The sequence below is a fragment of the Sorex fumeus genome, unplaced genomic scaffold (assembly GCF_029834395.1).
Source record: "Sorex fumeus unplaced genomic scaffold, SorFum_2.1 ptg000029l, whole genome shotgun sequence".
In the NCBI taxonomy this organism is placed as follows: Eukaryota; Metazoa; Chordata; class Mammalia; order Eulipotyphla; family Soricidae; genus Sorex; species Sorex fumeus.
Window position 1 is genome coordinate 15020846 of NW_026606086.1, and position 72089 is coordinate 15092934.

The 72089-nt window shown below is 40.6% G+C and overlaps 1 protein-coding gene and 1 non-coding gene across 2 annotated transcripts; both read left to right on the forward strand.

The window, feature by feature from the left end:
- The first annotated feature begins 27224 nt into the window (after positions 1-27224).
- On the forward strand, positions 27225-54839 carry TESPA1 (thymocyte expressed, positive selection associated 1). Its single transcript, XM_056115354.1, has 8 exons — positions 27225-27384; positions 31485-31527; positions 39379-39428; positions 40061-40114; positions 40821-40857; positions 41118-41216; positions 50535-50743; positions 53854-54839. Exons 1-8 carry the CDS (start codon positions 27225-27227, stop codon positions 54837-54839), a joined length of 1638 nt encoding a protein of 545 aa, XP_055971329.1.
- On the forward strand, positions 42361-42467 carry LOC130024978 (U6 spliceosomal RNA). Its single transcript, XR_008792621.1, has one exon. It is a non-coding gene; the product is annotated as a U6 spliceosomal RNA (small nuclear RNA).
- Positions 54840-72089: the final 17250 nt, after the last annotated feature.

A 72089-nucleotide genomic window follows, 5' to 3' on the forward strand; every position in this document is an offset into this window, starting at 1 on the left:
ACAGATTTCAGAATCTGGCACACCAGGAACAATGACCTGATTTCCTGAGACTGCTGGAACTCATCTGGTTTTGTCTGTATACTGGAAATACGGGGCTGGAGCATAGCACAACAGGTAGGGTGTTTGCCTTGCCCGCAGCTGACCAGAGTTGGATTCCTCCATCCCTCTCGGAGAGTCCAACAAGCTACCAAGACTATCCCGCCTGTACGACAGAGCCTGGCAAGTTCTCTGTGGTGTATTCGATATGCCAAACACAGTAACAACAAGTCTCACGATGGAGACGTTACTGGGCCTGCTCGAGCAAATCGATGAACAACAGGAGGACAGTGCTACAGTGCTACTGAAAACACAAATGCTGCCTTGAAGGTTGCTGTGAGATTGCAGTGAGGGGTCTTAGTGAAAGCCCTGGAGGAGGGTAAGTAGTGAGAGCTGGGTGTTTGCTCTCCCCGCACCCTTAGGTTCTTTACATCCAGTCCCAAGCCAGCGACCTCTGGGCTTTTATGTTTGTGCTGATTGTGTCTTATATGTGCGTCCCTGCCCAGTATAACCCAGGAGTCAAGCTGAAAGAAGTGAGTCCTTTGTGCCAATCAACAACCAAGATCGTGTTGCGTTATACTCAGGGTAAAAGTTTCCTAAAGGAGTGTAAGAATTCCAGACAAAAAAAGTATCGCCTCTGAGTTAGAAATGCACACTCTCTCCCTCTCTTGCTCTTGCTCTTTTTTATCCTCTCGCTGTCTCAATCTCTCTCTCTCTCTCTCTCTCTCTCTCTCTCATTGATGTGCTCTCTCTCACACATACATAATTCCCAGAATAATGTCTTTAAATATGACTATGATTAGAATCTGGCATATTCAACACAATTGTCATGTTTTTGACCTCATTATTAAGAAAATGAAATACCAAAACTAGTGGATAAAAGCTGAAAATTTTACAGGACTAGGGTGCTTATATAGGTTCAAAATATTTTTAAAAAGACATTCATTTAAAAAGAAAATGATGACTTGACAATTAAAACAAAACAAAAGTGAAATGTCACCTACATCCTCTCTATCAGTCATGGTAAAACAGATACCAGGTGCTTCCTGATGTAAAACACTGAGAATACTACTACTCCTTGTCACAGCCAAATCACCTCACACACACTGACTCACGCAAAAATGCAAACTAACCAAACTGAAAGGTACACCACAGATCCCAAGACCTAAACTTTCCAATACATGGATATTGTTAAAGACAGGCAAGCTGAGGAAGAATTCCAGCGAATGGACACAAAGTGACTAGGAGACTAGATGCAGGTTTTGATTCTGCATGTTACTGGGAAAATGAATAAAATTTGAAGGGGCTCTGTAAATTAGATTATATTACAATCTGTTCAAAATTTCCTGATTTTGATCGTTTGGGTGTGCTTGTGAAAATCATTATCCAAGTAAAGGGGCATAACATCTGCAAATTACTCTCAAAAAGCTCAGGGGGGGAAAAAGACTGCATGATAAAGAAAACTATGAATAATTGCAAAACAAGTGGAAAATACCGTGATTTTTCTCTTTACTTTTCTTGAGTCTTTCATGTTTGTAATTATTTCAAGTAGGTAAAGGATTATACCTGATAACCTTTCATGATCTATACTGCAAATCATGAAGCCCAAAAGGGGAGAGCGAGAGAGACAGAGACAGAGAGACACACAGAGAGAGAGACAGAGACAGAAACAGAAAGAGAGACAGACAGAGAGAAGTGCTGGCCACAGAGGCGGAGGTGGTGGGAAGCAAAAGGTGGGAGGGAAACTGGTGATGGAAAATGCACATTGGTGAAGAAAAGGGTGTTGGAACTAAAACCCAATCATGATAGGCTGGAGTGATAGTACAGCGGGTAGGGCATTTGCCTTGCACACGGCTGACCTGGGTTCAATTCTCAACATCCCATCTGCATTCCTGAGTGCAGAGCCAGGAGTAACCCCTGTGCATTGCCAGGTGTGACCTCAAAAAACAAAAACAAAAACCAATCATGAACAACTTTGTAACTGTATATAACTGTACATCACTGTGATTCAAATAAAACTTAAAACTTAAATTAAAAAGGAACTAATTCAGTCTAAGGGAAAAAAAATTTGGTGAGGGGGTCACAACCTGTGATGCTCAGGGGTTACTCCTGGCTCTGCACTCAGCAATTACTCCTGGTGGTGCTTGGGGGACCTTACGGGATGCCGGGGATTGAACTCTGGCCGGCTTCATGAAAGGCAAATGCTCTCCCCACTGTGCTATTGCTCTGGTCCCTAAGAAAAAATAAATTAATAATTAAGCAAAGCTCAAAACACAAAACATTCATTGATTTCTTCGGCTTCCGATTATCTGAACCATCTTATGTCCTACTCATTTTTGTCTGTTTGGGGTTTTTTTTGGGGGGGGTGGGGGGCACACCCAGCAATGCTCAGGGGTTACTACTGGCTAACTCAGGAATTATTCCTCATGGTGCTTAGGGGACCATATAGGATGTCAGAGTTGGAACCCGGCTAGGCTGCATACAAGGACAACGCCTTATCCTCTGAACTATCGTTCCTGCCCAGTCTTAGTTATTCTTCATTACTATACAATTCACAGCTACCCTCAGTTACTTGATTTTTTCAAACATTCCCTATGCTTTTCCACTTTTGTAACATCTTATCATCTCATTCCTACTTTGGACAAACTGGCAGGCTACTGAATGTAACCTGCCCACACGGCAGAGTCTGGCAAACTCCCCGTGGCGTACCCAATATGCCAAATACCAGTAACAATGAAGGGTCTAATTCTCCTAACTCTGAAAGAGCCTTGAATATGGCACTTTCTAAAAAAATCTCAGGGCTAGGACGAAGGAGACGTTACTGGGGCCTGCTTGAGGCAATCGACGAATAACAGGATGGTTGTGATTGTGATTGTGTAAAGGTGGGATCTTCATTGGGATCTTTCTGCCAAAATAGTCTTTTTATTCATTAATCTTTTTCAAATCTTATTCAAGTCTAGGGCTGGAGCGATAGCACAGAGGGTAGGGTGTTTGCCTTGCATATGGCCAACCCGGCCGAACCCGTGTTCGATTCTTCTGCCCCTCTCGGAGAGCCCGGCAAGCTACCAAGAGTATTTCGCCCGCATGGCAAAGCCTGGCAAGCTCCCGGTGACGTATTCCATATGCCAAACACAGTATCCAGTCATCTCACAATGGAGACGTTACTGGGCCTGCTAGAGCAAATCGATGAACAATAGGAGGACAGGACTGGATTCAAGTCTAGGCATCTTGAATAAAAATTACCTAGTCTATGAAAAAACCCTCACTTACCTGCTTTGCTCCAAAATCCATCCATTCTTCTAGGTTAATTGATCTGAGTAAATAAACCTTTCTGCTGTCCCTGCCTAGGTGTAGTACTGTAGCACCGACCTCCCTCCCGTTGTTCATCGATTTGCTTGAGTGGGCACCAGTAACGTCTCCATTATGAGACTTGTTACTGTTTTTGGCATATCGAATACGCCACGGGGAGCTTGCCAGGCCCTGCCGAGCGGGCAGGATACTCTTGGTAGCTTACCGGACTCTCCAAGAGGGACGAAGGAAGGAATCCAACCCGGGTCCGCCGCGTGCAAGGCAAACGTCCTGCCCATTGTGCTATCGCTCCTGCCTATGTGACAAGCAGAAAACTCAGAGAAAGGGTATAGACTGCCACCTGGTGGCCTTTTAGAATATAGTCATTACAGTGTTTTTCTGTTTGCATCTGGTAGTAGAACGGAATCAGTCCAGAAATAAGGATCCAGTTTCAGGTCATTCATTTCTTATGTGGATTATAATATCCACTTTATAATTTTTTTGAGAAATAGAGGTAAGACCTCAATACAGTCTTTGCGACTCCTCATTTCTTTACTATATATATAGGCCAGAAGAAAAGATGAAGAATATGAGGGCAAATGCTCAGAAGAGACTTAAACAACCTTGTGATGAGATAGAGCAATTTTCACAAATTTTCTTTTACTGAAGTGTTTTTGTTAATCTTCTTAGCTACAAGATTGTAACAAGTAATATAAAGCAAATTGCCACGCATCTGCTAAGGGAGCGAGCTTGGGAGTGGTTAGAAAAATGGGGACAAGGGTGGAGGGAAGATCACTCAGGTGGTGGGATTGTGTTGAAATATCAAAAACCCATAATAACTGTATTAGGAACAACTTTGTAAACCTTGGTGTTTAAATACAGTGAAAAAAATCTGTGCAAGCCTTTAAATTGTTTAAATTTTATTTAATACTACTTCTCATTTATTTTCACCTTCTTAGGTATCACTGTATCACTGTATCACTGTCATTCCATTGTTCATCAACTTGCTCGAGCCGGCGCCAGTAACGTTTCCATTCGTCTCAGCCATGAAATTTTAGCAGCCTCTCCTTGTCTTTCCCAACCCTGCCGTACTGGAGGTTCTTTCTGGGTCAGGGGAATGAGACCTCTTATTGTTACTGTTTTTGGCATATTGAATATGCCATGGGGAGCTTTCCAGGCTCTGCTGTGCAGGCAGGATACTCTCAGTAGCTTGCTGGGCTCTTCGAGAGGGACGGAGAATGTATATAAGAGAATACAAGCAAGTATGTTAAAACCAAACACATGTGTTCTGCTTTAGATATATCAGTGGGCTAGACTATAAGAGCTTGTGTGACCACGCACTTCCGGGAGCTTTGTTTCATAGTCTCTGAATCTTGGCCGTTGATGGGATTACATGGTGCTGGGGCAGTTTGTGGGTGTGACTGCCAAGCTACTGGAAAATGGGGGATCTGGGTGGAGGAGGCCCAGTCCCAATCGGAACAGACTTGGAGATATCAGCCCCGGGTCCTGCATACCTGGGTTCCTCTGCCTTCTTAGGTAGGACTGGAGAACTGCTAGCTCAAGTAGCAAATATCAGAATGGAGGCTCAGGAAGAGAAATGCTGGTGATGGAGGAGACTTGTGGCAGAGGCAAGAGCCTGCCAGTGTGATCTTTCTTTGCAAGAGCTAGATGGGATCAATCAGCCTTTCAAAGTTGGTTTCACTTTCTCTTGCCTGTGAATCATTTCTTTCAAATCCTCTGAGCCTTACTCTGGGTTCAGTTTCTCTACTTTCTTCTCCACCACTTCCTCCTCTTTTTTCTCTAAACAAGCTCATTTGAGTCAAGACTCTTTACACAGACCCAGCCTGGGGCTGGACACCTGCAGCTATCCACTTCCTCTGGTTAACTGACACATTCTACCACCTCTCCAGCAACCTTTCTCCAGTCGATCTCTGTTTAAGAGTTTCAGGGCTTTCTTCTTCTGGAGATGAGTGGCAATGTGTTGTCAATCTTCCTCAAGCTGAACCCGTTTTGTGTCTTTCTCACCATACCCTTAGTTTGATGCAGGGCTCTGTGCTGGTCCAAGGTTTCCAGGTTCTTTCATATTTTCGAGAATGAGAACATTGAGTAATAAAAACGCTCACAGTTAGAAAATGGAAACCTTTATTGACGTATAGAAGAGAAATGAAAAAGAAGCTCCCTGTGTGGGGAGGAAAAGCCCAGGACCAAGTTAATTATGTTAATTATGACTTTTTTTTTTTTGCTTTTTTTGGGTCACACCCGGCGATGCTCAGGGGTTACTCCTGGCTCATGAACTCAGGAATTGCTCCGGGCGGTGCTCCGGGGACCATATGGAATGCTGGGAATCGAACCTGTGTCGGCCATGTTGGCTGCGTGCAAGGCAAACGCCCTACCCGCTGTGCTATTGCGCCAGCCCCAATTATGACTTGTTTTGTGGGGTTTTTATAGGAAAAAACTGGGATTTTGTGTTACAGAGAATGAAGAAAATTAAAGAAAAGTGTTTGTGTTTTGCATGTGTGTTGTCCTTTTAAATGAAAATTGGGCTCTTTGCATTTCTTATACCCTGGCAAGAGCAGGGATCAAAGAGATTCTTCTCTGGCAATTTGCCTTAGGTAATTACGCCCATTATTTTAGCTTCCAGGTGAGCCTAAACTCTGGGGCAGAATTTTATGTTGGACAATAGGTAAGTTCTTGTTTATCGGAAAGAGTTCAGAAAATCACAGGAAGTAAAAAATGTAGGATGGGCCAATCAAAATTGGGACTACTCATCGCAGCTGGCAAGGGGAAACTGAGGCTTCCTTTTTCAGGTTTTGTGTTTTATCGTGTGTGTGTGTGTGTGTGTGTGTATGTGTGTGTGTGTGTGTTCGGTGGGGGTGGAAGGAGAAACAGCACACTCAATCGTGGCTCAGTGCTTACTCCTGCGGGGGTTCGGGCACCATATGTGGTGCTGGTGGTGGGAGAGGGGTGGGATGGAACCCCCACCCGCTGTGTGCAAGGCAGGTGGTCTACCAGCTGTACTATCCCAGCCCATATTTGTCTCTAAACCCTAACCCTATACTCAGCCTACATTGTCTTGCTTATACCAATCTACAAGAGCCTCCAATTCTACTTCTGTCATGGTCTTTATGCTCATCTTTTATAAAATTTGAAACTGCTAGGTACAAAGACCTCCTGTTAACATGCTCCCCCAAATCCATGAAGTCACTCTTCACCTCACATGTGTTTAATAGTTCCTCCAGGTTCAGCTGACCTTAAATTTTCTTTATTTTTCAAGTCTTGATTGCTTTTCTTTCATCTTCCTCTTGCTCCTTCCAACACCATTGCTATGATTTTTGTTTTGTGCGGGGTATCTGCTGAGATCAAGCTGAAAATTATTTGATATTTCTATTGTGCAAGTCCAAGGGGTTGCCCTAGTCCCCAAATGTTCTTGGGGTCTTTTCAAAAATAAATAATTTGATGTAGTTAGGAAATACAATCACTCTCCTTTCAGGAAAATCTTAAGGCATATTGGCTTATTTAAAGCTTCTATGGGCCTGAGAGACAGCTCAGAGTGAGGGAATGTTTTGCATGCAAGAGGCCCGCGTTCAATCCCTGTGACCACATGGTCCCCAGAGCACTGCTGAGTGACCCTCAAGCTTGGAGCAGGAGTAGCTCCCCAAGGACTGCCAAGTATGGAGTAAGAAGGGAAGGAAGGGAAGGAAGGAAGGAAGGAAGGAAGGAAGGAAGGAAGGAAGGAAGGAAAAAGAAAGGAAGGAAGGAAGGAAGGAAGGAAGGAAGGAAGGAAGGAAGGAAGGAAGGAAGAAGGAAGAAGGAAGGAAGGAAGTTTGGTTTTTGAAGATGTCTGGCATTAAATTTAGGGTAGATGAAATTTCACATGAGTCAGGGGTACACTCCTTGCATGTGTGGGGACTCAGTGATAACCCTGGTGTTGCAGTGTTGCATGGCCCCCAGAACACTGCCTAGCTCTGGAAACTTCCTAGCACTGTTAGTTGGTCCCTAATGCTCCCTGGCACTGCAGGACAGAACAGCATCATATCTTAAGTGTCACTGAAAAATCTGCTCCTGTCCATTGAGTCTGGCTAGGATGGGCCCTGAGCCAGCTGAGAAACACTGAGTAACCACTTTGAGGGCCGCAAGGAAATAAAAATAATGTTTGTCTTTTGTTAACCATGTATTTCCCCAAACAATCTGATTACACTTGAGAGTAAGTCCTGTAAGGGAGAGTATTTCATATTGTTTTTTTTTAATAGCCCCAGAAATCTAGCTTATTTCTGAAATGTAGAAGATGCCCACTAAAATATAATCTGAATAAAATTCTCACTTCAGTGCTCTAAAGGAACGCCATGGCGAGATTGTGAAAGATTGCTCTTCAGTTCTGTTAAACTAACACTCATGTTCTTCAGTTGAGTTGTTCAGGAGAATGGGTGTCCCAGAAAATTTAGCATTGCCCATTGCTTGCAATCCTTTACTCTATGTTAGAGAAGCATAGTGAAGGATAACAAGAACTTGATTGTCTTTGCTAGGAGAACATTGATAAAACTCTTGCTCAGTTCCCTCTACATTTCTACTTTTGAATCTTTGATGCACGGACAAACCACTCTCACGCTCTCATACCAGCAGTTTAAAGGGACAGATTCAGTGAGGGGAAAAAAAGTCACTTGCAAACCCAAAACTGAGAAAGGAGAAAGCTGAGAATTGAAATGGAAGTGAATGGCTTGTGTTTGGGCCAGGTCAGAGGTCCCGGCTGCTGTGCCCAGAGTGGAGGCTGTGAGTGGCAGCTCCTCTGCCAGCCGATGTCCAGGCCGGGACAAAATGCCAACCGTATTCTCAGGCCTGGAGCTTCAGAGCATACACTTTGCTCCAGTTCTTCTGCTTGATAAATATATCTGCAGCACTAAAGCACTGTCCTCCTGTTGCACATCGATTTGCTAGAGCAGGCACCAGTAACGTCTCCATTGTGAGAATTATTGTTACTGTGTTTGGCATATCGATTATGCCACGGTGAGCTTGCAAGGCTCTACCATGCGGGTGAGATACTCTCAGTAGCTTGCCAGGCTCTCCAAGAGGGGCGGAGGAATAGAATCTGTGTCTGCTGCGTGCAAGTACCCGCTGTACTATGGCTCCAGTCCAATACTATAAATATATATGTATATGTGTATACATATATATTATATCCTGAAAATTAGTGAGATAATTTGATAGCTGTTCCTCTCTCTAGTTCATTTCACTCAACATAATACTCTTCATTTCCATCCATGAAAAACATTTACTTAATTTGTTTGTTTTGTTTTTTTATGTAGGAGTACTGCTATTTATTCAGCCACTGATTGGCTGATTGAATTGTGCATGAACTCCACCTTACCTTATTTTTTCAATTCTTATAATTTTATTTATTGAATCACCGTGAGAGCAATTACAAAGCCTTCGGGTCTGTGTCTTGGTCATAAAATGAAACACCCGTACCTTTACCAGTGCCCATTCTCCACCACCAAAAACCCCAGTATACCCCCATCCCACCACCTCCCCCTACCTGTGGGGCAGATGACTTCCACATTACTCTCTCTCTACTTCGATAACATTCAATATTTTGATACCAGACCCACCATTATTATTTGAGATTTTACCCCAACACTCAGATCTGCTGGAAAGGCAACAGTAGACAATTTGTTTTCTATTGCTTATTAAGAATAACATATGATGTTGCGTGGCTGCAATAGGGCCACGTGATTTTGACATTCCGAAATTTTAACATTTAAATCTGGAGGGATTTCTGCCAAAACCTGCTGGGCTCTGAGATCTGCTCCTGAGTCTCTGGGATCATGGCCGTTAAGCAGCTTGATCAGGAGCCAGAAAGGCCATTTGTGGGTAATGACTTGGGGTCTCGTTGGGGTGGGGAGGACAGGTCCAGCTCCACCCCCATTCCATGAGGCCCAAAATGTCTTATAACTGCAGGCCCAGACCTGACTGTCCAATGGCCTCTGGAGGATGACGGCCACCAAGCCAACAGGGGGAAGCAGGCGGAAGGACAGCACCCTTTCCCCACTGGGGTGGCCCGGCGACAGTAACCTACTGCGTGGTCCGGATGCATTTCTGCCAAAAGCCACTGGGTTTCAAGACTTGTTTCTGAGACTCTGGGATCATAGCTGTTAAGCAGCTTGACCAGGAGCCAGAGAGGCCACTTGTGGGCAATGACTTGGGGTCTCGTTGGGATGGGGAGGACAGGCCCGGCTCCACCCCCATCCTGTGAGATCCAGAATGTCTCGTCACTACGGACCCAAGCATGACTGTCCAATGGCCTCTGGAGGATGACGGCCACTGAGCCGCCAAGGGGGAGCAGGCGGAGTGACAACTTCCTTTCCTCCCTGGGGTGGCCTGGTGACAGTAACGTACTGTGGGGTCAGGATGCATTTCTGCCAAAAGCCACTGGGTTTCGAGATTTGTTTCTGAGTCTCTGGGATCATGGCCGTTAAGCAGCTTGATCAGGAGCCAGAGAGACCCAAACCTGACTGTCCAGTGGCCTCTGGAGGATGGCAGCCACCAGGCCACCAGGGGGGAACAGGCGAAGGCACGAAACCTATTCCCACCTGGGTTGGCCCAGCACCGGTAACCTACTGTAGGGACCAGACGCATTTCTACCAAAAGACACTAGGTTTCAAGATTTGTTTCTGAGTCTCTGGGATCATGGCCATTAAGCAGTTCAATCAGGAACCAGAGAGGCCATGCCTCCAATTATATAGCTGAGCCGGAGGTGGTTTGTGGGTGTGTTTCCCACATGCCTAACTTTTGGCTGTTTACTTTCATGGTAAACTTTGCCCCAAGTTTTTTGGGTCTGGCCAAAGGCACAACAGCAATTTTGGGGTATCTGGAAGTCTGAAGGAGCCATCAGGCTGCTGATGCACTCGCCTCACAGGTACAGACTGACCTGCTGGTAGCACCATACCCCCACATTTACTTAATTTTTTAAACTTTATTTTCCTTTACACTTTATATGGGCTGGAGTGATAGCACAGCAGTAGGGCGTTTGCCTTGGGTGCAGCCAGCTGGCCGAGCTGGGTTCAATTCCTCCGCCCCTCTTGGAGAGCCCGGCAAGCTACTGAGAGTATCTCGCCTGCTTGGCAAGCTCCCCGTGACGTATTCAATATGCCAAACACAGTAACAAGAAGTCTCAAAATGGAGACCTTACTGGGCCTGCTCGAGCAAAATCGATGAACAACAGGAGGACACTTTATATAAACACTGTGATTTACAAAATTGTTCATGTTGATTTCTAACAGATGTTCAATATTCCAATATCAATCCCACCACCTTCCCTCCACCCATTGTCTCCAATTTTGCCAACCAGTCCTTAATAAAATATTATTTTCCATGTACTGCAAAATGTTAAACATTTCATTCTAATGGGTCAATAAATGCCCTACTGCTGTGCTATCATTCCAGCCCATAGCAATAGCACAGCAGTAGGGCATTTGCCTTGCACGTGGCCAACCCGGCCAACCAGACTGACACGGGTTCAATTCCTCCACCCCTCTCAGAGAACCTGGCAAGGTACTGAGAGTATCTCACCTGCACAGCAAAACCTGGCAAGCTATCCGTGATGTATTCGATATGCCAAACACAGTAACGTCTCACAATGAAGACGTTGCTGGGCCCGCTTGAGCAAATCGATGAACAATGGGAGGACAGTCACAATAGCAAAAAAGTTAAAATAAAATAAAATAACAAAGACAATAGAAGCTAAGGTCTTCAGTAGGAAATATATCACAGCTGCAATGGTGGAAGTAAGTGGTCACTCTGTTGGAGGATGTAGTGCTGGAATGTCTTATGCATGAAACCCTACCTTTAGCAGGATTGTAACTCACAGTACCTAATACAAATTAATTTGTTAAAAAAAAAAAAGATAAAGATACAAAATTTTTTAAAATCTTGAAACTATAAAGACCAAATTAGTGATCCCCAATAGGGTAATGGAGAAGAGCTGAAATTTTAGCTGAGAATAGGATCAATTTTATGATAGAATGATTCCGTTCTAGTGGTGACAGAAAATAATAGAACAGGATAGAATTGAATTTTAGTCAGTTTAATGTAGTAAATAAAAACGTTGATTATTTAATGATGCATGAAGCATATAACTATATAGTGCCATGTTGAGAATAACTATACACTTCAATATACAATAGCTTAAAAATTAAGAAAATAGTTGCTTTTGGTGGTATATGGTATTTGAAGGCAAGCGCATGGGATTTACAATAGTGTGGAAAAGGGTAGGAAGAACTGATTCATTTTGACTTAGAGTCATTTCAAGTGTGTAATGGGCTATCAAATCATCTTCTGTGGGATAAGCATAAAATCATTTTCAGGAATGCCTGTCCTTCAGGGAACAGCCTACTATTTTGTAGTTATGGAGTGATAGCACAGCAGTAGGGCGTTTGCCTTGCGCACAGGCACCTCGGCCAAGCCAGGTTCGATTCCTCCACCCCTCTCAGAGAGCCCGGCAAGCTACCGAGAGTAACTCCCCCGCACGGCAAAGCCTGGCAAGCTCCCCGTGACATATTCGATATGCCAAACACACTAACAATAAGTCTCACAATGGAGACATTACTGGGCTCGCTCGAGCAAATCTATGAACAACGGGAGGACTATATTTGTGATTCTAGTAAATGATAAGACTTTCCTATGTAAGATTTTTCCTAACTATAAAATTTTAACATATAGTTAAAATAGACTGAATCTTTTCTTTAATAGGAAAAGATCTCTGGTGTTGGAAAGACAAAAACTGCTCTCTACCAAGAAGGTCTCCTAAGTGCTCAGCTTGATGGCTTTAGATATTTTGTTCTTCAGTCAATATCCTGAACTAGAACAAAGGATGTGGCTGAACAAAAAGGCGGGGACTGTGCATATGTATGCGTGTGTGTGTGTGTGTGTGTGTGTGTGTGTGTGTGTGTGTGTTCTCATTTCCGCTTCCCCTTTCAAGCTGGCAGCAGCAATGAAATAAGGACAGACAAAAAGGTACAGAATGCAACAGGCTACTTGTCCTTACCCTTCTCTCAATCCCGATGCTTGGGAGGAACTTTGCCCGACTTTGAGAACTGCTTTGCCTCAAACGTCTCTTTCTCCCAGCAAACAGGTATGTGCAATTTTCATCTTAATTTTAAGGTTGTCATCGGATGATTATGGAAAAGAGGAGCAAACAGATAATAGCAAAAAGCTGATTGTGAATAGGAAAAGTAAGAAGAAAAACTACATTCTTTATCTTCAACCCTTAAAAATGAATCACTATACATCTTGAAATGAGAAGGTTCATTGATTAATTTTTCTCTTCCTGTTCATATTACCAGACAGATACTCTTCTTAGAATCATAAAATATGGGCTCCTTTGATGGTTCCTAAACAAATATTTAGAGATTATTTTTCACCTTTTTCATTGAGAAGCTTCTCTGCATCTTTTTGTACTCCCTTTTGCTGTAATGTCAATATTATTCTAAGTTTTCTCAGGTAGAATAGTTTCCTAGTTTCATTTCAGATCCAATCTTTTTAATGTCCATAATCCTGGCTACTTAAAATACCTAGCCTAAATTAATTTAGTTTATGTGGGTATGACTATTTCCTTTAGAAGTTACTGAACAAAAACTGGTGTGGTGCTAAATGACAAGAATATATATTGGGGATTGGATGCGAGGGAGAATTTACACTAATGGACAATTTCATTAACTGGAAGACTCAGATAACAACTTTCCCAGGCTGCTTTTAAGATTATACATCTTAGAAATGAGAGGATGAGTATGTTGATCCCCGAATAGCCCATGCAACACTGAGGGATGGGGATTCAGAAGTAAGAAGGAAGTTCGTACTCCTCCAGTATATCTTGCCTTAGACTGAGCATGTCAAACAGAGTGGAAAGAGTCTCTCTACGCTGGGTTTTCCCATGCCCTTGTTTCTCAGCTCACCTGGGGTGGAAAAAAAAGTAGGTTTCTAGTCCATAACTAGGACAAGAAAAAACTGCTCACAAAAATGGTTTGAAATGGCAACGATAATTTTGAAGAAACATAAAGGTATTAGTAATTTTTGTTTACAACAAACGACCTTGGATAGAGATTTTAAAAAAAAAGTACGTTCTAGGCAATGAGAGGCAGCCATGGATAAAAGACTTGAAAATTTCAGGCTTTCAGCTACTGTGTCTAATTAGGCTTTCAACTTAAACATCAGATCTAACAATTGTTAGGCTTGAGTGAATACAGATTCAGGGCAAAGCTGGACAGATAGCACAGATGATAAGATGTGTGACTTACAAGTGGCCTACCAGGTTTTGGTCCCAGCACCACATGTGTTACCCCAAGCACAATGCCTTAAGCATTGTTAGGTGTGGCCACCAAACAACAACAGCAACAAATAAATCAGGGGAAATCCTTATATAGTATAAAATTCTATGACAAAGCAGGCAAATTAAGTTTATTATCTATTGAGCAAAATCCCAAAGACAGCATACTAAAGATATAGCAAAATAGAAAAAAGAGCTAACGAATAATTTCTTATTCATAGGTACCTAAGGAGTTTAGAAAATCTTCACAATTATAATAGCCCTTTCTCATAAGTCCTTTGATCTTCTGAAAATTAGACTCTTATGATTAAGCTTATAAGCAGGCAATGAGAAACCAATACAGTCATTTCTATTTCAATGTTTAAGATTCACATTTTAGTAAGGAAATGGAAAGGGTGTTTAGTTCACCCCAGAGTATGACTCACACAGTCCACCAGTCCACGATGAGTTACAGTAAGGGAATGTGATCAGACATTTATCTCCACTTGATAATAGAGAACTGTTTGTTTTTCCTCCAAAGGTCAAAACCAAAATGCTATTTCCAGTATGCAACATCTGGGTCTAATGGAGGAAACCCCAACTATAGATTTTAAGAAGAAATGGGTTGTAGAAATTTTGAAATAAGAAGAGGGAAGGGGGCTGGAGCAATAGCACAGTGGATAGGGAGTTTACCTTGCACGCGGCCGACCCGGGTTCAATTCCCAGCATCCCATATGGTCCCCTGAGCACCACCAGGGGTAATTCCTGAGTGCAGGGCCAGGAGTAACCCCTGTGCATCGCCGGGTGTGACCCAAAAAGCAAAAAAAATAAAGGGAAGAAAAAATGATTATAGGGGCCTGGAGTGATAACACAGTGGTAGGGCATTTGCCTTGCACGCAGCAGACCCGGGTTCAATTCCCAGCATCCCATATGGTCCCCCGAGCACCGCCGGGAGTAATTCCTGAGGCAAAGCCAGGAGTAACCCCTGAGCATCACCGGGTGTGACCCAAAAAGAAAAAAAAAACGATTATAGGGGCCAGAAAAATAGTACAGTGGATAGGGTGCTCTCCTTGCATGCAGCAGCCCTGGGTTCAATCTGTGGCATCCCATAGGGTCCCTTGAGCATAACCAGGAGTTCAGTACAGAACCAGGAATAAGCCCTAGTCCAGCTGAGTGTGGCCCAACACACACCAACACACACACACACACACACACACACACACACACACACACACACACGAATACAGAGGGGAAGAACGCTTCCAAGAAAATTGACTGAAGAACTAAAGACAAATGGGGCCAGAGTGATAGTCCAGGCCATAAGGTGATTTCCTTGCATGTGGCTGTCCCTGGTTCTACCCCTGGAGTGAACCTTGAGCACAGGGCCAGAATTGAGCCCTGAGCACTGTCAGGTGAGGCCCACTCCTTCACCCCACATATACACACAAAAGAGGAAAAATAATTATAGATAGAATTCAGAGAAGATACAGATTTAACTCAATGATCAGGAAAGATGCCCAGTCTTATGGAACTATATGTAAATCAGTCAAATAAACTGGTACTTTCTTATTCTTAACATCTTTAAAGTTTTCCAGTTAAAAAATTTAGTGTCTTAAAATTTTGAAAACAAGATTAATTTTTCTCAAATACAACATTTTAGTTTTTCCTAGCAACTTAGAATTTTCCCCACAAAACTTAAGTGCATTAGCAAAGCAGAAAAAAGAAAGGGGAAGAGAAACAAAAATAGACACTTTTCTGTTAATATTTATTTAGCTAAATTTATTTGTGGGAGAGGAGGAAATGCAAATAAATGAAAAAATGTAAATTTTTCTTGGTATAATTTTGCAAATAACATTCCTTTCCCTCCAATAGACTGAACTCCCTTGCACCATGGAAAACTCAGAATACTCAAATTGCTACATACAGGATATTTTTTTTTGATGATCTTCCAAATTGCAGAAAGATGAGAAAGGGTTAGGAATCAAAAAAGATGTTTCCTATTTATGAAGAAATGGGAGATCATGTTGCAGGTTGGAGCTATACAAAATGAAGAATAGTCAACCTAGCTTGAGGTGGAGTTTGTCCAGGTCATAGAAACATGGGCACTCAGTCTTTCCCATGACCCGTTACAATGGTGGTGATCTGTGTCTTGTTATGAAAGCAATTAAATGGTGGAAAGTCTTATAGACCCCATCATGGAAATTCTGTTTCCTTTTTTCTCCTCCCACACTTGTTTTCACTCTCAGTCCAATTCAAAGCCACTTCATAAGGTGGAAGGCGCACATGTGTGTGTGTGTGTGTGTGTGTGTGTGTGTGTGTGTGTGTGTGAGCGCGCGCGCACACACAAAGAGCGAGAGAAAAAGAGACAGAGAGAGAGAGAGAGAGAGAGAGAGAGAGAGACTGAATAGAAGAGGATTGTCTGATACATCTCCTACGAGGAGGCTTAGAGCACTTAAGAGAAACCTGAGTTTGGGTACTAAAAACCAAGAGGAGGAGGAGGAAAGCTGTGTGAGAGAAAGGAAAAGCCATGTGACCGCAATGAAGTCTGGTCGCATTCACTCAGGAACATTCCTTATATTTTCAAGTAAGTCTCTCTATCAATCTATCTCAGTTTCTTAAGTACAAAATGGTTGATCGAGTTTCAGTGATCTCTCTGATCGCTGATACTTCTGAACGATAAAAATGAACGAATTATTTGTTGCTTCTTTTTCATCTCTTATTCCAACATCCCATCTTTATCACCTAGATTTTTTTACACACCTTTATAAGTTAATTCTGATTCCTTCTTTATCCTTCTTTCTTAAAAATGCTACAAACATAGTGAGTGCTTTACATCTAGGGGCAATTTATAACGTTATTTATCTCCTATAAAAACAACTCCCCTATATAAAAGGGACTTGATATATATATTAATCAATTTTCATCTTCCAACCACACAACAGATTTGGTACACTAATTAATTGCTTTATATATGCAAAAGTTTAAGTTTAGAGGGGATGTGTGTCTTTATCAAGGATATTCATGAAATCAATGAGCAGAACTATTATTCCAAAGATTACTCCAGTTCCACAGCCAGACTTTTTTTTTGCTGGCCTTAAATGACATCTCTATATTGATGTATTTGTTTGCATGGATGATATATGGCAGGTGCATATTATATGACCTATACTAGTTGTTAAAATATATCCAAAATATTATTACTATCCATCGTTCTGAGACTCCAGAGTACCATCCAAATATCCCAGCTCTTCCCACAATATTCCCCAAACTGGCACAAAAAACGCAGTGTTAACATGGGTCACATATACGTAGGTTCCAATCATAGGATTGTGACCTGTGTCAACTCCAATTACTATGTGATACTTTATATCCATTGTTATATATTTTAAACCACACAATAATCTGAGAGTGATGTGAAATACCAGGCCGGTTTTTAATTTTTGGATTTTTTTGCTTTCAATTATTTGCCTCCAAAACATTCTGTTAGACTGAAGGAGGCAAATCATCTTCTTAACTTGGTCACAATAAATAAGGAAAACTATAATAATACTCGAGTCGGCCATGTTGGCTGCGTGCAAGGCAAACGCAGCAAAATTAAACAACATTTTCTTCTTCAAAATTGTTTCAAATCATAATTTAAATTGTTTTAATCTAGTCTTCCTCTTCTATACTGGACTACAATATGAAGAGTTTATGTACGATGTGCAAATGGGGAATTTACTAAAATAAGTTCTCTTTAATTTATCCCAGATTAGAGATTTAGCAATATCTCAGTGAACCGAACACATGCTTTCTATGCAGGAGGTCCAGATTTGATTCCCAGCATGATTTAGTCCCCTGAGGACTTCCAGAAGAGAGTTGTAAGCACAGAGCTCTGAGTAGCCTCCAAGCACCACTAGGTGTGATGCCAAAACAAAAACAGTTAGCCCATGTTGATAACAGTTTGATGGTACAATAGTTTGTTTTATTTTCCTATTATTGGTAGTAAGATTAATCAATCAGAGTCAGACCAACCTAAGTTTAAACCTAAGAACTACAAGGTCCAAATTCACAAAGTGGAACAAGTTATATCTCTGAGCTCAGATAGCAATCATCATCTCAAGGTGGATTGTCAGGAATAAGTGAATCAGTTATTGAAATATTTTATGATGAATAAAAACATACTGTCTTTGTTTTAAAAATTTATATTGCTTATTTATTTATTTATTGGCTTTTTGGATCACACCCAGCGATGCACAGGGGTTACTCCTGGCTTTGCACTTAGGAATTACTCCTGGCAGTGCTCGGGGACCATATGGGATGCTGGGAGTCAAACCCAGGTCATCCGCATGCAAGGCAAACACCCTACCCTCTGTGCTATTGCTCCAAACTCAATACATTGTTTTGACTTGTTCATCTTAACATGCATTAAGTCCTTGGCTGCATTAATCTTCTAGTAATAATAATGAGATACCCACAAAGATTTTCTTTGTTTTCAAAGTGATTGCTTCTGCTGCTGATGTTGCTTTGAAGAAACTCTTTTCAAATCTCTTAAGCAACCCTAATTTTAAAAATGAAAAATGATTTGTGTACCTCAGTCCTATTTCTGCTTTTAATTATAATGTATTCATAACAAAGAGAATTTTCTCATTCTACTTGGTTGTATCAAGATTTTAAAACATCAAACATTATGGAAAATATTTGAGAAATAAATCTCTAGAGAAAAATGCACAGAAAATGAAGGAACATATGACTGCAAATTTTATTAAAGAAAAAATAAGGCTTTAGGGTGGTGATTAAGTGATTAAGACAATTATTAATAAAGACAGTGTGGAATTAAATATGTTTCTTTTGGGGGGGACAAAGTTAGTTGGAATGTCAGAGAAAAAATAACAGCAAGTTTTAGAATTTCATCCTCATAGGTGATAAATTCAATATACTATTATGATATAAATCAACATCAATAAAAAATGTAGTTGTTTTCAGAAGAAATTTTGTTCAAAAAATGAACATTTAGAATATTAAAATCAAATATTAAAATCGAAAAAATATTGTTTAAAAATAGAAGAATCTAACAGTTTAAGTTTCAAACATTCATCATTTTGAGGGTTGGAACTCAATGATTAGGGGAGTTACTTTTGTGGAGGTGATGCTTAGGGTTACCAGGGCCATATCTTGGAGTGCCAGGAATTAAATCCACTGTTTCACAAATGAAAGTTTTTGTTTTCTACACTTGATCCATAACCCCAACCCAAATTCCATCATTTTTATGTATCCCCTATGTTATATTAATAACTGTCATGATGATTTACCAAGGACTTTTCATCTACAATACAAGATATACAGTATAGAAACCATGAGACTGGAAGATCCAAGATACTCAACCTATGTCATAAAGCGGATGAGGGAAAAATTCTCAGCACCAGTGTGATACCTGTACTTCTTTAGATAGAACATTTATTAACTTTGTGTTGCAAGGTGTGCTGCAATCTGAGCTGAGGTGGGAGATAAGTTACAAAAAGTTATGCAAAGGGATAAAGAAGGTAGTTTTTTTTATCTTATGATAAATATGCCATAGATATGTACACTAGTTGCAAGAGGGCTAGAGCGATAGCACAGCGGTAGGCGTTTGCCTTGCATGCAGCCAACATGGCCAACCCGAGTTCGATTCCTCCACCCCTCTCGGAGAGTCTGGCAAGCTACCGAGAGTATCTCACCCGCACGGCAGAGCCTAGCAAGCAAACCATGATGTATTCGATATGCCAAACACAGTAACAACAAAGTCTCCAATGGAGACGTTACTGGGCCCACTCGAGCAAATCAATGAACAACGGGAGGACAGTGACACTGTGACAGTGACAGTTGCAAGAGGAAAGTAAGAGAAAAGAGATAACTTACTTGAGTAAGTCTTAAATGTTAGGTAGAGTATGGATAGGTTGAAACTTAGATAAAACTATAAGCTAAAGAAAAAAACAGAAAAGTTCAATAAGTGCTGGAGATTGGAGTAACACAAAATTGAATGACTCTCAGCTGGGCTCCTTCACAACCTACTGCAGTGGGTTTATCTCTGTCTTGATCAGTGAAAGCTGAAAGTACAAAAGCCTCATAAATCAGAGTTAATTTGAAAGAAAATTTACTAACTGGAAAACAACTCTAGAGTCCACTGGCTCATTTTCTCATAGAAAAGTCTCTCATAAGACGAGCTAGAATAAATGTGTAAGTATTGGTATTAGAGATAAATGTATATGATATTTGGTACTGCCAATTTATTTTCTAGAAAATAGGACTAATACCAAGTAGAAAATCTAGTTGATGTGCCAAAAGTCGGTTAATTATATTGCTATTATCTAATAATAATAGCCATTGGAAGAATGCTCAAGTTTCCAAATTTCAAGTCAGCAATTTCTTCATTGAACCAACCTGTTTTTCATGCAGTTGTATATTTTTGTACGGTCTCCTTGGATGAATTATCTCGAGGTCTTTCTCAGTATTAGCAAGTGAGAACGCCTATAAAGATGCCATCTTGACAGCTGTGTGCACAAATCCTTCTTCTTTTTTTTTAAACATACTCATCGCTGATGTGCCTGTCTGATAATCATTTGTTGCTTCCTCCAGATTGTCACAAAAATACCAATTTCTTATCTCCTGTCAGCATGGCTTCCTCCTATTTTCAGACAATCCTTTTTATCTCTGCCTCATAATATTGCTGTACTTTATAACAATTCTATATACCATTAGCAGATCCTGAAGTATGTGAGAGATTGGAAAAAACTAATTTATTTTATTCTCTAGTTCCATGTCTCGTTGGCAGCACTGGCAATGATTAGTTTAGATGAAACATATATCTTTTATATGTCTAATAACATTGTTGTATTGTAGTTGAGTTTATTCCATTATCACACAAATTCATCCAAAAATGGCTGTCATTCTCTGTGAGCAGTAGAGTCCATAACTTGTCTAGATATTTTGTTGATATAGTGATAATAAACCAATTACTTATAAAATTTTCTTTGAAAATCTTAATCATTGAGGATTCTGCTTCCATTGGCATCTTTCCTTTAAGTATTTACATTAAGTAACCTATGGAACATAAGAGAAAATAAAAATAGTTAAGAAAAATGCAACTTTTGTTAGCAATTACAGGAAATCCTAGAGTAGAAAAGAAATCCTCCACTCACTCTCAAGTTCAACTTTTTTTTCTCTAATCTCCAACCCAGAACATTCATTCACTCAGATAAGAAATATTTATCAGCAAACTGCAAGGAGTTAAGTTTCTTTTTAGGCATTTAGAAAGATAATAATTAAAAAATCTCTGAACAAGTAGAGTTGATATTCTAATCATTCAGGAAAAAAATAGATTAACAAAATTTAATGTGAGTGATAAAAATTGAGAAGAAAAAATCAGGAATGGAAGAAAGCCAATAAAAATGCTTGTGGTAGTTTCTAGAAGTCACATCTGGCTTCATGAAGAAAGTTCATTAAAAGCTGATCTTTAACCTTAGGTATGTCTAAGATTGAGGGAGACATGAAAGGAGGGGAAACACTGAGAAAGCATAAGATTAGAAATTAAAATAGCATTTTCAGAAAACAGGGTAATTAGATTATATTAATGTGATTGATTTTCAAAGATACTTGAAGAACATAGACTAAATCAATATCACAATGTTTGCAAAATCCAAGTAGAAACCACCATCTACCATTTCAATTAGTAAGTTTCTGGAACTGTACTAAATATTTTGAGGGTTTGGTATTAAATAATATTTTGTAAAGTTTACAGTACTAGCTTCGTGGTAAGGAAACAAAAGACCAGGTGCTCTGGGTTAACCAAGTTTCATAGTGACAGCTTCTGTCTCTCCTTGGAGAAAGTTTCTTAGCTGGACCTCAAATGGCAGAATTTGAATCATCCCAATAAATGTGTATTCTTTTTTTCTGCATATGTTTCACCTGTAGCAAGCGGTAGCATCTATAAGAATTTTATTACCCCGGGAATGCATACTCTGTTCAGGACTTTCTTTTCCAAAGTAACTCAGTTTATTGTCTAAGCATTGAATGCCTAGCTAATAACTTGGTTTTAAAATGTCTTCAGTAGAAAGCTTGCCACGGGGGTAGGAAGAGACTAAATCAAGGAAGGGAACATGGGTGGCTCACATGAGTCAGGAGGAGAGAAAGACCCTCTGGGAAGACTATGACCGGTAAAGTCTGCGATGAGCCCCTGCTCCGCAAGGGCCTGAGCCCTGCTAGCCCCACAAGGTGGCTGTCAGGCCAAACTTGAAGTTCGTTTGGTCTTCTTGGCATGGGAGTTGATTCCCGCCACCCAATTTTTCTGGGAGCCATGGACTCAGGCTGGAACGAGGATTTGTTCTTTGCAGGAAAGGAGGAACCAGTCCCACGACTTACCCAGGGTTTTCAGGGTTCTTGTCTCACTCGCAGAAAAGAATTTCAGGAGTAGACAAGCAGTGAAGTAAAACAGATTTTATTTGGAGGATTTTTGAAAGGAAAGAGGAAGAGAAAGTGGGAGACAGTGAAGAGTAAGAGAGACTGAGTAATGCACTCAAGAGAGAATGTGGGCTTCCAAGGATGGAGAGAGCACCTAACACACCCCAGCATTGGAAAGGAAAGCATAAAGGTACACATCTCAAGAGGGGAGATGCGGGCAACACAAGTAAGTGCTCTAGCACCCATGTATTAGGCCATGCGGGTGCAAGCAGCTCACAGGCCTGGCCCATGTGTTCAAGATGTCTTTCCTAGGCTCTTCTCAGGTTGTCTTGATCCAGAAGTTCTAGAGTCTTCTCGGGACTGGAACACATTTTAATCAGATTAAGGGAGAGGTCTGAGGGTTTGAGGAACTTCATGAGGATGGGTCCAACCTCCCTAGGGTCTGCTGAAGGTCTTATCAGGTCTGTTTTCTGTATCCACAGGGTGGTTCGGTCTTAGGATTTTCCTCCCAGAAGTTCTGTTGACCTAAATTTTATTGCCGAGGGCCTTTCCCTGTCTACCTGCCTACATCACTACCATATAGAACATCTGAGCGGCGTTGAGGTAAGGACCTAGGTGTGATTGATACACATAGAAAACATATCTGGATGAAGTCATGAAATTTGCTTATAAGTGGATGGTCATGGAGAGTATCATGCTAAGTGATATGAGTCAGAAAGACAATGACTGTCCAGACATAGAATGGCTGCGCTCATTTGTGGAATAAAAAGTAACATAATATGAGACTGATACCTAAGGACAGTAAAGACGGGGCCAGGAATATTGCTCCATGGTTGGCAGCCTGCCTCATGAGCTGGGGGAGAAGGCAGCTGGAATAGAGAAGGGGTCACTAAGTCAATGATGGTTGGAGGGATAGTTCGGGATGGGAGATGTGTCCTGAAAGTAGATAAAGGACCAAACATGATAGCCTCCCAGTATCTGTATTGAAAATCATAATTCCCAAAAGTAGAGAGAGAGTGTGGGGGAAATTGTCTGCAATAGAGGCAGGGGAGGGGGGATACTAGGGACATTGGTGGTGAAAAATGTGCACTGATGGTTGGATGGGTGTTTGATCATTGTATGACTGAAACTCAAACAAGAAAGCTTTTGTAATTGTATCTCATGGTGATTCAATTAAAAAAAGAAAGAAAAAGCACCTGGAAATTTACATAGAACATTTACATAGATAAAACATGGGAAATTATCTTGGTGAGATTAATGCAAGGAAACACTCTGTTGTGTCCCAGGAACATCTACATTGTTTTTATCTTTCCCTCAAGTTTTATATGTTATAAATACTTTCAGTTGCTTGGATAAACAAAGTAAAAGACAAAGATCCCAACAGTAGTTCTCTGGACTCTGAAATCAAGCAACACTTTTACTGTAAATCCCAGACTAAGTCTCCTCAAGCCAGTTCAGCTTGTTCTTCCCTGCGGGGATCCTGTCTCTTAAGTCATAATAGCTTGCATCAAGACCATGCCTTTATGCTTTCTAGACTGTCCCATTTCAATGCTCGGGTACCTTTGCCATTTGCCCTGGGTCCATCCCAGTCCCAAGGTGGGACCTCCCTTTTGGGGTGTTAGAAACTATAGCAACCGGGGTCTGAGTCAAGTACTTATGATGGATGTCCAGGAGTAGATATATCTCAGAGTTAATCAACTCCCAAATATGAGGAGCTTAGCATTAATGGTCTTCCTGTATTTAACCAAAGAACATTGTTCTATAGTAAAATATAAAAAGGCCATAGGGAAATAGAAAAGCAGGTACAAACACACTGTGCTTAAAATACAAAGCATTAGAAATACAAAGTCCAGAACTACCAGACAGTTTTGACTTATGAGTAATCAAGACTGACTTGGGGAACTGAGACAATGAGAGGTAAAACACAAAGGAAAGGTTAAAGATAAACTTTAACTAAATTAAAATAAATTAGGGATGCTAGCAAGAGCATGATAAGCTTCTTTTGGGAGGAGGAAAAGGGGAAATTCACTGATGAAGCCTAACACACTTAGGGTAAACACCTGCCATAGAGGCAGGCTGGGGACTGGAAGAGAATAAGACATTAGTGGAGAGAAGTGGACACTGGTGAAGGTATTGCACTGAAACATTGCATGCCTGAAACTCAATCATGAATAATTATGTAATTCTGCACATGGTGATTAAAATATCAATTAAATATTTCAATAATGAAGCCTATAGAAACTGGTAAATTTTACTATTTTGTCTTTCATTTTCCCTTAGTCCAAGAGCTAAAAAGTGTGGTTATGAAAATAAGGCTGTTTAAGGCAGCTCTGAAGAATAAATGGACAGGATAGTAAAAAATAATGATTCAACTTCTTATTAACTCTTATGAACTATGGTTGTGAATGTGTGGCAGTTTGGAAAGAGGAAGAACAATGTGAGCGCATTTTTTTGTGTGTGTAGGGAGGCACACCTGGCAGTGTTCAGAGTATACTCCTGGTTCTGTGCTCAGGGATCACTCCTAGTGAGTTCAGTGGACGAAATGGGGTGCATGAAATCTGAGGTTGGCCACATGCAAAGCAAACACCCTCCCTACTGTACTATCTCTCCTACTCCACAAAGTGCATGTCTTTTGAAGCTGTATTTCAGTCTTCCACAAAGTTGCTTATCCCTCCTCCCAGGAAAGGCACTGGAATGATTTGGGATGTGGGAGGGCTAGTAGACTCAGGGGCACTTTCTGTTTGTTTGGTAGATTTCCAGGGATATAGTCATTTTGTTTGTGAAAAAGGAGTGGTAAGTCAAATGGTTTGGGTACTACTGCTTTGGACAGTTAAATGATTCTTCCCTTCTTTCTTACTTTCTGTGTAAGAGGTTAGTGAAATCACATTCTGTTTTTTAGTAGACTCAGAGGTGTTGATTGGGCAGAATAAAATGGAATATAAATGCACTGATCATTAAGGAATTAGCATAGCAATAGACACACCCAAGATAACAATTTAGGAAATGATGATCCTAAAGATGGTTCTGATCATTGTTTAAAAGCTCTTTGTTTTTACTATTATTTTTCTTTCTGAGAAATATCCTGGGTTGACCCTAAATACACGAGAGGAAACAAGACACAGCAAAAAAAAAAAAAAAAACCAAGAATGACTACAGTTGGAGTGACAACTAGTTATGAGAACTTAGAAATGCATTTAACCTTTGAGATAGAAAATTTCTTATATTGTCTTGTATGTTTGGTGTTGTTTCTGTTTGGGATCCACACCCAACAGTGCCCAGAGCTAACTTCTGGCTCTGTGCTCAGGAATCACTCCTAGTGGTGTCAGCGAATTATATACTGGGCTCAGGATCTATCAGGTTGGTGATATGCAAGACAAGCACACTTCCCCCTGTGATATCTCACCTAATATTCTTTTAAGAATAAAGTGAATTTTATAAATTGCATAGAAGGAGCGATAGCACAGTGGTAGGGTGCTTGCCTTGCATGCAGCCAGCCCGGCTGAGTGGGGTTCTATTGCTCTGCCCTTCTCAGAGAGCCCAGCAAGCTACCGAGAGTATCTCGCCTTCACGGCAAAGCCTGGCAAGCTACCCGTGACGTATTCAGTATGCCAAACACAGTAACAACAAGTCTCATGATGTAGATGTTACTGGGCCCGCTCATAGATTTATAAAATTTTAAAATATATTATATTTTTTAATGGAAGGGTCTGAAAGAGCACCTCCTACTTTATGTATATGTGTTTTAGTTAATTAATTTATTTTTAATTGAATCACTGTGAGATACACAGTTACAAAGTTGTTCATGATTGGGTTTCAGTCATACAATGTTCCAAAACCCATCCCTTCAGCAGTGCACATTTCTCACTGCCAGTGCCCCCAGTGACCCTCCTGGCCCCTCAACCCACCTCTATGGCAGACACTTTTTTTTCTCCTTTTTGGGCATTATGGTTTGCAATACAGATACTGAAATGTTATCATGCATATCCCTTCACCCACTTTCAGTACTCAGTTCTTGTCCAGAGGGATCATTTTTAACTTTTATTGTCATAGTGGTCCCTTCTCTATGCTAACTACCTCCGCCCTCTCCCCCTCTCCCCCCACCCCATAGCTAGAACTCCTGGCCCCAGTTTTTTTTTTTGTTTTTTGTTTTCTGTTTTTTGGGTTTTTTTTTTGCAGTTTCATTTCACATTTATTCAGTTTATGTATGCCCACAGCGGCCCTGCATCGTGATGTCTGTTTCACAGAGAGAGGAGGGAAGGATAGAAAGGAGGAAGGAAGGGAGGAAGAAAGGAAGGGATAGAGGAGGGGCAGAAGGGAGGGAGTTATGTCGGTGGGCCCCACTTACGTGAAGCGGGGAAGAGAAAGAAGGTCACATTCTCGCCATCTGCCTCTGCCACCCAGGACCCAGGGTTACTAGGCTCTTGTCTCACTTCGCATAAAGGAGTAGACAAGAACTGAAATAAATAGATTTTATTTGGAGGGTTTTTAAGGTGTGGAGGGGGAGAGTGAGAGAAAGAGAGAGAGACAGAGAGAGAGACAGAGAGAGAGACAGAGAGAGAGACAGAGAGAGATGCACGAGATGCACGCAAGAGAGAATGCGGGCTTCTCCAAGGGCGGAGAGAGCCCCTACACACATCCTAGCATTAGATACGAAAGCATGAAAGAACACATCTCAAGAGGGGAGATGTGGGTGACACATGTGCTCAGGAACTATGTGTGTGGCCATGTGGGCGCAAGCAGCACACAGGTTGGAACAGCATATGTGCCTAGCCCCGTTTTGTTTCTGTTCTTGGATATTAGTCTCATACTAGAAAGACAAACTCTTTAAGGATCAAATAAAAATGTTTCTAATGTCACTTTTCAGGTATATGAGAAGAAAACAATTTAGGAAAGCTTTTACAACATTCCTTCTTATCTGACGCTTAAGTTTACAAATATATTGATTTGATGGACTGTCCCTGGTGTATAGACTTTTCAGAGCATTTATTTATTTATTTTTCTTTTTTAAGAAAAAAGAAGGACTGAAATTCTTCTCTTCTGAAAGCATCGAGGGATTCCTTTGGAACTGCAGAAAAAAAATGGACAGTAACCTTCCCAGTGAGTGGTTTCTGAACAGAGGATGAAGTATCAACTGTTTCAACTCTAGGGCAGGATTACTGTAGTGGAAGGCCCCACGGTGTGAATCAGGGTCATGGAGGGCTCTGTGCTGAGTCCCACATCCTGGGAGAAGCGGCGGGCCTGGATCCGTCAGAGTCGTCAGTGGCAGACTCAGGACCTGGAAGAAGCAGAAGCAATCCTACAGGACGTCCCAGATGCTGAGCCTTCATGCCTTGATGATGTGTTTCAGGAAGGTAAGGCAATTAGGCATTGTTTGGATTTCCACTTTGTCTTGTGATAGAGGAAACGAGGCATAGGCTTACAGGGGGCTGGGGAAACTCCCAAGGATGGGTTTGAAGGAAGCTCTTAAAAAATGACAATTGAACTGATACTGTAGCATGTAGCTCTGTCCTCTCCTTGTTCATCGGTTTGCTTGAGCGGGCACCAGTAACGTCTCCATTGTGAGACTTGTTTCTGTTTTTGGCATATCGAATACACCACGGGGAGCTTGCCAGGCTCTGCCATGCAGGTGGGATACTCTCGGTAGCTTGCCAGGCTCTCTGAGAGGGACGGAAGAATCAAACCCTGGTCGGTCGCATGCAAGTGTGCTATCACTCGCTGTGCTATCACTCCTTGTTTTATATATGCAGTGCCAAGCAGAATGCTCGGATCCCTCCACCCATATCCCCACGTCTCCTCTACCCTTCCCTTCCCCCTTGTCCCCCACTCTCCCAGCATTCTCTTTTTTTCTTTTTTTTTCTTTTTTTTTTTTTTTGCTTTTTGGGTCACACCTGGCGATGCATAGGAGTTACTCCTGGTTCTGCACTCAGGAGGTACTCCTGGCAGTGCTCGGGGAACCATATGGGATGCTGGGTATCGAACCCGGGCCTGCCGCATGCAAGGCAAACGCGCTACCCGCTGTGCTATCTTTCCAGCCCCACTCTCCCAGCATTCTTAAATCACTATTGTTTACTGTATCTTCAGGGTTGTTTCCACAGTGTAAATAAGGCATGAAAAGTAAAGTGATTCAAGATTAGCATGTATGTGAGAAGGGATAAGCAAAAGATTTTTTTTTTTAAAAAGAGATACTTCTGTTTTTTATCATCCTAAGAAACTATAAAACACAAGGCCAATAAAAACACAAGGCCAATGTTCACTATGAGTATTTGGGGATATTTACATTTTGTGTGTAACAGGTCACATACTCCTAATGCCTGGATCCTGGCTGCAACTTGATTATTTATAAGCTGTGTGACCTTAGGGGAAACTACATGTCTTTCAGAACTTCTCTAAATTTCAAATAAAACTACTGGCATAAAAGTAACACACACACATGTACACACATGCACATATATATCACATTTGCACACACTTATACTTACTCAACTTATTTAAGTCGAAAATAAGAAACATCAGTACAAGGTTGTGCTTCTATTCTATTTTTAATTAATGACTTTTATTTGACTGGAGCGATAGCACAGGGGTAGGACATTTGCCTGGAACGTGGACTACCTGACTGACCCAGGTTCAATTCCTCTGTCCCTCTCGGAGAGCCCAGCAAGCTACCAAGAGAATCTCGCCCACACGGCAGAGCCTGGCAAGCTACCCATGGTGTATTCGATATGCCAAACACAGTAACAACAAGTCTCACAATTGTGACATTACTGGGCCCGCTCTGAAAAATCGATGAACAACAGGAGGACAGTGACAGTGATAGTGACTTTTATTTAGTATAGTTTAGGTTTGCTTGGGGTACCAGTAACATCTCCATTGTAAGACTTGTTGTTACTGGTTTTGGAGTGATACTTGGGATACTCTCTGAGAGGGACAGAGGAATCAAACCTGGGTCCTCTGCATGCAAAGCAAACTCCCTGCCCACTGTGCTATTGCTCCAGCAATACAATATATCAATTGTATTGATATGCAATGTTACTAACTCTAACCACCATTAAAGTATCCAGGGATCCTCCATGACATCCCTAAGTGACACTAGTCTGGTCTTCCTTCCTCTACCTTCTCCCAACTACTCATATTCCAATGCCAGTGTTTGTTATTATTCTGTACTATTATCTTCTTGTTGTTTTTTTTTTGTCTATACTCCACAAATTAATGAGATCATCTAGTATTTCTCCCTCTGACTCACTTAACATAACTAACTCCAATTCTACCCATATTGCAGTGAACTTCCTGACTTTATCTGTTCTTACAGCTGCATAGAAGAATTTCCTTGGGAATATATTCTACAACTTCTTGATCTATTCATCCATTGTTGGATGTTCAGATTGTTTCCATATTCTGGCTATTGTACTAAGCACTTCAATGAACGTAGTGTGTCTAGATCTCTTTGGATTAATAATTTTGTGTTTGAGGAATAGTTGCTAAGAAATAGAATTTCTGGGTCTTATCGAAGTTTTATTTTTACTTTTTAAAGAAATCTCTACTTTTCATAGAAGCCAAATGAAATGACATTCCTAATAACTGTAAATGAGGGTTCCTTTTGCTGCATTCCTACCAACACTTTTTTCAGTCTTCTTGATACCTCATACTCTTTCACTGGTATGAAGTGATATCCCATATATAAGGCATTTGCCTTGCATGCAACTGACCCAGGTTCGATTCCTCTGTCCGTCTCGGAGTTCCTGGCAAGCTACTGAGAGTATCCCATCCACATGGCAGAGCCTGGCAAGCTCCCTGTGGCATATTTGATATGCCCAAAACATTAACAACAGGTCTCACAATGAGATATTACTGGTGCCTGCTCGAGCAAATCGATGAACAACAGGAGGACAGTGCTACAGTGCTATAATGTGTCTTGGTTTCATTCTATTTGAATTTACATTGATTGGTACGTTTTGGGACTCTTGGATCATTACTCCCATCTCCCTCTTCTGACTGTATTAGTTTTAAACTATCATTTCTTCAATTGAGACGGAGACTGAGGCTGGAGCGATCGCACAGCAGGTAGGGCATTTGCCTTGCGCGCAGCCAACATGGCCGACCCGAGTTCGATTCCTCCGCCCCTCTCGGAGAGCCCAGCAAGCTACCGAGAGTATCTCGCCCGCATGGCAGAGCCTAGCAAGCTCCCCGTGACGTATTCGATATGCCAAACACAGTAACAACAAAGTCTCCAATGGAGATGTTACTGGGCCCGCTCGAGCAAATCGATGATCAACGGGAGGGCCTTTACTTTACTTTACTTCTTCAATTAGTTTTTCTTGCCTTCTCCCTTTTTCTTCTGAAATTCCTTTTCAAAAGAAGGAATATTGCTATTGGTATTAATAATAATATACCTTATATTCTTTTCAGTTCTTCTTATTCTTTTTTTTCTATTGCTGCTTTCTTGTTGGAGCTGTTTATCACATCTTTGAATTATTTCATTCAATATTTAGTTTGATTGATTCTGATACTGACTCTTGCCACTATAGTTTTTAGCTTCTTTACTTCTATTTCAATGAGATTTTTTTTTCATTTTTTCCCATTGGGTTCTTTTCAAGTTTACTGATTGTATGTTGAAATGTCATTTTCAGATCACTGAGTACCACTATGATTATTGTCCTCAAATCTTAAGGTTGATTACAAAGATCTTATGTCATTTTGGATCTTCCTGGACTTTTGTCCCCCTCTGTCAACATAACTGTGTTCCTTAGTTTTCCCACTGGGACTGGTACTTTGCTAACCAGTGACTGGTTCTGGACCAGGTGGTTTTTGGTGCCTGACTGCTCTGGAGTGGATGTGGGCCAGCAGCTAAACCATGCTGTAGGAACTCACTTCAAGAAGATAGGGAGTCTGGGCCTGGAGCTATAGCACAGTGGGTAGGGCGTTTGTCTTGCATGCAGCCGATCTGGGTTCGATTCCCAGCATCCCATATGGTCACCCGAGCACCGCCAGGAGTAATTCCTGGGTGCAGAGCCAGAAGTAACACCTGAGCCTCGCTGGGTGTGACCTAAAAAGCAAAACAAAAAAAAAGAGGTTGATGTTGAGTCTGTCTGGATATCTGTCTCGCATGGCACCTGGGGTCTTTGATACCTCCACAGGTACAGACTGGGCAAACTAAAGAAAATTTCATTTTTTTTACTTTATTAATTTAAAGAAGAGTAATCCTGCCCCACTCCAAAACTTTGGGAAAAAAAGGAAGCAGTACCCTGGACATTTTCCAATTTCCTGGTATGAAGTGAGAAGGAAAAAAGAAACACCCACTTTTTAAATACATGCATATACTCATATCTTAAAGAAAAAGTTTGATGGGATTCCTTTTAGGGATTCTGCTATTTTTCTCCATAAAAATAAATTTGTGTTAAGGGGTAATATTCAGAAGGAAATCTGGTTTCAGTGACTTCATCTCTGACTTTTCCAGGGAATTCAATAAGTAAGATTGAAGATTGGCTGCAGGACTGTGGGTAAGTGCTGGAATGGTTGAATGTGGTTGATAGTTGAACATGGTAGCAGGCATGGACACTTGGGAACCCAAAGACTGAGGAATATATTTGAATTTAGACTATTGATTAGAAAGAAGGTTGAAATAGAAGAGAGGGGAGAGTATGATGATAAAAGTTTGGTATTAGTTTGAGATTTGTGGCTGAGAATTGAGTTCAACACTGGAAGGTAGGGTAGTGAGCTAGAAATACAGGTTAGGTCTTCTCCAAATTCAGTACTAATAGAAATTTGCAGCCATATCTGGCTGAGTTCTAGATCTCTATGCCACTACCTTTTCCTTCAGATTGGAGTTTTATCCAGTGTAAGAGCTTTTAAATTAATTATTCTCATTAAAAGAGTAATATGATACTGTGTTATTTATTTCTATTGTGTAACATAGAAGATGAGTTCAGACTTACTCCGGTCATTCAAAACAATGGAAAATTAAAGCAGTTACTTCAGGGCAAGATGTATCATATATATCATCATTTTTTCAGAAATAATTAAAAATATGAAACCTCCCCCCCCACCACACACACCACATGACACTGTATCATTTTATATTCAGCCTGTAACAGAAGGAAAGCTAATGTAACCTGCTTAAATTTAATCGATTGTGTGATAATAAATTCTCAGAATAAACTCTCACCTCTTCATTACCACTCTAATGTGTTTAGCTTTATATAGCCTTTAGCATAAACTCACCCATTAACTGAAAATAGCACTAAATAATCCCAGGTTGTTTATTCCAATTGGCTAAGCCCAAAAACGCAAAGCCAGAAAGTTTTGTTTTTCTTTTCCTTTTTCATTGTTTTAATCAAGTTTACATATGATTGACTTTGACATCAATTACGGGTTTCAAAGTACACTTTGAGGTAGTACACAGATAGTGGCTAGCAGGAATGCTCACAGGTGCATAAGAATTGTCTTATAATTTAAAATGCTTCATGGAGTGTAAAGAAGAAAGAATTCAGTTATCTCATTAATGTCTCTTGAGTGTATCCATTCATCAACAGTTGCAATTACGCATTTATTAGGTGTGTAATAGTATAAATAACCTAAGGGGTACAAAGCAGTTTAAAATATTAACTGTGATGTTAAATGTTACTATTTACATTGAAAAAAAGAAAATCACACAAGATTGGGTAAACTCCAGAAATCACTTTTCTCATCCTTGCTCTACAAAAAGACAATCAGAACTTCTAAGTAAAAAATAGTATGTTGCCATAGGAGTATCATCTGCCCCTGAAGACTGAGAGACAGGAAATGAATTTGTTGAGAGTGAAGTAAAATTTTTATTGAAGACAAAAGCAAGCAGAACAAGAGCAACACTGTCAGATAGTAGTGACAGGTAGTTATGGAGTGGGAAAGAGAATCCACAAGGGAAAACTGTCTTTCTCCTTTTATGCATTTCTAACTATGGAGATAAGCAAGCAATTTTAAAATTTTTTCGATTTGTTAGGCAGACGCTTCTCCTTGTCTCTTATCTCTTTGCTGTTGCCAAGCCCTACCTGAGATAGGCTCCCTTTCCATCTCTTCAAAAATGATGAGTAAAAATCTCCAAGATTCGAGTCTTATTCTTGCTCTCACTAATTGTGAAACAAGCTCTAAGCAAATTAACTATCTGAGTTTTTCTATCTCAGTCCCCTCATCTATAAAACACAGAAACTGGAATGATGAACTTTCAAAATAATGTGCGGTGAGATCTCTAAAATCAAGCTGTTGATGTCTTCAAAGTTGAAAACTTTGTCTGTCTTTTTGACAATGTACTTCAAAAATATCTATCGAAAAGTATTCAGGAGAAATAGTACAGGGGTTAAGGCACTTGTTTTGTATGATGCTACTTTGATTACAACACTGAATTGATTGCTGACAACTCATATGGCCCCCTGTGCATTGCTAAGGGTTACTCCCGAGCATGGAACCAGCAATAGCACACCCTGAGCACTACTGGGTGTTGTCCCCAACTTCCAAAACAGTTTGTCAAGAAGTTATATAGAAAAATCAAGGATATGGGAGAAAATGGGAGGATAAGACTTTAGTTATATATTTAAGATTTTATTTATTTTCCCGTAATAGATACTAGAAGCAAATGTGGAAAAGTATTTGCATAATCTGAAAAAGTCAATATTTAAATTTCAAGAACATGTCTATTTATATCAGTACTTTTGTCTTTGCTAATGGAATTAATTGATTCCTTAAAAATAACCAACTTCTATTATTTTAATTATATCGAAGAAATATATAATGTCTTTTAATTACATCATAGAATCAGGTAAAACGTATGGATGTGATGGTTGACGACAGTGAGTGAACATTTGACTGTTAATAACATCAATAAAGACTGGGGGAAACACATTCTGGGTACAGCATTCTGAGTTGCAGTCTTGGATTCTTTTCAAGAAAATCCACATTTACTGCTACACGTGCTAAAGAAGTCATTTTTCTAAATGTGTTCCAATATCATCTGTTTTCCCTTTTCTCTCCAATATCAACTTTCCTGTTATAGTAGCACTGTAGCACTGTCCTCCCGTTGTTCATGGATTTGCTCGAGCGGGTACCAGTAACGTCTACATTGTGAGGAGGCTCTGCGTTGCAGGCGGGATACTCTCCCGCCAGGCTCGGCGCCAGGCTCTCCCACCAGGCTCTGCGGTGTGGGCGGGATACTCTCAGTAACTTGCCAGCCTCTCCAAGAGAGACGGGGGAATCGAACCTGCACTGGCCACGCGCAAGGCAAATGCCCTACCCGCTGTCCTATCGCTCCAGCCCTCCTGTTACAGTAAGAGGGGTTTTCTTTCTGACATGCTCTCCAAGAAAAATCACCAGCTTTTCAAGTAGGTTAGTGTCAGTGTTTCTCAGAGAGGTTCTATTTAAGGGCACACAATCTCTCTCTTTTTTCTTTCTTTCTTTCTTTTTAGTTCTTGGGCCACACTCAGAAATTCTCAGGGGTTATTCCTGGTTCTGCACTCTGGAATTACTCCTGGTGCTGGGCAGCAGACCATATGGGATGCTGGGTTAGAACCCAGATCAGCCACAGGCAAGGCAAGCAAGCATCTTACCTGCTCTGCTGTACTGTCTTTCTGGGCCTTAGGGGAACACAAATTTCTGTGGATTTAAAGCAAACGCATTTGTCAAAATGATTCCTTTCCTTCTTTTTTTCTTCTAAACTCTCAGGAGATTTTCTAGAACATAAATATGTTAATTGTATCAGAGGTGGAGAGTAAGTGACTCCACAATGTCTTCAGGCAAAGTGTCAACATTTTTCTCACAAACCAATCCTCCTCCTGCTCTTAAGAATACAAAAGGGGCTGGAGCGATAGCACAGTGACTAGGGTAGGGCATTCGCCTTGCATGCAGCCGACCTGGGTTAGGTTCCCAGCATTTCCATATAGTCCCCCCGAGCACCACCAGGAGTAATTCCTGAGTGCAGAGCCAGGAGTAACCTCTGAGCATCGCTGGGTGTGGTCTATACCTTGGCTGTATTTTTCAGACAGGAAATGACGTTCCTTTCATTAGAAAGGTAGAGAAGTAGCTATGGATATAATCCCAAGTCACATTTTTTTTGTTTTAAGAAATACCAACAAAATGTCTTAGACTCACTGATAGCCATGGCATTTCCAAATGTCAGGCTCAGAGAGAAGGCCCAAGTAGCTCCAGAACCATGTCCATACTTCTTAGCAGAGTTCACAGACACAGAAAAGTCAGTTGTTCCAAAGCTGACCCTGGGCTGACCATTGTCCCAATGAATGTAAGAATGTAAATATTCAGCAAAAACTTGTGTCTAATAGCACATTTTTGGGTACAGATCAGAAATTGTGTCAGTGATTTTTTGGGGGTGGTGTGTGAGGGAAAGTTACCTTAGTTGTGCTCTGAGTCTACTCCTGGCTCTGTACTCAGGGATCACACTGGGACTTGGCTTGGAGGACTGTATGTGGGTGCTAGGGATTAGACCAATGTTGGCTTCATGCAAAGCAAGTTCCTTACCTGCTGTCCTCTCTCTCTCTCTCTCTTTCTCTCTTGTTCTTGCTGGTATTTTTTAGTGTAACTGTAATGTATTTTTTAGCATAATGTAAATGCTATTGAAATATAGCAAATGTATCAATATCAATTTTTCTTTTTGGCCAAAATTATGGGGAAAAATCAATGAGTATAAGCCTTAATTATGCAAGATGAATAAATTGCAGAAAACTCCTATACTGTCTATAGTTAACATGTCATACTATGTTATACTGTCTTTATTTAACAATGTTGTTACTGTGTTTGGCACATCGAAGCGGTAGGGTGTTTGCCTTACAAGCGGTCAACATGGCCGACCCGAGTTCGATTCCTCCACCCCTCTCGGAGAGCCCGGCAAGCTACCAAGAGTATCTCACCCGCACAGCAGAGCCTGGCAAGCTCCCCATGACGTATTCGATATGCCAGACACAGTAACAACAAAGTCTCCAATGGAGACGTTACTGGGCCCGCTTGAGCAAATCGATGATCAACGGGAGGGCCTTTACCTTTACCTTTTACCTATTTAACAATGTATTGTGTACTGAAAAATGTCTTAAGATGGCAGATATTTAGTTAAAGTTTCTTCAAAAAGAGACAAAAGAAAATGAGGAAATTATGAAGATGTTGGACATGTCTGTTACTTTGGTTGCTGATGATATGCATATAATATGATAATGTATATGTCCATAATCATCACATCATATACATTAAGTATGTAGAAGTTGTATTTTATGAAATATAATGCAGTTTTACCAGTACATTAGAATCCTTCTGTCATCCTTTATTACTACCCTATTTCCAAGAGTTACCAATAGTGCAAAATATACCATTATAAGTTTTGTAGCTATTTAGCTTTGTAAAATTATAATCATGCAATATGTATTCTGTGTTCATGTTTCTTTTGTTTAGTATTTGTTGTCTTCATTCATATTAAGTGTGAATTTTATTGTTGTATTGCATTAAATTATAGATATTTTATAAATTGCTATTTATATATTAGTATGTAAATTACAATTATTTCTAGGGTAATTGTAAATTTTAAGACTCGTACATCTTTAAAATAATTATAGATTTATGGTTTTCCAATTCTGGAATATTATTAGTACCAATGGTATGAATATCTAATAGTGTTAGATCTTCTGGAGATCATATACAGGCATTTCTATTAATTATGTACCTAAAAGTGCAACAGAGGGAAGATTGATATTTACTAGATACAGGAGATTGGTGGGGGAAAAAGATTGGGTTAAGGTGATCAAAGGTAAAAATAAATATGTAAATGAAATAATATGATAAAATAATATATTTACAATAATATTAAGATAAGTACATATTTGGAATATTGTATTATAGATCTTACCATTTTTAATTAGCATAGGTGGCATTTTACAATTTTTTTTTTTTTTTGCTTTTTGGGTCACACCCGGCGATGCTCAGGGATTACTCCTGGCTCTGCACTCAGGAACTACTTCTGGTGGTGCTCAGGGGACCATATGCGATGCCAGAGATCGAACCCAGGTCACCACATGCAAGGCAAAAGCCCTACCCACTGTGCTATCTCTCCAGCCCCACAGTTTACACTTTTTAATAGGAACTTTTCCCAGCAATGTTTGTGTATGTCTGACAGCTTGGTAGTCTGACTGGCAGTATCCATAGTCATCAGTGCTCAGGGCCATCAAAGGATCTGGAGCCCAGGCAGTCATGTAAGGTAGGGCACCAAATCCAGATCCTGCCACATGGAGAAATGTGCCTTGTGCTTGAGTCATATTTTCAGCTCTTAATTTTGCATTTTAACAAACCATGATATTTGTTCATTTTCTTCAGGAAAACATATAAAAATTAATGATCATTAATATTTGGTAAGAACTTTTTTTTTGACTGCTGAAAGAAGTGTTAGAAAAAGTTGCTCAAAACATCTTGATCTACAGATATTCAGTTAGTAAATCTACTCCCATTATTAAACCTTTCATTAAATTATTCTCCAATAGTCAGAGAATTACCTAAATTCCTGGAGATCAGTTTCAGAAGATGCATTCCAGTCCAATTACCCGGCATCTTACCTTAACAGCCCTTCTCTGTTCCATCTTCACTTTAACATTATTCAAAATATCACAGGCAATTTACATTTTAAAAACTTTTAGTAAAGTCAATTGTATAAACTCACAGCATATAAGTGCTTGAAATGGACTTAAATAGTCAAGTTATCTAGCCATCCAAATCTTTTATTTTGATATTTGGGAACATAACAGCATTTGAGAACATAAGCAGAAACTGGAATCCAGGTGTGCTAGCTCCAGTTTAAAGCATTTTTTACAGATTACTGCACTCACCTGTTTTAGACTCTAAATTTAGAGAATTTCTACCTTGTTTGCAAAATTGACCAGTATATCACTGCCATTTTTGCTGATTTTTTATTTGTTTTTCTTGTAGAAGTGGTAAATATTTGACAAGACAATTCTCAGAAACGTAAAATTATAATCTCTAACCAAAATGCAATTCCTGCTGACTTTTTAAAGATATGATATTCAGCAAGAATATGGTTCAGAAATATGTAGATAAGGTTACCTAAAGATTAAAAATACTAATATTCAGGTGGAGGAGTGGGTACTCAATCATTGTATAACTGAAACCCAAGCACAGATATTTGTAAATCTACAACTGTACCTCATGGTGTTTCATTAATAAAAATTTTTAAAAAATACTAGTATTCATACTTTTTTGATGAGGCCATTATGGCACTTAAACACCTGCTTTTATAAATGTGCTTATCTAGGATTACTTCTATATTCTTATTTACTGGTAACTTTCCTATTAACTGGAAAATTGTTGTAAAGCTGACTTTAGACAATGTTGTTAATAAATTGGCAATGCGATCTCAAACATTTCTCTCCCAGTTCCATTAGATTACCTCTCTGAACTTGTCAGTCCAATACACGTGGTCGCCCATGGTTCAGAAATACTGTGCACAGTAAGGTATTTTGAGAATAAGTGCACATGTGCACATTCACATAACTTGTATTACAGCACTGTTAAGATTGTTCTAATTTATTATTGTTGTTAATCCATTACTCTGCCTAATTTATAGATTAATGGGGCTGGAGAGACAATACAGGGGTTAAGGTACTTTTCTTAATTGTAGCTGACCCTGATTTGATTCCCAGAACTACATGAGTCCCTGAATATAGAGCCAGAAGTAGCCCCCAGGCATCTTCAGGTGGGCCCCTCTCCCCTCATTTAAAACTTGATCTTAAGTAGGCATATAAGAAAAATATAAAGGGTTAGGTACTATCCATGGAGACATTCTTACCATTGGAGTGGATCTTGAAAAGCATATTCTGTGTCCAAGGAAGGGGAAACTGCAATAGTAGAATGTGTTTCTGTTCAGTGTAGAAATATACACAGATGGGCATATTATCACATTTGTAAATTGCATATATTTAATGTATGTAGTTTGATGATTAAGCTGGAGCAATAGCACAGAGGGTAGGGCATATGCCTTGCATGCGGCCAACCTGGTCAGCCCAGGTTCAATTCCTCCGCCCCTCTCAGAGAGCCCGGTAACCTACTGAGAGTTTCTTGCCCATACGGCAAAGCCCTGCAAGGTACCCATGACGTATTCGATATGCCAAACACAGTAACAACAATTCTCACAATGGAGATGTTACTGGGCCCGCTCAAGCAAATCGACAAACAATGGGAGGACAGTGCTACCAGTGCCCCAAAATACTGATATTAATGATACTCATTAGAAACTTATTTGAGATTTTGGACACTATTTGAGCAAAGGAAACTTAGACAATGCAATCATTTCAATCTAAGAGATTATTTTTATTTTATAGATACTCAGAAGAAGGAATTTTTGAGGAAGCAGGACAGTCAATTTACAATGGTGAGTACAGGCTCTGCTCTTTCTTCTACCCAAATTTATGTAGTTCTGTGAGTGTATACATAAATAAACAAATAAATATGTGTGTGTATATATGTGAATAAATGAATAGATGTATGAATGTGTGCACATGAGAATATTGATTCTTGACAGTCTTCTAAACACCCACGAGTGATCAGAAGGTGCACCAAAAGATAAAGTGCTGGCTCAGCACTCTCACATTGACTATTTCTCAATGATTATCTTCTGAAAGTGGCTTTTTAGCTAATAATTACTACTATGGGAAAAGAGCTTAACTACACATGAGTGTTTATGTGTGTGAGTGTGCACCATTACACGCTTACTCTTTGGCAGAGGGTTGTGTTCATCAGTATGTAATAGAGAGAACCGTGAATTATGGTGACTTCATATGTGATTATTCCTGAACCAAATGTGGTTGTGAATTTCGAAGTAGTCCACGTACAGTTTGAGACAGTTTTGGAAATATAGACGTCTAACAGTGTTTGCGAGCATTGTGCAAAGCTAAGAACACAAAGATTTTGTGCATCCTGGTGATCTGTGTGTGTGTTTGTTTGTTTGTGCATGTGCACTTGCCCAAACCTGATTTTTGTGAGTTTTGTCATAATACTTGACAGGTTGTCCAAGCCATGGGGCCAGTTTTGAAGATGACTTGACTCTCGGAGCTGAGGGTATGTAGCACTTCTGTCTGAGGTTAGATGTAAGAAAAATACAATATACATCATATAAATGAAAGATCTAATTGGCGGGGGGAATGGAGGAAGAGCTCATCCCTGGAGTTTTATCTGTTGGGAAAGTGTAGTTTTCTATGATATGATGTGAAACTCAGAGTATGTCACAAAGAACCATAAATACTTCCTTACTACCTTATCATCAAGTTTACTGATCTATCCTGACACTGTTATTGAGCTCTAGGAAAATAAGACAAAATCACGATGTATGTTCCCCAGACATCTTTGAAACTTTTGTACGGGAAACTTAAAGCAAGCTGAGTGTATTAGGTGTTAAGAGAGAGACTTCACTGCAGGAAGATAATGGATGGGGTTATAGCAACCTTCAAGCATCTCCAATGAAGTCTCATTTACTGGGAGAGTGACACCAGACAGTCTTTGGTTGTTCTCCTTAAGAGAGAAACTCTTTCCTCAGTACCAGTCATGGGTCAGAATTTTCATCTCAAAACCAGTTCTCTGTCAAATCTGTCCCTTTTCCATATCTATATGTGAAAGTCTTTTGGATACTCTCATAAAGAGTAGAGTCCATGAAATTCAGTAGTGGCAGAGGAAAATAGAAAGGGCAGAGTTCTAAGTTCAAGAAGGACAGCACTGGTGATTTCTGTTTTCCTTCTAATTTTTTTTAATCTTCCTATTCCTTCTTTAGCTACACTATTGGCCACCAATGGCAAACTCTTCTCCAGGTAAGTGTTGGGTTCAACCAGGATAGGTGATTTATAACACTAAGGAGCTACTGACTAGAGTGACTGTCAAAAAAAGAATAAAATGAGGTAAAGGTTCATAGTAATAAGGAGGGTTTTTTTTTTCCAACCAAGAATAAGGACATAGACTGAGTTTTTTTTATAATGAATCATTCAAAGGAAGCGAAAATGCTCAGCAGAGGGTGGACTGAGGTTGCAGACTGCTGACAATATTAGAAAGGTATCATCTCGGATCCCTGCAGGAATCTCCTGGAGACAGCACGGCCTTGTCAGCTACGGGATCTTGGATGCAGTTTGGCTTCCAGCAGCATGACTGGTGGAACCAACAAGACTAGTTCAAGGTAGGTACCATATCTGGCAGGAGTGGAAGCATAAAGAAGACTAAAGTTGGAGTCCACTGCCAATCTTCTTTCCGTCATATCTTATAGTTTTATTTTTTAAGATTTTTAACATCAGGGCCACACCCAGAGATGCTGAGGGGTTACTCTTGGTTATATGCTCAGAAATCACTCCTGGTGTCCCATATTACTGTAGCTTTTAAATTACATAACTGAAAAATATGACTATATTTTCTTTAAGTGCAGTGGGGTACAAGGAGAATTTATTCCTGTAGCTGTATGTTATGTCTAAAATATAGGTATCTCTTCCAACTGAGTCTTGTATCCCAACTGGCATGATATTAATAACATCGTAGTTCTTGTAAATATAGTAGATTCTCTATGCACAATATATAAATGAATTTATTTGTTATTTTGAATAACAAAGGTAAAGGTAAAGGCCCTCCCGTCGGGCTGGAGCGATAGCACAGCGGGTAGGGCGTTCGCCTTACAAGCGGCCAACATGGCCGACCCGAGTTCGATTCCTCCGCCCCTCTCGGAGAGCCCGGCAAGCTACCGAGAGTATTCGATATGCCAGACACAGTAACAACAAAGTCTCCAATGGAGACGTTACTGGGCCCGCTCGAGCAAAATCGACGATCAACGGGAGGGCCTTTACCTTTACCTTTACCTTTGAATAACAAAATAGAATATTAATTCATTTGGGTAATTTCATATCACTTCAATATAGGTCAAGGAATGACTTTATGGAATTTTAAAAGATTAAACAAATAAAGAGCTTGCACCAAGGAGCCAAATAATCCTATAGTAACTACTATCTACAAAACATGCAAACAAATAACTTTGAAACAAGATAAAAACTGATTTAAAAAATAGTGTGGGATGGAACGATAGCACAGCAGTAGGGCGTTTGCCTTGCACGCAGCCAACATGGACGACCCGAGTTCGATTCCTCCGCCCCTCTCGGAGAGCCCAGCAAGCTACCGAGAGTATCTCGCCCTCGTGGCAGAGCCTGGCAAGGTCCCCGTGACGTATTCGATATGCCAGACACAGTAACAACAAAGTCTCCAATGGAGACGTTACTGGGCCCACTCGAGCAAATCGATGATCAACAGGAGGGCCTTTACTTTACTTAAAAAATAGTGTAGTTCTCGCTTCGGCAGCACATATACTAAAATTGGAACAATACAGAGAAGATTAGCATGGCCTCTGCGCAAGGATGACATGCAAATTTGTGAAGCTTTCCGTATTTTTCTTTTTTTTAAGTTTTAAATTTGTGCTAATTTTTTTAATTTTTTTTTTATTAATGAAGCACCATGGGGTACAGTTGTAGATTTACAAATCTTTGTGCTTGGGTTTCGGTCATACAATGATCAAATACCCATCCCTCCACCAGTGCCCATTTTCCACCACCATGGATAATATCCCCCCATCCCCCCCCACCCTGCCTCTGTGGCAGGGCATTCCCTTTTGTTCTCTCTCTCCTTTTGGGTGTTGTGGTCTGCAAAACAGGCATTGAGTGGCAAATATGTTCAGTCTATAGTCTACTTTCAACATGCATCTCCCCTCCTGGGAGGATCCTCCAAACATCCTTTATTTGGTGCTCCCTTCTCTATCTGAACTGCCCTTTCCCTAGAATACCCGGCTGACCTCTAAGCTATGGAGTAATCCTCCTGGTGTTGATCTCAGCTATTCTTGGGTATTAATCTCATATTATGTTACTTTATATCCCCCAGATGAATGCAATCTTTCTATGTCTATCCCTGTCTTTCTGACTCATTTCGCTTAGCATGATACTTTCCATATTGTACCACTTGTATGTAAATTTCATGACTTCATCTTTTCGAAGAGCTACTTAGTACTGCATTGTGTAGATGTAACAAAGTTTCTTTAACCAGTCATCTGTTCTTGGGCACTCAGGTTTCTTCCAGTTTCTGGCTATTGTAAAGAGTGCTGCAATGAACAAACAAGTGCAGATGTCTCTTCGACTACACATTTTTGACTCTCTGGGATATATTCCAAGGAGTGGTATCGCTGGGTCAAATGGGAGCTCAATTTCTAATTTTTTGAGAAACGTCCATACTGTTTTCCAAAAGGGCTGAACTAGTTGGCATTCCCACCAACAGTGAAAGAGTGTCCCTTTCTCGCCACATCCACGCCAGCATCGGTTGCTTTTGTTCTTTTGAATGTGGGCCAGTCTCTGAGGTGTGAGATGGTATCTCATTGTGGTTTTGATCTTAATCTCCCTGATGATTAATGATGTAGAGCATTTTCTCATGTGCTTTTTTGCCATTCGGATTTCTTCTTTGAGAAAGTTTCTGTTCATTTCATAGCCCCATTTTTGGATGGCGTTGGATGTTTTCTTCTTGTGGAGTTCAACCGGTATTTTGTATATCCTTGATATCAACCCCTTGTCAGATGTGTATTCGGTGAATATCCTTTCCCATTCTGTAGACTGTCTTTGTATTTTGGTCACTGTTTCTTTGGAGGTGCAGAAGCTTCTTAGTTTAAGATAGTCCCATTTATCTATCTCCGTTTTCACTTGCTCGGCCAGTGGCGTGGCATCTTTGAAAATACCATTAGCCTCAATGTCATGGAGGGTTTTGCCAACTTTGTCTTCAATGTACCTTATGGTGTCTGGTCTGATGTTGAGGTCTTTAATCCATTTTGATCTTACTTTTGTACATGGTGTTAGGCAGAGTTCTGAGCCCATTATTTTGCATGTAGCCATCCAGTGATGCCAGCACAATTTGTTAAAGAGGCTTTCCTTACTCCACTTCACATTTCTTGCACCTTTATCAAAGATTAGATGATCATATGATTGAGGGGAGATGTCAGTGTATTCAACCCTGTTCCATTGGTCTGAAGTTCTGCCTTTGTTCCAGTACCATCATGTTTTAATTATTACTGCTTTGTAGTAGAGTTTGAAGTTAGGGAGGTTGATTCCTCCCATTTTCTTTTTCCAAGAATTGCTTTAGCTATTCGTGGGGGCTTAATGTTCAATATAAATTTCAGGAGTGTTTGCTCCATTTCTTTGAAGAATGTCATGGGTATCCTTATAGGAATTGCATTGAATTTATACAATGCTTTCGCTAGTATTGCCATTTTGACAATGGTAAGTCTCCCGACCCATGAGCAGGGAATATCTTTCCATTTCCTCATGTCCTCTTTTATTTCCTGAAGTAGCGTTTTGTAGTTTTCTTTGTACAGGTCCTTTACTTCCTTAATTAAGCTGATTCCTAGGTACTTGACATTCTGGGGCACAATTGTGAATGGGATTGTTTTTTTCATGTAGCTTTCCTCTCTCTCACTGTTTGCGTATAGGAAAGCCATGGACTTTTGGGTATTGATTTTATAGCCTGCAACTTTACTATACAAGTCTATTGTTTCTAAGAGTTTTTGGTGGAGGTTATTGGGTTCTCTAAGTATAGTATCATATCATCTGCGAATAGTGAGAGCTTGATTTCTTCCTTTCCTACCTGAATGCCCTTAATATCTTTTTCTTGCCTAATCGCTATTGCAAGTACTTCCAGTACTATATTGAACAGCAGTGGAGAGAGTGGGCATCCTTGTCTCGTCCCTGGTCTTAGAGGGAAGGCTCTCAGTTTTTCCCCATTGAGGATGAAGCTTGCTGTAGGCTTGTGGTAGATGGCTTTAACTATGTTGAGGAAAGTCCCCTCTATACCCATTTTTTGCTAGGGTTTTCATCATAAAAGGGTGCTGGATCTTGTCAAATGCTTTCTCTGCATCTATTGATATGATCATATGCTTTTTATCTTTTCTTTTGTTGATATGATGGATTATGTTGATTGATTTCCGAATGTTGTACCATCCTTGCATCCCTGGGATGAATCGTACTTGGCCATGGTGTATGATCTTTTGGATGAGCAGTTGGATTCTATTTGCTAGTAGTTTGTTGAGGATCTTTGCATCTGTGTTCATCAGGGATATCGGCCTGTAATTCTTTCTTTGTGATATCTCTGTCTGCTTTTGGTATCAGTGTGATATTCGCTACGTAGAAACTGTTCGGAAGTGTTTTTGATATTTCAATTTCGTGGAAAAGCTTAAAGAGGATTGGGAGTAAGTCTTCTTTAAAGATTTGGAAGAATTCACTAGTGAATCCATCTGGGCCAGGGCTTTTTTGCTTGGGGAGACTTTTTATTACCATTTCAATTTCCTTGATGGTGATAGGTCTGTTCAGGTATTCCAGGTCTTCTTGGTTCTGCCTTGGGAGTCTGTAGGAGTCTAGGAATTTATCCATTTCCTCGAGGTTTTCATGTTCCGTGGCATAAAGCTTCTCAAAGTACTCCCGAAGGATCCTTTGAATTTCTGTAGTTTCTGTTTTTATGACCTCCTTTTCATTTCTGATTCGGTTTATTAGGGTTTTCTCTCTCCCCTTCTTTGTGAGTTTTGCTAGAGGCTTATCGATCTTGTTAATTTTCTTGAAGAACCAGCTCTTGGTTTCATTGATCTTTCGGATTGTTTTTTGAATTTCCATCTCATTAATCTCTGCTCTGAGTTTTATTATTTCCTTCATCCTGTTCAGGTTGTGCTCCTTTTGTTGGTCCTTCTCCAAGCTCTTAAGCTGTGAGGTTAGTTTATTTTTGTGGGCTCGCTCCTCCTTTCTGAGGAATGCTTGTAGAGCTATAAACGTTCCTCTTAAGACAGCTTTTGCTGTGTCCCATAAGTTTTGGTAACTCGTGTCTTCATTTTCATTCGTTTCTAGGAATCTTTTGATTTCCTCTTTGATTTCCTTTCTAAGCCACTCATTGTTTAATAGCGCACTGTTTAATTTCCAGGTGTTTGATTTAGTTTTCTGTTTTTGTGTGTGATTTACTTCTAATTTCAGCGCATTATGGTCTGAGAAGATTGTTGATACAATCTCTATCTTCTTAATTTTATGGAGGAATGTTTTGTGGCTCAGCATGTGGTCTATCTTGGAGTATGTTCCATGTATGCTTGAGAAGAATGTGTATTCATCTTTTTGAGGATGAAGTGTCCTTTAAATATCTACTAAGTCCCTTTCTTCCATTGTTTCCCTCAGATGAAATATGTCCTTGCTAAGCTTGAGTCTGGTTGATCTATCAAGAGGTGACAAAGCAGTGTTGAAGTCTCCCACTAGTATTGTGTTGCTATTGATGTCTTTTTCCAAATCTATGAGTAGTTGTTTTAAGTACTTTGCTGGTCTCTCATTAGGTGCATATACATTTATTATTGTAAGTTCTTTCTGTTGTACAGATCCTCTGATCAATAAGAAATGGCCTTCACTGTCTCTTATGACCTTCTTCACTCTGAAATCGATGTGGTCTGATATTAGGATGGCTACCCCAGCTTTTTTCTGGGAGCTGTTTGCCTGTAGGATTGTTTTCCAGCCTTTGACTCTGAGTCTGTGTTTGCTTTGACTATTGAGATGTGTTTCTTGCAGGCAGCAGAATGTTGGGTTCAATTTTCTAATCCATCCTGCCACTCTATGTCTTTTAATTGGTGTGTTTAGCCCATTGACATTGAGAGAGATTATTGTTATGGGATTTTGTCCCATTGTTCTGTTAAAATTTGGTGTATTTGAGGGGCTTATCTTGCCTTAAAGTTGCCCATTTAGTTGTTCTTGTAACCATGGTTTTGAGTCTATGAAGTTCCTGAGCTGTTGTTTGTCTGTGAAACTGTGTGTTGTTCCTTCTATTATAATGAGAGTCTTGCTGGGTAAAGTATTTTTGGAGATGCATTTATTTCACTGAGTTTTTTCCCTATGTCCCACCACTGTTTTCGGGCCATGAGGGTTTCATCAGAAAAATCAGTTGTGAATTTTAAGGATGCTCCTTTGTAAGAGATTTCTTTCTTCGATCTTGCTGCTTTCAGAATTTTGTCTCTGTCTAAGGTTTTGGTCATTTTGATAAGAATGTGTCTTGGGGTATTTTTATTCGGATTTCTTCTAGCTGGTACCCTTCAGGCCTCCTGAATGTGGTCACAAGTTTTCTTCAGCTCTGGAAACGTTGTAGCAATGATGTCTTGGACAGTTACTTCTTCATCAAGGTTTTCTCTGTCCCTCTGGGACTCCAATAATTCTTATGTTACCCCTCTTGGCTTCGTCACGATCTTCTCTTGCCATCTGTTCCCGAATTGTGAGTCTCTTTTCCATTTTCTGCTCTTTCCTGGAGAGTCTCTTAACTTCATCTTCGAGCTCACTGATTCTGTTCTCAGCAGCTGTTACTCTGCTGCTGAGGCCTTCCACTGAGATTTTCAATTCGCCTACCAGGTTTTTCAGGTCCAACATTTCTGATTGCATTTTTCTCATTTCTGCCTTCAAATCCTCTTGTCTTTTATTGGCATTGCTTTTCATTGTTTCTTTTAGTTCCCTAAGCATCCTAAGTAGCTCCCTTCTGAATTCCTTGTCAGAGAGGTTGTCTAACACTACAATACTGTTGTTGTCTTCTGGGCTAGCCTCTTCAATAAGAAAGTTTGGTGGGCTTTTGTGTTGCTTTACCATTGTGACCAGTGTGGTTTAGTCCTTCACGTTCACTGTTACTATTCTGGGTGAGTGAGGAGAGAGTTCCCAGATCCATTCAGCTTTGTTGCCGCGAGATGGGATGTTGCCTCAGTTCCCGTCCCGCTCAGGTCAAGGGAGAAAACCGGCTATTCTAGGGGATCGAGCTAGCTGCGCATGCCCAGGGAGAGTCCCAAGCCGTGGGGGCAGGCTGTACCTGGTTGAATGAGGAGAGACTGCCAGGAGCCATTCAGTTTTGTTGCCGAAGAATGGGCCTCGGTTCCTGTCTGGCGCAGATCATACTGTTTCCTCTTATGGTGGGAAAGGATTTTGGATAAGGTTGGTCGATGGTAGACACCCTTCTACGTTTCTGAGTTTGACCTTCTTCTCAATCAGACGTTATTCTTTGTTTTATAACCGACATTGTATGGAACTTTTTGAGGAGGTGCTATTTGGTACTGGGCTTATACAGCTATTTTCAAACAGGTCTTTGTTGGAAATGGAGTAGGTGAGTGGGATGTTGTTGGATTGTAGTAGAAGAGGTGGGAAGTATTTGGTTGGTATTAGGCGGCAAGTTGTGGGATGAGAGTCCTGAGTGCTTGATGTGAGTGATATAACTGCAGCCCCGTTAGCGGCCGCCTGCTGAGGAGAAGGCCACGCCCACTTTGGGAGGCCACGCCCCTTCCTGGTGGCCACGCCCCTAGCCCGTCCCAGGCCACTCCCACGCAGGATCCTGGAATGGAGGAAGGGTGGTGGACAGTCTCCCCAGTGGTCAGTGATGGACGTGGGAATGGAGGCGCGGCTGGGGGCCAGGAGCGCTTCCCGGCTGGACGCCCCCTACTCACCTGGAGGGGAGGGGCCGATGGACTGGTGGGCGGTCCCGCAGAGCTGGAGGGACAAGTCTCCCCACTGGGCTTTAGGCAGGAATGGAGACGCGGCTGGGGGGCCGCGTTCCATAGTTTTCAATACCACTCCTGGGAATATACCCCAGAGAGGCCAAAAACTATAGTCGAAGTGACATCTGCACTTGTTTGTTCATTGCAGCACTGTTTACAATAGCTAGAATATGGAAAAAACCTGAGTGCCCAAGAACACATGACTGGTTAAAGAAACTTTGGTACATCTACACAATTGAGTACTATGTAGCAGTTAGAAAAAATGAAGTCATGAAATTTACATACAAGTGGTACTACATGGAAAATATTATGCTAAGCGAAATGAGTCAGAAAGAGAGGGACAGACATAGAAAGATTGCATTCATCTGGGTAACATAAAGTAACAAAATAAGAGACTAACACCCGAGAACAGCTGTGATAAATACCAGGTTGTTCACTCCATGGCTTAGAGATCAGCCGCACACTCTGGGGGTAAAGGCAGCTCAAATAGAAAAGGGAGCACCAAATAAAGGGTGGTGAGAAGATCTACCCAGGATGGGAGATGCCTGCTGAAAGTAATCTATGGACCGAACATGATTGCCACCCAATGTCTCTTCTGCAGACCACAGCACCCAAAAGGAAAGATAGAACAAAAGGGAGTGCCCTGCCACAGAGGCAGGGTGGGATGGGGGATGGGGGGTTGGGAGGGATACTGGGATTGGTGGGGGTGGAGAATGGGCACCGGTGGTGGGATGGGTACTCGATCATTGCAAAACTGAAACCCAAGCACAACAACTTGCAAGTCTACAACTGTACCTCATGGTGTTTCACTAATAAAAAAGTTTTTTTTTAAAATAGTGTAAAAAGTTAAAAATAATGTAGTATAATAGGTTTTTTGGAATTTGTAGACAAAATTGAAATTTAGAACCTGGTGATGAGGTTTATTAGCTATGTAATGGTTAATTTGTCCTTACAGACCCATATTCCAGTTAGGTTAAACCAGACTCTCATCAATATAAAGCTCAGATATCTACATTTTTAAAGCTCCCCACTGAGGTGATTGCATATGCAGTCATAGTTGAGATCCAATTATCCAGTCTTAGCCCACAATTAAGATAAGGAAATTTAGGATTATGAAGATAAAATCAGCACTTAGGTGTCAAGCAGAAAAGTACAGCCATCGATTTCTATTAGCCAACTATGAATCAAACAGCATGGTCCTTATTTTAATCAAAAAATATTAGCTTCCTCTCTGAAGACTACTCAAGCCTTCAAATAATCCATGCCCTCTCTTACTCCTTTTTTGGTTCAAAACTCATGGTTGCATGGTTTATAATCTCTGGTGTCACCCACTCATCTAACTTCAGTGTGCAAATTCTCATCTAGATATACTTTGACAAGAGAAAGTGTATTCATTTTTCTACAATGCAATGTTTTATCCAATTAGTGTCCTAAAAATAGTCCTAAAGTTTACCTCTCAAACCCAGGTATTAATGAATTTTAATCCTCAGGTGACACTATATAAAGAGTTTTATGTTCCTTACACAGTTACTACCTAATTGACCACATAACTATTGAGGGAAACTGAACAGAAATTGCAAAGACCTTGGCAAAAATAAATTAAGTCATTGTGCATGCAAGTAAAAACTGGCTGGTTAATAACACAACCTCAGGACATTTTTTGCATCTCTTCTGCTTTTTAATTTTCAAATCTTTTTCATAATGCATTTGCGTCCACTTGCAATCACTTTTTCAAGGTAACATGATAGTGTATCATTCAACTTTTAAACGAGAATTATGTTGTATGTCTCATTTTTCAGATAAATTTAAGTTCAGCAAAATATTTTATTGAAGTCAAGATGGAAAATAAATGGCCAGATCTCAATCTCTTGACAATTTTTTTTAAAACTTGGATTACCCTGCTCTTAACATTTCTGCTATTTTCCCAAACTCCCACATTTTCAGCATCTCAGAAATTCTGGACAAGGTGCAAGAAGATGCAGAAGATGTCCTTTTCAGTCTAGGCTTTGGCAATGAGAACCACAAGGAAACTTCTCGAATTCCTGCCCGATTTTTCACTACCCCATCTCAGGCCAAAGGCATTGATTTTCAACTCTTCCTGAAGTCCCAGGTGCGGAGGATAGAGATGGAGGATCCTTGTCTCATGCTGGCCAGTGAGTGTGTCTACAGATCCTGCTTTACTTCACCCCTAATATATATATATATATATATATATATATATATATATTTAGTGTGTGTGTGTGTGTATTCACAACAGGCATTAATGGCTTTATGCCATCTGTTGGTCAGATTCACTCTACCCTTTATCTATCTCTATTGACTCTTGTGTTGTTTTCAGTAAGAATAAAAAACTTTGGCATGTACTTCTGTCTCTTAAAGAAATAATCTTCAGGAGACCTCAAATGATTTTTGTGATTTTTTTTTCTTTTTGGGTGACACCCAGTGATGCATAGGGGTTACTCCTGGCTCATACACTCAGGAATTACTCCTGGTGGTGTTCAGGGGACCATATGGGATGCTGGAAATCAAACTTGGCCATGTGCAGGGCAAACGCTCTCCCTGCTGTGCTATTGCTCCAGCCCCAATTTTTGTGTTCTTTAGGTCTTCTCTCTTTTAGTAATCATAGCATTACTGTATCTCCAAACTTTATCCCCTTTTCTTTTTTCTTGGTTGGAATTATTGAATATCTTTCATTTATAACCACTATAGAAAACAATTTACATTTAAGACAAGGTTCTCAAAAACAAAATGTTAAATCTCCACACGTTTATAAAGCATTCATATTTATAGGTTTTCTTCAAGAGAGGAAGAGGCTAGAAATATTTTTTAAATAAGAACAGAGATGATTCTTATATATAATCCTTAGACCTTATCTAGGGAAATAAAGGTTTAAAGTTCTCCTAATTTCATGCCAAAGAAAAGTCTGAGAGGACTTTCCTATGTTGATGAAGAATAAAATTCTCTCCTTGACTGTATATGTTAAAATACACTTCAAGGGATGAAGAGATAAGAAAGAGGTAAGGCATGTGCTTTGCACTCAGCCTATCTGGGTCTAAACCCCAGCATCCCATATGGTCCCCAAAGCCCTATCAGTAATGGTCTCTGAGTATAGATTCAAGAGTAAGCTCTGAGCTCTGCCTGGTGTGGATCTCATAAAAACAGACACACAATCCAAATGTAAAAAAGTACATTTTAAATTCTATCCTGTTATACACCCAGCACGTTGTGTTTCTGAAAGTTTGTTTTATGTTCTTTGCATCAAATTCAATTTAAAATATCTGTGAAGTTGGACTTCTGTGAACTATCTCCTGTAGAAAGGAGTTTGAGTTAGAATATTTTTACAAGCATCTTAGATTATTTGTATTCACATTAAAATTTGAGAATGATTTATTGATTTTATTTTATGCATCACAAAGGTTACAAAGACCTTGGACTCAGGGCTCAGTGGGACCCAGGAGCAGAGATCCTCTGCCTCCTTTCCCCAGTCTCCAGTGACCCATAAGCCACCTCCTGGTGGCTCCAGATAATCTCCTTATCGGCCACTCTCCAGAACTCATGGCTGCTTCTCCCAGAAGGGAGCATAAAAGAAGGCCCTCCATAACCATGCAACTGGACTCCATGTCAGGCTGTTTTCACTCGGGGCACCCCAGAATGAATTCGTCATAAGACACTTCCTACCCATTTTTCATAATTACCACACCATATTTGATGGGGTTCCGACAGTAGGCAACAAATCATAGAGGGAAAATACATATAATATATTTATATGTAAACAAATATATAAATATATATATGCCTCTCGGGGAGCCCCGCAAGCTACCAAGAGTATCCCCCTCCCCCCCCCGCACAGCAGAGCCTGGCAAACTACCGTGGTATATTTGATATGCCAAAAACAGTAACAATGATAGGTCTCATTCCCCTGACCCTAAACGAGGCTCCAATATGGCAGCGTTGGGAAAGATGAGTAAGGTGAGGCTGCTAAAATCTCCGGGCTGGGACAAATGGAGCCATTACTGGTGCCCGCTTGAGTAAATCAATGAACTACAGGATGACAGTGATACAGTAATTTTATGCGTTAGATTCACATTCAGGTTTTAAATTCTGGAAAAACAGACATTAGACAATAGGAACTCAATCGTACCTTTTGGAAACTTATAGTTTAAAAGATATATGGTTTACACAGTGTTTTACAACCATGAACATGCACATGAATCACAAAATAATATTGTTGAAATTCTTAAGATAATGACTAAAATTGTGCATTTATAACAATTTTCTGATCAGTGACAATGCTACAGAACTACAGACCACATATAGAGAAGTAAAAGTCTAGTGAATATTCTTATTTCTCTATTAATTTCCCTAAGACATTGTTTTAGAATGTACTGACAGAAGAATGCCTATGCTGAATTAAGATATTTAAGAAGTTTTCCATAGCATGGGTGGATAATATAGTACAAGAGTCTAATACAAAAGCATTCAACAGAACCAGAATCCATCCCCGTTACTGCATATGGTCCCCCAAGTGTCAGGAGCAATTACCACGTAGCCACAGTAAGGCCTGAACACTGCTCGCTGTGGTTCCTCAAAACAAAATAAAAAGTTTCTTATTCCATACATAATTAATTTTATAGCTAAAGAAAAATATATAAGATGGGAAGTTAAGAAGTTAAAAAGAATCTTGAATAGGGTCTGGAGCGATAGGTTCGATTCCCAGAATCTTATATGGTCCCCTGAGCACCGCCAGGGGTGGTTCCTGAGTGCAGAGCCAGGAGTAACCCTGTGCATCGCCAGATGTGACCCAAAAAGAAAAAAAAACAGAAGAATATTGAATGTCTAAATGGGAGAAATTTAGATCAGAAAATCCTAGAAAACTAGAACTGGAAAGATAGAATAGCAAGTAAGGCACTCACCTTTCATGTGTTTGACCCCTGCACTCGATAGGGTGTCTGAGCACACAAAGAGTGTTCCTTAAGTGCAGAGTCGGGAGTAAGCCGAGAGCATTAAGAGTAACGAAAAATAACGATAGGGGAGGGAAGGAGGGAGGGAGGGAAGGAGGGAGAGAGGAAGGAAGGAAGGAAGGAAGGAAGGAAGGAAGGAAGGAAGGAAGGAAGGAAGGAAGGAAGGAAGGAAGGAGAAATCACGAGAAATATAAATGAGGGAAAAACTAGTGGGGGAAATTACACCTTCTTTAAACTAATTATGGAAAAACTTCAAGTTAAAACTGAACTCCAGACTCACAGTCTTTAACCTTTATATCCAGGTAGATTTAAGCAGGTGCAAACACTGGCCGCCACTGCCGATGCCTTCTTTTGTCTCTACTCCTATGTTTCTAAGACACCTGTTCAAAAGTTCATCCCATCCCACATGTTCTGGAATTGGAACCCAGGTGATGTGCCTTCTCTCAGGATTCTGACTCCAGAGCCTGAACCTCAGTCACCCAGAGAGCGCCTCCGGAAAGCCATTTCCAAGATGTGCCTGTATACAAGCCCAAGGGATCGCTCATCACCACCCAGCAGCAGTACACAAAAGAACAGTATGGACCAAGTAGTATGGGAAGTGATGGAGAGAGTGAGAGGAGAGAAGCAGGTGCTCCAGCAAGATCCTGATTTTGGCCCAACAACACAGAAGTATCCCATGCCCTTGATCAGAAATGCGAAGCTGCCCACTTCTTCCTGTCCATGTGTTCTCTGCCCCAGAGGGAAAACACAGCGGTGGATGTCCAGAGAGCAAGCACCATTGCAAACTCTGAATTCGAATTTCAAGGAACCCTGTGACACACATTCTCTGCCCAGAGCAGATCTACAGTGGAGCACAGATTCTGTACAGGTAAAGAGGGAACCGTGGACTCTGCAAGACACCAATAAGGAAGTCCATTTAGCAAAGGATGGGACATCCTGGAAAAGGAGTAGCAGGGTGAGAAAATGCCTATTTCAGAAGACCCCCATGGGCAGGAAGGGGAAACCATTGGATCTGCCAATTATTAAGCAGAAATGGCACCCAGAGAGACCAGAATTGTGTCGATCTCGAACACAGCAGTTGCTGGAAACTTTTGATTTGGAGGTGAGTGGATTGGAGGTGAAGAGACTGGAAGAGAAACTACCTGGATTCTTGCCCTTGGATAAAGAGAATTCATGTTTTTGCTCTTTGCCAGATATAAGAACTCTAGAATTACACTCAGATACCTTTGGAAGTGGGAAAATACAATGGGAAAGAGATGTACATATCCAGTTTTTAAAGAACATCTAGGTTTCCAGAGATGCTTTTCTAATTTAACATTTGAGTTACTCTTCATTAAATTTTCTCATTAAGCCTACCTGCACATATCATTTCTGGGAATGAACACAGCAATGTAAATAAAGCCTGTTTATACACTACCCTATTTAGTAAAATATGTTCTCTCCTATCATGTCCAATTTCTAATTGCAAAGACCTAAGATTGCAGGTTTAGAATTCTTGGTTTGGGAACTTATGTACTGGAACATGGCAGTGTGGGTAGAGCCCATCCACTGTCTTTATGCTGCATTTCATGCCCATCCAGTCTTGTACCATAAAGGAGTATGTACACACTAGTATAAGCACCTGCAGACTACATATATAAATGTCATATACCACACAAATAGCCATCCATTGCTCATTACTCATGCCTGAGGATGCATATACTAATGCACTGATCGTTCCTTAAGAGAACAAACACTAGGGGTGTTGGGGGGAGTTCAGTTTCCAGAAACACGTTTGGTACTATTTGAGCAGTATATTTGGAGGGTTTGGGGAAGGCAGAACCTGGCCTACAAGGAGTAGTATATGATGTAGGTGGGCCAGCTCTTAACAACAAGTCTCAATGGAGACGTTACTGGTACCTGCTCAAGCAAATCAATGAACAGTGGGAGGACAGTGCTACAGTGGTACCCATAATAACCCACATTCTGTAGTTCTTAATAATTAAGGCATGTGTGGCTGTGTTTCTTTTTCTTTTTAGCATTTCAGGTTACTTTGTATTTAATTTTTTTATTGAATCACTGTGAACTATACAGTTACAAAGTTGTTAATGATTGAGTTTCAGTCACTCAATTCAAACACTAATTCCTTTACCAGTGAACATTTACCACCACCAGTTCCCAGTTTTCCTCTCACCCACCCTGTCCCCCACCAGCCTGCATCTATGAGACACCTCTCTCTCTCTCTCTCTCTCTCTCTCTCTCTCTCTCTCTCTCTCTCTCTCATTTTCCTTTTAGGCACTGATATTTCAGGTAATTTGAATACAGGTTTTACCCATTACTTTCATGTTCCAGTAAATTGTGTATAAAAGGAAGTCAATCACAAAACAATTAGCTCCAAAAGGCAGAAATATGACAATGTGGAATTTAAAAAGGTTAAGACATTGGAGCCAAGGAGACAGTTCAAATGATAGAGCACTTGCTTTGTATTTTCAAGGTTGAAGGTTTGATCTTGGGTACTAACTGACCTCATGTGCACCCCAAGTACCACAGATGGGAACCCTATAAACATATAAAAACTTTGGAAGCCAAATGACCCACCTACTCCATATCAGTTCAGTGATGTTGCAAAAGTCACAATTTTCATTTTGTTACATATGATAAGAGAAAAATAAATATTAACTATATAATTCATGATAAAAGGTAAAGGTAAAGGCCCTCCCGTTGTTCATCGATTTGCTCGAGCAGGTCCAGTAACGTCTCCATTGGAGATTTTGTTGTTACTGTGTTTGGCATATCGAATACATCACAGGTGGCTTGCCAGGCTCTGCTGTGTGGGCGAGATACTCTCGGTAGCTTGCCGGGCTCTCCAAGAGGGGCGGAGGAATCGAACTCGGGTCGGCCACGTTGGCTGCATGCAAGGCAAAGGTATGCTACTTATATAATATGCTATGTATATACATATATTGATTAAGTATATAAAGTTTCAACATATAACAGTAATATGACATATTAAAATAGACTCAATTTTTTTATTTATTTATTGAATCACAGTGAGAAAAGTTACAAAGCTTTCAGGTTTAAGTCTCGGTCATACAATGATCAAACACCCCTCCCCTCACCAGTAATTATTTTTCACCACCAAGAACCCCAATATCACCCCCCCACCCCTCCCGATGCCTTTGAGGCAGATGATTTTTACTTAACTCTCTCTCTCTACTTTGATTACATTCATTATTTCCACAAAAGATACACCATTGTTGTTTGGAATTTTCCCCCAACAATCAGAACTGCTGAAAAGGCATTTGTGTGAAAACCATATGATGTCGCGCGGCTGCCACACGATTTTGGATTTCTGATATTTTACTAATTAAGTCTGGAGGGATTTCTGCCAAGAGCCGAATAATTATGAGATTGGTTTCTGTGTGTCTGGTGCCATGACCATGCCAGAGAGCTGCTCGTGGGGGGCAACTCATGGCCTCAGTTGGGCATGAAGGACAAGCTGGTTCTGCCCCCTTTCCCATGAGGCTGCAGTTTCCCCATCACAGCGGGCTCATACCTGGCTTTCCAATAAGCTCTGAGGCGGCGGCCACCTTGCTGCCTGGCAGGGTAGGGGGAGGCGGAAGAGACAGACACCCTTTCCCTCTGGGGGAGGGGGGGCATGACACCCTAGTTTAATGCATAGTCCATTCACATTTCTGCCACAAGCTACTGGGCTTTGGATTAAGCCCATATGCCTCTGATGCCATGGCCGTGCTGGAGAGCCGCTCCTGGGGTGGCAACTCGTGGCCTCTGTTGGGTGTGAAGTAGACTCAATTTTTTTTTTAATACCACAGCCAGCAGTGCTCAAGAACTACTTATGACTCTGTACTCAGGAATTTCTTTTGGCAATGCTGAAGTACCAGGATATGCCAGAAATTGTTCAAGCTGTCTGCATTCAAGGCAAACATATTAACCTTGGACACTTTCTGGGATCACATTGGAATAGCAGTAATACTGTTTCTACTGCTTCTGTTTCTGTTCATGATGGTCATTAGAGAAAAATTAATCACAGGGCATAAATTATTTAGGTCAGTAATTTTCAGTATTACATTGTGTAAAAAAATAATCCCTGTTTTCTGACTTGTAAAAAGAGAATGAAATTCAAATAACTGAGGTTTGGATTTAAGCATTATAGTTTATTGCTCTTTATTTCTTTCTTTTTCGTAATGAGGGTATCCTCCCAGGCAGTGCTCAGAGTCCCTGAGGCCACTTCTGGAGATATTTAACCAACCAGGCTTATGGTTCAGAGGTGGGGCCTAAGGACTCAGGTTGCCAGATTAGTGGTTGGGGCCTTCCAGCGTTTGGAAGAACATGCAATGCTGGGTGTGGACCAAGGTCTGGCACAATCAAGGACTTGCAGGCACCTTAACCCCTACACCATTGCCTGGCCTCTTGATTATTCTTCTTTTAAATATTTTCTGGTGTAGGGCTGGAAATATTTATATAGTACAGTGGGTAGGGTGTTTGCATTGCATGTGGCCAACCCCAGTTCTATTCCCACCATCCCATATGGTCCCCCAAGTACAGCCAGGAGTAATTCCTGAGTGCAGAGCCAGGAGTAACCCCTGAGCATCGCTGGGTGTGACCCCAGAAGAAAATAAATAAGTAAATAAATATTTCCTGCTGTATCAATTTTTAATGATGACATGTCTGAATGTAATGTAATCCATTCATTACACTGTTGCAAAACCATTCAACACTTTGTAGCTGAAGGGAAAAAGGCATTATTTCTGATCAATATGTGAGTACACTGGGAGATTGTTTTACTTGTCTTACCTCAGTTCACTTACATGACTACATTTCACCTATTGATTAGGCAGGACTCAGACATCAAAATGGGCACACCAATAAATCTGGAACCTTCATGCTGAATGTCCTTTGGACACTCTCCATGTCTATTATTCTCCTGGAGCCTCACTTTTCTTTCTCACACTGATGTACAGTAAAACTAGAGTCACTGCACCTCTCTTTAGAGGAACATTACAAGCTGCAATTTTTTCTACCATATACTATTGCACTGTAGCACTGTCCTCCCAATGTTCATCGATTTGCTCGGGTGGGCACCAGTAATGTCTCTGTTGTGAGACTTGTTGTTACTGTGTTTGGTATATCAAATACGCCATGGGGAGCTTGCCAGGCTCTGCTGTTCAGGCGGGATACTCTCGGTAGCTTGTTGGGCTCTCCAAGAGGGACAGAGGAATCCAACCCGGGTTGGCTGTGTGCAAGGCAAACACCCTACCCTCTGTGCTATTGCTCCAGCCTGCCATATACTATTAATCAAGTCAAATCACAAATCACAAAGACCAACCTGGATTCAAGGGGAAAAAAAAACTCTTCTTTCTAATTGGAGTGATAGAGCTACATTACGACAGTCATGTGGACTAAGAGGGTTGTTGGGAGATATCTTTAGAAACAATCGCTCCCAGACAGATTCTGGTACACTAGAAGGGTTAAGAACAACAGATTTAATTAAAACAGTTTATCTTCACATATTTAGATGCATTACCGATAAATTCTTCTTATAAGTCTCATGAAAAGACAGCCACAACCACAAAATTTTAAAATATGATAGGATAGTTGGCTCATCAAATTAAAATAAAAAATGTGGAATATATCCTCCACATCTAGGTTTCTGTGCCAACAATTTTATTTACACTAAAATACAAATCTTTGCTCAAATGTGGTTTGGCCAACAGATGGTGGCCTCACATTAGGAAAAAATAAATAAATAAACAGAGACAGATAGCGAAGCAGGCGGAAAGGTTATTCCTTTCCCATTCAATCAACACTCGTGACACCCATTCCTCTTACGAACCTACCCCTCTTTAGGCTAAATGTCAAAAAAAATTAAAATTCAATTTCCAGGGAGAAATTATGGCTAGATATGATACATTAAAAATCAAGGACAAAATTCTATTTTCTGTCAGGGTTTTAGTGCAGCCGGAGAGATTATGCTTAGAAATGTAGTATTTCACTAATTCTTTAGCACCCATTTTTTTCACATTTTAATATCTCTTAAGTATAATCGAGCGGGCCCAGTAACGTCTCCATTGGAGACTTTGTTGTCACTGTGTCTGGCATATCAAATACTCTCGGTAGCTTGCCGGGCTCTCCAAGAGGGGTGGAGGAATCGAACTCGGGTCGGCCATGTTGGCTGCGTGCAAGGCAGACGCCCTACCCGCTGTGCTATCAGCCACAATGTAATTGTCTCCACTTTTTTTAAGGGTATAATTAGGAGTATTGTAAAAGATTATTTGTCAGGTTGAATGAAACACAATCTTTATTCTCTTTTTCAACTTTTAAATTTAATTACCATGAGCTACAAAGTTAGAAAGTCCTGCCTGATTGGGTTTCTGGTGTGTGAGGTTCCAGAAGCAATCCCTCTTCACCAGTGTCCCCTTCCCTCCATGAATGTCCCGGTTTCCATCCTGGCCCCAACCGCCCCCTGTCCCCTCCCTCCCCCACTCCGCCCCAGCCTTTGTGGCAGGAACTTTTGTTCCCTCTTTTTCCTTTAAGGCATTGTGGCTTACCACACTGTTGCTGATAGGATATCGTGTAGATAACTCTGGACAAGGACTGGGTGCTCAAAGGAGGTGAAGGGATATGCAGGATACCCTCTTTCGCTGTTGTAGTGGTCCCTTCTCTGACCTACCCCCAAATTCCCACATTGGCAAGATTCCAACTTAAAACCAGTTCTGTCTTGATCTGTGTTGTCTTTACATTAGTCATGTCCCTACTCAGTTTCTTCACCTCCCATATATGAGTGAGAACATTCTGTGCCTGTCCATCTCCCTCTGACTCATTTTGAAGTTGGTGGGCCTCCACGGGTGGCTTAGGTAAAGCGGAGAGGAGAGAGATACTCACTTTCCCCCATCCACCTCTGCCACCGCCGGACCATCTGGGAAGTCACTTGATCACTTGATCACTTGACTTCCCGTTACTCATCGATTTGCTTGAGCAGGTGCCAGTAACGTCTCCATTCATCCCTGTCATACACCAGTGTAGCCCAATGGCATCTGTTCGTTCTAGGAACACAAACAGCCTCAAACCGATCATTCAGGGTCTTGACGAAGAAGTCTGACCATCACGTAGGTGGGCGGCCACGTGGTGTTTTGACGTCCCGTGGAATCCAGTTGGTAATGGGTCTAGTCCAGTGGTTGTCTCCAAATCTCATTAGGTGTCCAGTCCATCTGATTTTCAATGGCTTGGCAAACAAGACAGAATCCCTGATTCTTGACCTTTGACGGAGGTCGGAACTCTGGATTCTTTCTCTCATTTGAGTGAAGCATGATACTCCAAGCATAGCTCTTTTGATTCCTCTTTGGGAGATCCGAATAGCGTTCTCATACTTTTTCGTAGGGCCCAGGTCTCTGAGGCATATGTTAATGCAGGAAGAACAGTGGAATCAAAGAGATGTGCCCAGAGCCGCAGGTTCTTCATCCTCTTAGCTATTTCTTTGATGCTCTTGAAGGCGTTCTGAGCCACTCTCTTCCTCCTGCGCAACTCAGGTACCAGGTCATTCATCATGTTGACTTCTCAACCTAGGTACACATAACTGTTGCATTTGGAGATGTTCGTCCCATTTAGAGCAAATGGAACATTAGGAAGTAGACCATTTCTCATAAACATTGTCTTTGTAAGATTTAGCTGTAGTCTGACCTTTCCACACTCATGGTCGAAGTCGGTCAGCATTTGTGCTGCTTGGCTAATGTTTGGTGTTATCAGAACCATGTCATCAGTGAAGCTGAGGTGGTGTAGTTGCCGACCATCTATCTTCACTCCCATTCCTTCCCATTCCAGTCGTCACACAAAGTTCTCGAGGGTGGCACTGAAGAGTTTTGGTGAAATGGTATCATCCTGTCGAACCCCTCTCTTGACGTCAATGATCACCTTCCTGTAGAATAGTGAATCCGCAATACAGCTCACAGAGGATCCTGATGTATTGAGTTTGAAAGCCCTGTTTGGCTAGGGCTTCGATGACAGCTTCTGGGAAGTCAGGACTGTTAAATTCTGCAACTGAGCAACTGTGCAGCATGGACCAAAGTCAGCTAGCTCCACCAGGTGGCCATTAAGTCACACCTGATGTCCATTGTATTACGGGAGTTGATCCCCACCACTGGATCTCTCTGGGAGCCATGGACTCAGACTGGAGCAAGGAATTGCATTTTGCAGAAAAAGAATTTCAGTCCTAGGCCTTACCCAGCATTTCCAGGTTCTTATCAACCTTATGGTTATTGGTTTTATTGCCTCCCAGGAATTCATTATCATGGGTGGGGGGTGGGGAGTGGGGGCCTCCCTATCTACCTGCTTGCCTCAGTATTAAAGAAGAACATCAAGACAAGTATGAGAGATAGGGAAGATTATCCCCCGACATCCAAATGGGATGTTTAAAGTTAAATCTTAGTGGTTATAGTTGAAGTTAGTCTTAAACTATAATGGGGGAGATTCTAATTCATCTGGGAATTCTGGAGGGCCAAGGTCTGTGTGCCCCATAGTGGGAATCATAACTCTTTTCCCCCTTTATTTTATTTTAATAAAGTAGCTCACAGTAATTTACCACATTCAGTATTCCAACACCAACCCCACCACCATAACACCTTCCCACTGCCTTTAGTTACCCTCCCACCACCCAAGCCTGCCATGTGAAGCTGAGTATAAAAAACTAGATTTTGTAGCCACACACTCCAGAGATTCTGAGATTTTGCATAGGGTGATACAACTTGTAGCTCTCTTGTGAGATTTGTTAGTCTCTGGATCATGGTTGTTGATGAGTTTAAATGGTGCCAGAGGTGGTTTGTGGGTGTGACTGCTGGGCTCTGGGAGGGAAAATAGAGATATGAATACAGATCACTCATTCCTCACTCCTCTGAAGCCTGGGGGTCACAAAAGCCTCATACTGAGGGTTTCAGAGGATTCATTCTCATGCGTGAGGGGCTTGAATCACACATGTGGAGGTTGTCCAGGAGCATAGGTTTTCAGCTGCCAGGGTTCTGTTGAGATGAGTGTAGGGACATGCCAGCCTCTCTCTTGTTGTCCTGGATAAAGTTCAGCCTGCTGCAGCACCTAGAGTCATCTCTGCAGTTTATGGCTCTCTTTTGAGAGTTATTTGGGAATCAAAACTCTTAAAACCTACACTGGAAAAAGGCTTCCCCAAATAGGATAACCAATTGTGGGGCACTTTAGTCCATATATCCTAAAGAGATATAAAGTCTTTTAAAATAATATGTAAAGTCTTAAATTCATTCTTAGTAGTTCTGGGACCAAGGCTAATGGCAATAATTCGAAAAGCACCTAGACTGTGAAGTCTAAGATCTATTTACAACCTTAAAAGCATCTCAATACATGCTAGCAGGAGAGAGGAGTATCTCATGACTCGGGTGTATGCAGAGGTGTGTGAGGGTCATGTAGTATTGGAGGTCAAACTGGGGGACTTGTGCGTGCAGGTAATGTCCTCAGAGCTAACTCCTTAGACCAAGAAGACGCATTCTTTCTCTTCACTTCTTCACTGGTATTACTGTATATTTTTCCAACTGATGTTACCATCAAGGATGTGTTAAATGAATCTCTTCATGTTTCCCCATTAATAATACAAATGTGTATGTGTAGAAATGTACACATACTATGCCTGTATCATTAAGTGATATATTAAAATGAATCTCTCTTCTGATGCACTTTTTATTAAGTGATGCAGATATTAAAAGTATTGCCATACCACTTCAGTGAAGGAGTCTAAAAATTAATGTGGGTGGCCAAAAAGTATGAGAACACAATCTACCAACTATAAATATTATTGCAATTAAGTTTTGCCAATCTTATGGGCCAGAAGCAATTTGCTACCATACCATTTACTCACACTAGGTGGTAAGACTAGTGTGATTGGAAAGGTAGAGAATGTTAAGGCTGACTCCTCATATGGCTTGTGGCTAAATCAGGAATGAGATAAGCATCTTAAGGTTGTCCTTTCAAACTAGGTTGGGTGTGAGAGGGGTCAGAAAGCCAGATAAAGAGAGGTACTGCTTGGACCAGAGCGATAGTACAGAGGGTAGGGTGCTTGCCTTGGATGCAGTCAGCCTGGATTCAATCCCTGGAACCCCATATGATCCCCAAGCCCTGCCAGGAGTAATTCCTGTTCATAGAACCATGAGTAATCCCTGAGCATGCCAGGTGTGGTCGCCAATCAAAACCAAAATCAAAACAAAGAGAGGCACTCCCATTGTTGTTATGTCAGCCTCCAGGACAGTGTCTTCAAGCAGTGAACTTCAATGTGAAAATAAAATAGGGATTTATACTGGCCCCATCCCTGCATGACTGCGAACCCCAAGTTGCTTTCAACTTCTGATTTTAAAAGGAAACATTAAATTATACACCTTGAGCAGCATATCTCAAAGGAATATAGAGAGAGACGGTTTCACTCCATTAACAAACTCAACATGACCAGCTGTGCCAAGAGGAAGTCCAGTGCTGATCAGCTGCAAATTTCGTCCCTCAATTTAATATTACAAATCTTTGAACAGATTACTGAGATACATGATAGGTATAAAAACCTGTTCTCTGTTCACTGCACCTGTCCACACAAATTCCTGTCTCTTCCTACTATTTCAGATTTAGAACATTTACCATACCTGCCTTTTGAAAATCTTCTGTCTTTTGTTCAAGGAGTCAGCCAGAGAGGCAGTCTTGTACTCTCTTCCTTGTGCTCTCACATAAAACACAATAAAAACTATTTGAATCTCTCCTGGCTCTGCACTCAGGAATTACTCCTTGTGGTGCTTGGGGGACCATATGGGATGCTGGGAATCGAACTCAGGTCAGCAACATGCAAGGCAAACACCCTACCCACTGTACTATCACTCCAGCCCCTCCTGTCTATGTTTTACATGATGAGAACCAAGTATTTTCCATGTGACCCCATGATCAACTCTTATAAAGATCTAAGAAATCTGAAAGGGGATGATTGATTATATCTTTGTCTTTCATAAAATCCTAAGTTCTGAAATTTAAGCAGATGTCTGTCATCTTAGTCAACTGAGTAAATAAAAGTAGTTTAAAACTTTTTATTGGGCTTTTATTCATTCATGGTCTAATTCATTCATCTTATTGCCAGTTTTTTTTTTTGGCTTTTGGGTCACACCACGTGATGCTAAGGGGTTCCTCCTGACTCTGCATTGAGGAATTACACCTGGCAGTGCTCGAAAGACCATATGAGATGCAGGGGATTGAACTTGGTTCAGTAAATGCAAGGCAAACTTTCTACCCGCAGTACTATTGCTCCGGTCACACTGCTAATGCATTTAAGGAAAAAGTTTTTTACTGAATTTCACTCATGTCCTCAAACTTAAAATGTTTACTGTATAGAGTTATTATGAGGCCATATTGTATATGTAAATTTTGTACCATGAGGACTGCTATAGAATAACATAGCCACATGGAGCTCAGGTTACACCCATCACAGTGCTCCCAAGTCACTCCCATTCCTCTGTTTATCTGTAAACTCTTCTCTGTGCTCTCCTCTTCAGCCAGTTAATCACCTTTTCTCCCTAATCAGATTCTGTTAGCTTGTAAGATAAGATCCTTCTAAAGACACGGAACTTGTATTGTAAGTTATGTCCTTTGCATATTTTACCTTAAAGCAATGTCCTTTCTGTATGGACACAGGAAGACAGTTAATATTATGCTTTGTAACTTGGGAGTTGATTGACTCCGAATAATATTTACTCCTGGGCATCTGCTTTCTTGACTCAGCTGCCCTTAGTTCCTAGCACCCCAAAAGCAGGATCCCGACAAGGGACTGAATGGACCCAGAGCAAGCTGTGAGCTACCCTGGCATCGAAATAGGCCAGGCCAAAGCGCCACGGTACTCAACTATAAGTTGAGGGCATGATCATGGACAAATGGTGTCATGATCCAAAAGTAAGTAACGATGAGACTAGGACCCTGCTGGAGCTGGGAAGACTAACCTGGCCTGAGGACTGTAATATATATGTATATATATATATATTAGATATAGATATAGATATAGATGATATAGATATATTGCCATATATTTAGGAACAACAAATTTTGTACTGGATTTAAAATGAAGGCCATGGAGAAGGAAAAACAAACCAGAATTAAGCAGAACCCAAAACAGAACTTCAATGGATTTCTAGGTTCCCAGAAATACCATGAAAAATACTCAACACATTCTTGATCACTGTAACCCCATTGTAATGTTACATTTTTACTTTGCTTAAGTCTTTAAATGAAATTAAAAAAAACTTCTGATATAAGCAAACACATATCAAAATACTGCACACTGGGGTGAAGTGTGTTATTTGCATCAGGAATTGGTACCATCGTGATCACCATCATCCTGTTGCTCGTCAATTGTCTCGAGCAGACACCAGTAATGTCTCCTTCGTCCTAGCCCTGAGATTTTAAAAAGTGCCATATTCAAGGCTCTTTCAGGGTTAGGAGAAAGAGACCCATCATTGTTACTGGTATTTGACATATTGGGTACACCACAGGGAGTTTGCCAGATTCTGCCGTGTGGGCAGGTTACATTCAGTGGCCTGCGGCGCTGGGGGTCAGTTAGTGGATGTGACCCCTGCCTACTGGAGGATAAAGGATTTGGGTGGAGGATGCTCAACCCCGATCCTAGCAGGCTTAGAGATCTCAGCCTCAGGAAAGAAGAGAACAAAGGATCCAATATGGATCCCTTCGATTTGTTTTAAATAGGCAAGAAAAACAAATCAAAGGGATCCATATTGGAAAGAAAATTTTATATCACATCATTTACAGACAATATGAAAACATACCTAGGAAACCCTAAAGACATCACAAAAATAAAACAAAAATCAAAATGATCAAACCATAAACCAAATTAGCAAGTTAACAGGCTACAAAATCAATACACAAAAATTGGTTGCATTTTCATATGAAAACAATGTACTAGGAAAGAAAGAAATTAAAAAAAAAAAACCTTTCAGATACCTAGGAATAAACATAGCAAAGAAATGGAAAGACTCATGCAATGAAAGTAAGTCACTTTTGACAGAAACATAAGAGGACACCGAGGATTTATACAATTATTCCCCGTTTATGAAAAGAAGAATTGACTTTTTAAAAATGTTTATCATGCCCATAAAAATTCTGATGATATTTTTAAGAACTTTAAATAAACACTACTAAAATTTATGTGGGTATAACTCCCAGTAGCCAAAGCAATTTTTTTTCTTTTTGTATCACACCTGGCAATGCTCAGGGTTACTCCTAGCTCTGCCCTCAGGAATTACTCCTTCAGAGCTCAGGAGACTCTAAGGGATGCTGGGGATCAAATCCGGGTTGGTTGCATGCAAGACAAATGTCCTACCTGCTGTACTATTGCTTCAGCCCCTACCCAAAGCAATTTTGAGAGAAAAGTATGTGAGGTATTTCATTTTCTGACATTCAATCATATAAGAATTTATAGAATCAAGACAGAGTGATACTGGAATAAGGATAGATTCTCAAACCAATGGAGTAGAATTGAAGGACTCCAGAAATACACCCTAAAATGTGTGGAAAATTCATCTATGATGAAGAAACTGGGTACATAAAGTTGGAGCAAGGAAAGGAGGTTTCACCTGAAATTTCTTCTTTCAAAGTTTCAAATTTGTTCTTTAAAAGCAATACTTTCAAACTAAAAGCAATAGTTTGAAAAGCACCTAGACAGTATGTGGTGGAGTGTTACTTGATAATTTAAAAAGTATTTGCCAGAAAAGTGGCATAGAACCATAGGTCCTTATTTCAGAGTCAGAGATATTGCCAAGAGGTATTTTTGTGCACAACCTCTATGCAGACTAGACAGGCGGACACTAACTCATGCTACCTGGCTAAGAAGCGATTGTGGTACCTTACTAAACTCTATTGCTAGATAGTTAAAGTGGTTATTGCATTGCTCTACATACTTTTGGAGACAAGTTGGCATGATCAATAGTAGCAAGTTCCCTGTATCTTAGCAAAAATATGGGCGGTCACTCCCTTCTCTAGATCGCTTGTTACTTCTGGAGACTTGCTGACCAAGAACTATCCCAATGCCTTGCTGGAACCTGTGTGTACACAGCCTCTTTGCTCTCCACATGCCTTTTTGATACTCACAGGGGCTCACAGTGCACTCAGATGATACTCTTTGCCTAGACCTGGAAGCAGAGAGATTCTCATTCTGGATTCTAAAGGACTGAGCATTCAGATGACAGTTCTTGATAGGCTACCACCTTCAGGGCACAGCATAGACACTAATTTAAAACACTATCTTCTCATAAAATAATCTATTAATTAATCCTGGACCTTGAGCAATTGAGAGATACATTTCAGATTTGCCTGAAATGCATAGCCTCACCTTCAAGAGAATATGAGCGCTCTCAGGTAGAAACCATCCTTGAAATTTTTCCTGGTCTTGCCATAGCTCTTTGGGTCCCTCCAGAATGGGATGTATACACTCATTTGGAGCTATGTTTTCTAGGGACACATAAGGATGCTTCAGTCTGATGGCTCTCAGGGTTTATGATACACAAGAACCCAAGGACAATAGAAACAAGGACCAGGAGGATTGGCCCAAGGTTGGAAACTTTTACCTTAAGTGTTGGGGGGAATGAAGGTAGGACAGAGAAGAGACCACTGGAACCATGAAATATGATTTAAAATAAAATTATTTAAGTAAACCTAGACTTTGTTCTAAAAGAGCAGCAACATGCAACATGGAAACTTTGCACTAGATTTGAAATCTTTGTTACTATGATTAAGTGGTAATAACCTATTGTTTTATGATATTCTGTCTGTTAAACTTTTAAATTCTTGTGAGACAAAACTTCTCAAAAGTTAAAGTCTAAAATAAAAACAAAATCAAACAAAATCTAATTGCTTAAAGAATAAAGTAAATATGGGAGTTATTAGAAGAACTACTAAGACATCACATAACAATTACTCGATCCCTTTCTGAGAAAAGAAATACATATGACTTAGGCCTAGTTGATGGTATGCTGAGGCTTCAAGGGATGCATTGGCACATAGTAAAACATAATTTTACCTTCTTAATGTATGTCTGTTAAAAAAATAGTATGGATTATTAAGAAAAAATGTAACTTTAATTTTTTTAATTTAATTTTTGGTTTGGGGGTCATTCCCTGTGGTGGTCAGGGCTTATTCCTTGGTCTAAATTCAGGAATCACTTCTGGTAGGGCTTTCAGGCCATATGTGGTGCTAGAGATCAGCTCATGCAAGGCAAGTACTCAGCTGCTGTACTATTAGACCTATAAAATGTTTTGTGACTTAGAAAAAATTGTATTGAATGTATACAAACACATTGTCATGAGGCTTAAAGAAACTAAAGTGTAGGGAAGTCTGAAAAGTTAAAAATGAACAGTTAAAATAAGATAAAAGCACTTTAAAGTTATATTTCTGCGGCCAGAATTATAGCATATAGGTAGGGTATTGGTGTTGCATGTGACTTCATTCGTATACATTCAGAATTTCTTCCCTCTTATTATAAATACTTTGGAACTGGTATAATGCCAAAATTTTACTGAAATGTCAGAGGTAATCCTCTCATGAATCCTGCCAAGCTGATTCTATAGTCTGCCTTGTGAGGCTGGTTTCAGAGAATAAGACACACACACACACACACACACACACACACACACACACACACACACACACACAGTCCATGCTTTAGAGTTACCTGTGCAGCCTCAGAAAACTTATCAGCAGGCTATCTATTCAGTAAACTATCACTCTCTCACCCAGGCATCTAACATTTGAGTCATCGTTTAAGCTGATAGAGATAATAGGAAGAGCTAGTAAGCACATCAGCATTCAATAGGTACCTGAAAAGCAGAGTCTGGCTTGAAATATGGAGTATAATCGTCACATTTTCTTATTCTGTTTTTGCATATGTTGTCCTCTACATTGAACGAACCTAAAACATTTTATTCTACTCTTTTCTGGGCCCATCCTTGCTTGCCCTTTATTCTATACTATTCTTCCTGGGCACATTTTTGCTGCTTTTTTATTTTCTAAGACCCAAACCATTTTTTGCTCAGGGGATTATCTGTATCTTGTTGTTATCGTTAGGGGAACCATAACAATATCTCCCAAATAACACTATTCTAGGAGTTAGAATTAAGCTCAAGATTAAAGCAACAGGCATATTTTGAATTTATTTCTATCGCAATATCTTTTATTTCAATTATGTATTTAAGTATGTATTTTCAAATAAAGTTTTAATTAAAATAAATAAATGAGAATAAAAAGGAACACTACATATTTGAGTAGTTCAAGAGACTGCTATGGAAATTCTCTAGTGTCAGGAAACCTGATAATTATGGTTTCATGTTGTCCAAAAAAAAAGTAAGAGTAATTTTAAAAAAAATTGTTGCCTGGAAAATAATTTCAGTGGAAAAATCTAGAATTAAAACCTGTGCAGGAATCTTTCTATAGGCCCTTTGGGTGTTTTGGTTCCTAGTGTTTATTCTCCAGTGTTTTTTTCTGGTGATAAACATATCCTGAATTTAACTAAGATTGCAATCTGAACGCTGCTGATGCCCTCTGCCTATTTAATATCATGAATTTGGATTTGGTTTCACGTTCTACTGGACTTTCAAGCACTCATATCTCTTTTCCCTAATTTTCAATTTATCATCATGAAGGGCTTGGGGTTCCTTGTAAGTAAGTAAGTAAGGCAGTTTCCACTTTCCTGGTATCTGGCAGTAAGTAAGGTGCTTATTGAAGACAAGGATAGTATATTTCTTTCCAGGGAAAGTATTCGTATTACTCTTTATTGATATCAGGTGCTGGGAACCTACAATGCTGGTACCTACTTTATTCTACTCCGGCACACTACTTGACCAACATTTTGACTGATCTTTGAAAACAGAGTTGACTACTATTAGACTTTTTTGTACTCAGCTATATTGTTGTTCAGTTCTAATCATGGAATCCAATATTAATATCAGTGTAAATATTTACACTTAAAATGGTAATCAAAGATTTATTTCAGGAAAACAGAAAGGTCATGAGCACATATTTGTGTAGTTTGTGTCTGTGTGTGTGATTTTTTTTGTTTTACATTACTTTTTTATTTTTTCCCTCTTAAAGCAGCGTCACATGAAAATTTGCAACATTCTGTACACATATTCTACCTTTTATTATGAAAATAGTGTTTACCTATTTTTTTTTGTCATTTCCAGAGGGCTCAGTACCTGCTCTGTCTGATTGACTTTACTCTACCAATGCAGAGTCTGCACTTGTGCTTCATTTCTTTTTGCAATGTTTGTTTTCCATTCCAGCTTCATTCTATATAAGACAGTTTGCAAGGAACTGTAAGAAAAATCTGACAAAGCTCTATTCCTATTTCTAAAATCCACGAGGAATATAGAAAGTGTGTGTCTTCTTATACTTTGCTATAGAACATAAAAAATTGGTAGCACAGTTTCTATGAAATGATTCATAATTTGTTGGGGAACAGTTTTCCACCAGCATGCCTAGACTCATTGTGCACAGGGTCCGAGCAATCGTGGGGTGAAGGATGACAGGTGCTTAAAGAAACACCCCCCAGGAGCAGCTGATGGCTGTTTACTTTATTGCCAAATACACACATGTGTAAACTCAAAAAAGACAGCAGCAGCGGTGGCTCTGTCTCTCCCACCGCCCGCGTTTGGTAGTCTCACACCGGTTCCCCCACCCAGGGAGGTCGATGGTGATGGGCAGGCGAAGGAAGGAACGAGGGCCAGACTGGTTGATGTCAGTTTCAGTTTATTCCAAACCTCTCTCCATCCACTCCTGTCTCTTCCCTCTGCCTCCCCTCCTGCTTCTTCCTCCCCCATGCTGCTTCATTCTCCTTCTCGATCCCCCTTCATCCTCCTTTTCTGGAGTCTTGATTCTGATCCCCCAGCCCACTCTTACAGTAGAGTTAAATCCCAAAGCATGAGAGGTTGGGGTAACAGTTACACATAGGTGTGGGCAGTCACAATCAATAGTGGTAGAATTCTTTCACTCGGGGAAAGCCACTTCTAGGACAGATACTCTCTCAGCAGGATGACCCACCCTAGAGTGGAATCCCATGGGTGTGTTTCTCCTCTCCTTGTCCAACAAACATAAAAGCATTCATAATATAAAAAATTTTGTATGGATACAGTAAGAAATACCTTAAACTTATAGAATTGCTCTCCTAGGGCTATCTCAATCTCAAACTACGGTGTTCAGGCCAGATAGTCTTTCCTATCCCTAGCAGGGTCCTAGTCTCGTCGTTACTTTTGAATCATGACAGCATTTGTCCATGATCAAGCTCTTAATTTAGAGTTAAGAATCGTGGCACTTTGGCCTGGCCCATTTCGATGCGAGGGTAGCTCACTGCTTCCCCTGGGTCCATTCAGTCCCTCATCGGGACCCTGCTTTTGGGGTGTTAGGAACTAAGGGCAACTGAGGCTTAAGTCGAGAAAGCAGATGCCCAGGATTGAATAATATTCAAAGCCAATTAAATCCTAAATTACAAAGCATAATGTTA

What these genes read in the sequence shown, in the direction of transcription:
- TESPA1 (XM_056115354.1), top strand. Translation starts at nt 27,225, where the DNA reads ATGGAGGGCTCTGTGCTGAGTCCCACATCCTGGGAGAAGCGGCGGGCC. An exon ending in TGATGATGTGTTTCAGGAAG is followed by an intron (nt 27,385 to 31,484) that starts GTAAGGCAATTA and finishes TGACTTTTCCAG; the next exon opens with GGAATTCAATAAGTAAGATT. An exon ending in TCCTTGTCTCATGCTGGCCA is followed by an intron (nt 50,744 to 53,853) that starts GTGAGTGTGTCT and finishes CTTTATATCCAG; the next exon opens with GTAGATTTAAGCAGGTGCAA.